Below are 72,089 nucleotides of genomic sequence, written 5' to 3'. Positions count from 1 at the left end.
CAAATGCTCACCTACTTGAGCTGCTAAATGGAGAATTGACACACATGACCCTGGCAAAGCTTCACACATGAGAAAATTCTGGAATAATAATACTGCTCCTTAGAGGGGTAGCATCCTCCATTATTCAGCCATCCTCCATTATACACAAATGATCTATGCACCCTTTGGGTAATATTTATATCCGAGAGCTGCTCGGGGTGTTCCTGTCCTGCTTTGTTGAAAAGAATGTGTGAGGGGATCCTGGACCTCCACAGCCCATTATTATAAACTAAATATCACAGGAGACATGAATTTTACACCTGAAATTGTGTGACAGGATCGTGAAAGCTGAGTGCCTGGAACTGAAGGAAGTTACAATATTGTTTTCCAGTTTCATCAAATCTTCCTGCCTCAGCAAATTCACATACCTAGTTATACACACAAAACCACACATATATTTATATGATTTAGGCATGAAGCTAAGTGCCAACTAATTGTTATTGTGGAGATAGAGCCACTATGATTGTAACTAACTTTGCTTTTTGACAATTGATTTTTTTTCGTAATTGTTGACATGCATTAATAATAATTCACTGTTTGCTTCTATATTATGCCCATTATATTATGAGCCTATTTTGAATTTTTGTAATTTCAGAGGGAATGCTTAATTTGTTTCACCAGGTAAGTGAAATAGGTGTCCAGTTTTCCTCAGGCTTTCTATACTCAGTAAAGAGAGTCAAGTCCTTCTCTGAACTCTCCTGCAGAGGATGTTTTGATGGTTTGGGGTTTTTTTTCCCTCTCTTGATGAGGATTTTAAGGAGATTAAATAATTAATTTGGTAAACTGAAAAGGTAGATGATAGTCGTGGGAATTTTACCCCCTTATTTTTCATCCCCTCCGCTGAATGATTCCTCTGAAACCTTTTGAAGGTTTGTATTCTTTTCATAATGTATGTTGTTACGCCCACATTTGTATCTAAGTTTGTTCATTATTAATGCCCTCAAATATTTAAATATTTGAGCTCTCTTATGAACCCAATATTAATTACTCCAGACATGCTTTATTTCCCTGCTATCCCACTCCTTCCTTGGTTACAAAGCTGTTCAGCACAGTGACATTTTGTCAAGACACTGTGACAGACTATAGCATTGAGAGGGAAAATCCCAGCTCCTAAGGAAACATATTAAGATTGACAAAAGATGAAGAACAAAGATCCTAAAACCAGAACAAAACAAAACCCCAAAAAAATCCAAAGCTGAATGGGATACAAGGACAAAGACAGGATGTGATTAGGATGTGATTGCTATAGCTTTTTTTTCTATGCAAATTTCAGTGATCAATGGTAGTCTTCAAAAGATGTCATTGGGAAGGTTTTTTTTTATTTTTCTACAAGAAAAGATTGATAAATAAGTTGTAGGTATGTTCTCAGAATGAAACACCATTGCCATTTTTTAATTATTAAAAACTGATACTATCATGCAATAATGTGTTTCCATATTGTATAGTGAATATTTTCCTTTTTAAGCCTCTCCCTTTAAAGTCTTGGCAAGTAAGGTCAGATGCCTCTTAATGGAAATAGAAATGAAAAGCACTACCACCTCATTGATTTCTTCTCCTCATCCAAAAATGAGATTGGTTTTTTTTTTAAACTCTCTGCCTCATCATGATGATTTCAGATAAGCACCTCCATAATAACAGACTAGTATGGAGAGGTATAATGCTTCATTTCAACTATATTCTACAGTAAGTTTATCATAGATTCAATTCACTGCCATGAGACTGGCTACAGTTGCTAAGAGGAACTCTCATTGAATGAATTCATCAGTGCATGGAAGACAGTGAACCAAATTCATCCCTGCTATAAATCATCCAACATTATTGGAGCTGTCTTAGGAAAAAAAAAAAAAAAGTCCCACTCCATTTATCCATTATTCTACAGAAGGATGCCTTTCATAAAAGTTATTTTCCTCTTTGTTGCTCTGGTACTTATATATTTCAGTCACTGAGGAGGTAATGTGAATTGTAAAGATAAAGTTGAATATTTGACACCTACTTCATTTGTGGAGAAGATCTTATGCAAGGGAATATAGCCCCGAGCATTTTGCTCTAATTGACTCATGAGACAAAGTCTAAGCTTTCCCTCAGAGACTGTAAGATAAAGGAATGAAAGCAAAACTTTGCAAAAATATTCGTTTAGGAAAGTGCTCCCTCTCATTTAATAGAAACTATGTTTCTGCAGCAGTTCTGTTACTTGTGTGGCTGAAGTGCTCAGAAATAACTGTTCCTCAAAATGTCACTGTCAATGAGGGAAAATTACTGCTCCTGTTCAAGTAATATGCTAACAGGTTTGATGAACACTGCAAGCTGAGATAGTAATCTAATCATCCCACTTAAAAGAAAAGTATTTTTGCAAAAAAGATGCAGCTCTTGAGTTATGTTTTATGATAGTTTGCTCGTCATCTTGGAAAGGGCAAGTTATAACAGAGATTTTCATTCCTTGTACAAAGTTAGCCAGAAGCTAAACTCAGGGTGAAATACTTGGTGGTGAGTAGAAGAAAGGCAATTGGTTCCTATTTACCTTATTTTAATAATAACAGTGAAAAATAAAATGGACAGAGGGGGAAAGAAATGTAAGACAGTGTTAATAATCAAAGTAGTCCTTCAGTAGACTTAATATAGGTCTATGTCACATTTTGAAGTACTTTTAAATTGTATGCATCTCTAAATTAAGGCTGCTTTTATTGATTATAAATACTTAGCATAAGAGAGGTCTAAAAATTCATGTCTCGGGTTGTGTTACTCTGTTCCCTAAACTAATGGCAGTTAAGAACATTTTATTCACTTTGAAATTCTACTTTTACTTACTATTCCCTTTTGATACACAACTTTATACTTACAGAAACCTGTCAGTCATCAAGCACTTAAAAACTGTCAGAATAAGAGCAAAAAGACAGTGAGGCTTTTAAAAATACACTTGTCACTTGTATGCTATGTAAGGCAAAAGTTTAATTAGCATTTTGCAGTTTGGATTGGTGATGTATTGACAGCACACTGATTACATACCGAGGAAGAGCTCTCATTTTTGCTTCAGCATCCAGCCAGTCTGAATCCTGCTTTTGCACTCCTTGCTTTTAAAGCATAAATCCATTCATTCAACAATATTTCAATCTGACATTTCCTGTTCTAATGGAATGAACCTACTTTATTCTTTAAGAAACACATCATTGAAAATTAACTGCCTGAATCGGCAATTAGATTTCCAATGGCAGAAAATAATCTCTAATATCCATTTGAGATTTCCTCTTTTCCTCCCCCCCTTCCCTCTGACATGCTGTGTACTTTATCCTGTAGAGGGTGCAGTGCACAAGAGTTTAGGTGAATGTTCAAGGAAAAAGTGGACATCAGCTCTGAGAAACCTGTGTGGGACGTTATGTAATCAAATGCGATTGATGCAGCAGTGCCCTTCCTCGTGTCCAGCCCTGCTACTGAGCACTCTTGCTCTTTCTGTGAATCTGGGTTCAGTCTGAGCTGCTGGAAAACCACCTGGAAAATCTGTTACACAGAAGGACAAGGTGGAGTACCCAGGATGACACAAGGCAAAGCCTTTGTCAATAAACTCGCCTTAACTCCATCAATGTTCAATGGTTCCTTTTGGCTCTTTTGTGTGAAATATGTATTCAAATGCTTTGCTGAAACACAGCCTATATTGTTTGCTTCTTTTTTTTTTCTTTTCTTGAAGGCAGAATCTACTGAAGACATAAAAATGTGGCATTGGAGATTCAGATTTCATACGATGTGATGTTTCTCTATATTTTTTTCTCTACCCCAAATTAAGGAAAAAAAAAAAACACAAAAAAAATCTAAGATGCCATATAAGTTCAACTCATCAGAGAAAGACTCTACCACAAATTAACCTTGTCCTGCAAGCTTAAGGGAATGGAGGTAATTATTCCATCTTTAGAAGATCTGAATAATTTTATCACCCAGCTGGAAAAGAAAAGAAATCTAGGAAAGTTGGCTAAAGTAAACTGAGAGGAAAATTTATTTTAAATGACAATGCCATCTAAATGACAACATATATTTAGCTGCAGGAATAATTTCATCCAAGCTTCTCTCAAGAGAATTGGAAATCTCATGGTGATTAAAATAAACCTTAGATTAGACAACATTTGTGATTGGTTTTTCTCTGACAGGAGAAAATGTAAACACTCCTACAGCAAATATTTTAACTGGTAGTGGTCCAGAGTGACAGAAGTGATTAAAAAATAATTCTAGTACCATAATGTTTGCTGGAGTAGTTAGTGATGTTTGAGTGCTGCATAAGAGAGTCATCATATTGCCTCAGCTCATCCAAAGAATTGTTGGATGAGTGGGGTGGAATATATCGAAATGTTGATCATGACACACATTAGCGAGCTGCGTATTGACAAGCAGCTTCCATACTCAAGGTGTTGATTTGGATTTCTTGTTAAGCCCTCCCAGTGATTTGTGACTAATCTATATCTAATTTAAAGTATTCAATAGAATCTCCCACATCTCTATTTTGAAAGCCATCTTCTTTGATAGAAATGCTTCTGAGCTTTATTACCCCCTGATTACAGTTAAGCATGTTGTGCACAAGCCTTGAGAGAGCTTGTCTAACGACTCATAATTAGTTTGATAGCCAGTGCTATTAGAAAATCCACAACATTTTCTTCCCCACCTATTAGTTTTATGGTCTGTGACTGCTTCATGAGAATTACAACATGAGAAATTGCAAAACAAGCGTCAAGATGAAATTGAATAACATTATTTACTTGTGATTGCAGCTGTAATTGTTTAAGTATTAGCAACATGCAGTCTTCAAAAGCCTGACTCTCAGCTCCCTGTTTGATGTCGTGATTGCCTCACCTTGGGACTGTGGCACCAATTTTAGCATTTCTATTTTCCATCATTATTGAATGCAGCTTTGATTAATGTGAATAACATTGGCCAGGATGCAGGAACACTCAGTTCTTCTTAGAAAAGATGCAAATTTACCTCTAAAATCCTAAAAAAGCTTTGTTTGTAAGGAAAAAAAAAAAAAAGTAACTTAAAGCAAAATCTTTTCAGAAGATTATATAAAAAAGTTTATATAAACCATCACCAAATTAAAATTATATTAGCAAGAGCAATGAAAATAAAACATTTAGCAGTATAGAAATATTATAAAAATAGTCTTTTCCCCACAATTTTTGGCAAGATGAGGAAAATATGAGAAAAAGGACAGGTATCTTCCCCCTCCCTTTTGTTTGGAATAAAGATTTGAATGACAGAAATTAAGGAAAACCATGGAGATAAGGAATTGTGCCCCCTAAAGCTGAGTGTCATGGTGGCTGATCATTATGTGAATGTCTGGGAGGGGCTGGATTCAGAATACAGCCCTGAATTTACATTCAGAAGGTGAATCTGTCTCTTCAGCAATATGCGAGCTGAACACAGATGGATGAGAGCAGGGGCTGGGATCCCTTAATCTCTCACTTCTACCTGCTGAGAGCTACCAGATCAGAGCCTGTCTTCCCCCAGCAAACAGCAATTGTTTTATACAAAATGAAGCAGATTCAGAGCAGCACTGGCAGCACTCACCTGCTGCTTGGCATCACTCCTGCAAGAAGCCCTAAGTCCATCCCCCCAGGTGGAAAGGGAAGAGGGAAATGAAAACAGTCCCTTGAAGCTCTAAGCTTGACTGTCTTTTTTTCTTTTTCTTTTTCTTTTGTTTCAGATTTACCATGTGGCCTGGTAGGGGAGTGATTTGCAAGCAAACCTTCGAGGCTTGCTGAGTCTTAGATGTGAAAACAGCGCCATGAGCCATCTAAGAAAATATAAAGTAACAAAAAATATTGGATGCTTAAATGATTTAATAGAGATTTCTCCAACATAAAGCTGTGAATGCATTACAGTTTGAGCACACACACTTAGGTAGCTCTACACAACAAAAGACTGAACTCCTTGCAAATCTTAAATGGAGCCTCTCTGAGCAAAATTGGATATACTAGATCCTGATGATAAACTGATGAGCAGGGGGATACAGTGGGTAGATTTCTTCTCACTCACAAAACCAAGAGAGAAAAAAAATATTCCAAAACTTTATTACTATTTTGTTCCTGAGCAGTATACATAACATTTTATCCATTTAAAAATATCTTAAATTTTAATATAGGGTGGTAGTTTTAAAAAGGTGCTAGAATATTGGCTAGAGTAAAGCAAAATATTTATTAAAATGGTAATTGATTCCTTTGGGGAAAAAAAACCCCAAAAAACCAAAAAAAAAAAAATCAAAACCAAAAAAACCCAAAACCACAACCAAGAAGTCGATGTTCAGTATTTCAGGAGCATGTTCAGTATTTCTGTGTATGAGCCACAGTAAGAGGATTCACAGGAAGTCACAGAGGAAGCTTTGAAGCCTTGTGTTCCAAGTGACATTCCCTCAGGGAACTGCCAGTTCCTGCTGGGGAAGTGAGGATATATGAGAAGCTCTACAATAACCTGAGTGGCTGTCTTAAGTAAGCTGTGTAAAATATTCTTCATAATGTATTTTGCAATCTGTTGCCAAAAGTAAGTAGAGGTTTTTACTTTGCTGAATAAAATTACATTATTTATGCAATTTTTTTTCCTCCCATATTCTTTAATGATTAATTATTTTTGAGGAAAATACCCGTGATGCCTTAGAGAAGGTAACACTTTTTTTTCTGTGAAGAGAGGAAGCAGAAAGCTCCCAGACCCCACAAAGGGCATATTAAATGTTGCAGTTAAACCTGTTCAATGCAAATTGCAGTGGGTTGACCCTGGCTGGATGCCAGGCATCCACCAAAGCCTCTCCATCACTCCCCTCCACAGCTGGACAGAGGACAGAAATTATGACAAAATGTTCATGGGTTGAGATAAGGACAGAGAGAGATCATTCACCAAATACTGTCATGGGCAAACCAGACTCACATTAGAGATATTAATTGAATTTTTTGCTAGCAAAATCAGAGCAGGATAAAAATAAGACCTTAAAACCACTTTCCCCCTCACTCCACTCCCATTCCTTCCCTGCTCTACCTCCTTCCCCCCAGCAGCACAGGGAGATGGGAATGGGGATTACAGCCCCACTATAGTTTAGAGTTGGTAAACCAAATACACAAATTAAAAGAAACAAGGGGAAAACAATTTTGCAGCAATTTCCTATATGAATGTATTCTCATTTTCCTTCTGGTGTTTCTTCCACTTATTGATCTACTGGATAGACAGAAATCTACAGGGTTAAAAAATAGAATAAGATAAATAAAAGGAAAAATAAAATGGTTCTGTACTTTGGGCAAGCAGTGGTTTCAGTACTCTGAGGCTAAGGAAGTTGCTTGGCTTTAAAGTCAGAAATTCTCAGGAGTTCATCTCTCAGAGGAAACATGTAAAGGGTTTTCACAAGGCAAAGACTGAACATTCAGGACACCCCCTTCCCTCCCAGTGCCCAGTGCTTCTGTGGGCTTGTCCAGGCACACACTTCTGTGGCCACAGCTCTCTTCACAGACAGCAGCAGGCAAAAGTTTCCCAAGGATTTCTCCTAGGGAAAGGCAGTGAGAAAACTCAAAGAAGAGAAAACAGTTCTTGTCTCTACTTGCTGCTCCTGTTGTTTGGCACATGTGGAAAGTGTTATGGAGATTGTTTACCGAGAGTGATTTGTTTATTGGACACCAGTGATGGTTGTTTGGATTGATTGGCCAATTAGGTCAAAGCTGTGCCGTGACTGCTGGAGACAGTCGTGGGGTTTTTTTTTTAGTATCTCTTTAGTATAGCATCTCTTTAATATAGTGTAGTATTAGTGTAAGATAGTATAGCTTAATAAAGCAATTGTTCAGCCTTCTGAAATCATTGGAGTCAGAGCAATTATTCCCTGGCTGGAGGTCATCTTTCAACAATTCGCTTCCACTGTCTTTCTTGTCTCAGGAGATCCTTCTGGGAAGGTCCTTCTGGTGTTCCCTGGCAGCCAGAGCCAGGCCACTCAACTTCAGGCAAGTCAAGCAGAGTTCTTGCTGTCCTGCTGGACCACGTCCCCAGCACCAGCTCCAGGGAGGGAGGGAAATTGCCAGGAACATGAGGACACAGCTCTGTGCAGTGACCTTATTGACCTTATTGTCACAAAACATGAGGGCAGAAGATGCCAGGAGAAATAAGTTTTTGTAAAAGGTTATCTATCCTCTTCTGGGTGTAGATGTGTCTGCTAAAAATTGTCTGCCTATAGTAACTTGTGAATTTTCAGCAAGTGTAACCATTCTGCACAGCTCTGACATTTATAGATATAATAGCTTCGTGAAAGAATTTAAAGCCAGACCAATTAGGCCATGTCTGGATTTGCCAGTGTCTTAACCTAACCACATTGTTCTGCCTGAGGGAAGTGTTAAGGCAGTGTTAAGACTTTATATTTTCTTAGAAGCAGTATAGAGTTGGGTAGTTTAGAAATAGAGAAGAATTTCTAAATTTCTCCAGGATTTCTAGGTACCCCATGTCCCTGTTGTAACTGAGCTGCCAGGTTAATAGAACTTCTCCTCTGCTGAGATGCAGGAGTCCTAGACACAAGAGCCCTGCCTTCTTTACCATCCATCCATCCATCCATCCATCCATCCATCCATCCATCCATCCATCCATCCATCCAATTATCTGAAATTTCAAACAGAAGCCCAAACTTTGACCATATTGCAGGAAGTTAGAATATTACAAAGATTTTCCTTCATATGTACCTGGTATAAAAGATGAAGGGGGTGGTGGTAATGGATTTTCTTGTCTCTAGGATTTGTGTTAGGAAAGAGTGAGATTGCTGGTATCTCCCAGCAATTTGGGATTGTCCCAGTTTTGTTGAATGTTCATGGCATTGTGATGAGCATGTGTTCTGTGGATCATCTGGACAATTATGAGACAGAGTGGCTGAGATGTTTAGGAACTGGAAAATTTAGAATGCTAACACAATTTTATTATGCAGAGATTTAAACTTTTCACTCATTTTCCACCATTTTCTTCCTTTTTCTCTCTGTCTCCAAACATATTCTTATAACAATGGAAGTGTAGGTTTAGGTACTTTTCATGGTTTTGCTTGGATTTCACTGACAGATAAGTGTGGGTTGTGCTTTGGTCTGACTCAGTGCCAGAGCAATAGTGATTTCTAATGCCAAAGTGCAGCACAAGCCTATTTTGAATGACAAACTAAAGTGTGTGCAGGGATGTGAAAACAGGTGGTCTGAGATGTCTGGTATCAACAGAGCATCTGGTCACTGGAGTGTGACTGCACAGTACTTTGTACTCCTAATCCAGAGTGGTACCAGCAGTCAGGGAAGAAACTGGCACCTTTTCCAAACCTATCATTTTGTAACCTGTCCTGAGAACACAAATACACCCCTGTGTTTGTTTCTTGGCTAAAAATACTCCAGCCAGTCTATAATTACTTTACCTAAACTGTATTCCTTAACTGGCTAGAAATCAGATTATGTTACACTATGCCAGAATCGGGTTTTGCTTTCTTTTGTAAAGACACACAGCTGTTACAAAACATTTCAATAATTTTTAATCTTTTTGTTCACTTATAACTAACTAGATAAACATGCTTTTATCTCTGCCTAATGTTGCCAGCTCTATTAATATTAAGCATATTAAATCCATAAAATTATTAAAATATCTTTTGAGGGTGAATATCCTTTCTCTCTTTGCAGTCAAATAACAATTTTGCAGCAGTTTTAAGAGAGTAAAGAAGTAAAGGCTTGAAAACACAAGAGTTTATCACACACTGAAAGATGATAAATAGGCCAGGGTTTAAGTTAGCAATATCTTTCAGTCAGGTTTTCATTAATAATGTTTTCCTTTAGAGTGTGACTCTTCTACTAACATCTTTGTGAGAGATTTTTTTGTTTACTATAAGGGTGAGAATGACTGATGAGCAAGTCTATCAGGTTCTCTGCATATAAGATTCCAGAGTATCCCTACCTACATTAAATACAGACCTATAAAGATTGAAAAACACTCCAAAAAAACCCAAGTCTCAAATAATTGATGAGACAAATTCTACTTTACATTGTTACATGTCTTCTGTAACTTGGAGGACAAAATTAATTTTGTTGTTTCTAATCACGGCTTGCACAAGAATACAGCACCTATGAGGATTGTCCAGAAAGGAAAAATGGTGCTAGGACCATTCATTTGCCCTTGTAAACAAATTATAGTAATATCAGGGTGACACCTGATGAATATGTATCTTGTAAAAAAAAAAACCCATATCATAGCTGCACCATTATCAGGAATTCCATTCTGTTCATGGAAAGGAAAATTATTCTATAAAATATAGCCACTGATTGTATAACCTATGATTGCAGAGATCATTGCTTTTCATTGTGCAAAACTCAAGACCTTCCCCTTAAATTTCAGAGATGGTTAAAGGAGATCCTGTACAGCTGTTTGCTCTAACCATATAACCTGTCCAACCAGAGGACCGAATTCTCCTGTCCAGAAGACACTGTAATTCCCAAGGCACTGGTCCAAGGTGTTTAATAAACAAAGAAACCATCAACAAAAGCCCCAAACCCAAAAAACTCACAGCCCCCAAACCAGCCAACCAAAAAAACCACCCAAACCAACCAAAAAAAAAACCAACCCAAATAATTTGGGGTAACACAATACTGTTTGCAGTAATACAGTATTTACAGCATTGTAAGTTTATATTTGTTAGGCATTGTAAATACCTAAGTGGAAAGAGGAGAAGACAGATGCTAACCTCTCTTCAATAATGGGCAGGATAGAGATGAGAGCTCAACTCCAGTCAGCTCAAAATATTACAAAGAAATAAGCAACATTTAATTTCTGTTTTAATTTGAGCTCCTATGAACCCTGAAGCAAAGCAGAATGTGAGAAACAGAGGGTTCCCCAGCAGACAGAAACCACATTTTTGTCTTTCATTCCAAAATGCTCTTTGGCTGGATTTTAAAATACCATGTCTTGTTTTGTGAGATCTCACTGTGGAATACCTGTCAGCATTTAGAATTCAGCCTTTTAAGATGGTACAGCTTGTAGGTGTGTGCTCTCCCTCCATCAAATAGCTTTGAAATACCAAAGGTCATTTCCTGCTCTAGTACCAGCACTCCTGTAACAGGCTGGGGTGTCTCAGGTACCTCTGTGTGCTCATGTTAGCTTTCTAATGGTGACAGCTTCATGGAGAAATGACTGCTGGAATGAGGTGTTTCAGGCATTGTCCCTTCTCTTGGACTGACAAAGATTTTCAGGCTTTTTGCTTGGAAGTTTCAGCTATTTTTAAAATGAAGGGCATCTTCTTGTTAATGCAGTGCTATTGACATGACAATTATAAATCATTCAGGAAGGGCACCATCAAGACAGGATAGCAACAATGAAAATAAAGACAGTTATGAGTCAATTTACAAATTATATCTCTATTTCTGAAAATCCACTGAAATCCAGTAGCACACTGGGTTCAGAAATAACATGTTCGGATAGAACTCTAAAAAAGTACTTATTTTAGGTCAGTCTAAAGATTTTTTTCCCTCTTTGCACTGTCTTAATGACAGCAGGAAGCATGAAATGTGAGCCAGGGATGGAGATCTGTGTGCAAGACAGGTCTGGTGTGCTCCTTGCTATAGGTAATTTTTAAGCTGTTAGCAATAACAATAATTTTACAATAAAAACAATTCCTTGCTAAGTTTTCTCCAAAATTTAATCTAAAGTTTATTTCCTCTGCTTTAAGATAAAAAATAGATTACTTACAATACCTAATTAACTAGAAACAGCATTTAGTAGAAGGAATGAGGGAACCAAATTGTGAGCAGTTACTATAACAATTAACTGAAACATTAAGCTGGTTTGAAAGGCTTATTAGAGGCCTTCTCAGGGGTCAGTATTGAGCCTTCAGCTGTGTAAGAAGTCCAGGGGAGCCAAACCATTCCAGGATTCTAGTAAAACAAGACTGGTAGATGATATCTTTTAAATATCTGAATTAATCTGGTTTTTTTCTTTTTTTCTTAATGTATAAATATATTTCCTTGTCTTTTTAAACAAGGATATAATCTCTAATATACTTCAGTGCTCAAGCCAAGATCTTACATTATTTTAAAATATTCTTCATTATTTTTTTCTGGAGCTGTGTTATGAATTGCATCTTGCATAAAAATGTAACAGCTAGAGTAATAAGTCTGGAACTAGAATTCATTTTACCTTCTAAATTAGACTTTTATAATAAATGGTAAATTGAAATGCCATTACAAAAAGGTTACCATCTTTTATTACATGAAGTTAAGAACTTAAATTTTACTAATGGTGCAATTTTCTCTGTAATTCATCTTTTACTTAATAGCATATAATTGTTTAAATAACATTTTAGTCCCTGTAAAAAGAAGGTACTGTTAGCAAGGAAAGTCTGACTATTAGGCAGATTAGGAAAAGCTCAGAGCTGTCTTTTTCAGATATTCTGATATACTACTTTTTGTTTCACTAAGCCACAAGAGCATATAATTTTCTACACCAACAACTGATTTTTATTCTGGCTGATGACCTCAATCTTTCTCCCCCCCACCTTTTTTTTTTTTTTTCAGCAAAGCACTTGGGGTGGGGGCTTGTTTGAAATTCATTTTCAGTGTGGTGTGTGTGGCTTTTTAAACCAATCTTAATAAGGTGCTATGAATGCAATTTACTGAAATAGATTTGTAAGTGAAAGAAAAATGTGCTCAGAATTGCAATTAAGCCTGATAAGTGCCTATAGACAAGAATGGGAAATTTTAAGCTTAAAACTTCCAAACCCTCAGGTCTACTCTGTCCTCAAGGGATACAGTCTCTCAGTATGCATAAACTTTTTAAGTCTAGATGCTTTTAAAAATGCCAGTAGGAAGACCTTACTTAAATGTTAATCCACTTTAGATCCACAAAATATATTTGGGCAGCTGCTTTTCTCTAAAAGTGTGCACCATTAAAGATATACCTTGCAGTCTAAAACTGTCTGGGGACTCACAACCTGCATGTTGCATTTTTAATTCTCCTCCTGAAGCATGGCTAGCCTGCCCCAACACAATAAAATTCCCCACAAACCCAATCTTTTCCCTTTAAATGTGATGGTGGTTATGCTGCCCAGCTGCTGTACAGAGTTTCAGTGGTTGGGGTTAGGAGGTGGGGAGGAAGGAGAGCAAGTCCTGCTTCGTTTGATTTTTTATCTCATCCCTGTGAGTGAGCAGGGGCTGGGTCCTGGGCTGCTCCCAAAATCCCCCAGGGAAAAACCCTGTTCCCCTTGGTGCCAGCTTGGGGACCTCAGCATGGGAGGGGCTGCAAATGTCACAGGGACTTGAGGAAAACCAGCAGGACCCTCTCCTGCAAGCAGAAAAGCTGCACCTCTCTGCTCTGTGTGCTGTTATGTATCATATCCAAAGACTTAATGCAAATGTATAAGCTGTCCCTGGAGCTGGGAAAAAATCTATAATATTTCTATTGCTGTAATATCTATGTGCCAAGTGCAGACATTTGTTTGATTTGGCCTCGGGCATTTTTATCTGGCATGCTCTCCATTTCATTTCTCCTACACTGTATCAATCTCAAAGCTCCTTTGGTTAGGGAAAAAAAAAAAAAGAAAGGAAAAAGAAAAAGAAAAGCCCCAACAACTCCCTCTGTATTGCTTTTTAGTTGAGATGCAAATTAAAAGAAAAGGCTTCTCTACTGAAATATTAGTACCAGTATGATGGCAACCCTGCTGAAAAGCTGGAGGGGAGGTTTGGCCTGTTGTGATTGCCTGTGAAACACCCCCTCCCCTCCCAAGCCTGCTGTCATTCACCTCCTAAATAGTGGGTGTTCCAGCTGACACATGCATCACTGAGCAGTGTAGCTCGGTGGCATCCCAATCCTGCCACGTCATGTCAGCTGAAATTGCTATGTTAGAATGTAAATTAACCCCAGAAATTACAGGTACACATTTGATAACTGTATATATAGGTTTCTTCACATCTAGGGGAGGGAGGAGTCCTGGATGAGATTGTGTTGGACAGCAGAGGTGAGGCTAACTAGCATCTCAGTTTACTCCTGTATTTACTTGCATTTTTATATTTTAAATTGAAAGCAAAAAGCTTATTAGGCTTTTGGGTAGCAACTACACGTTATATGAGCAAAAAGACAATAGCTTGTTTTTAATCTAAATTACTAATATGTTTTTCCAGGCAATGTTTCAGTCAAGATCTTACCACAAGTAGCCAAAAAATGATGCAAAAATGTCGTAACCAAGTGTGAGGACTAGAAAAGTTCTCATGGTACAGGGAAAGAGAATTATTGCAGGTTGTCACTGTATCAGCAGTCAAAAGATTTACAGCAAGGTTATAAAATAGTTTTAAATATTGACCCAAATTAATTCAGTCCAAAGAGTCACCCTTGTTATTCACTGAGTGTCGGTTTGGCCACACGACAGTCTTGGCACAGACACAAGATTCTCCACAGATTCCTGTCCATTAAAGTGGCAGAAACCCTGAAATTAACACATTGCGATGAAGGAAGAAGTGGGTTTATGGGTCTTCGTTTAATATTTTTCTCTCTTGGTAAATTCTCCCTCATGTTAGGTAAATCTAAAACATTATTGCAGGATCGTTTTCCTCTACTTTATATATTTTTTCATATTAGCAGCTTTATATTTTATGGCAAGCCTCTGAGAGTCATTATTTCAAATGGCTGAATAAACATTGGTGTCTTGACAGGCACTTATTTAAATGCATTATTTTTGGCATAAGATCAAAAGTTATGTTTGCAAGGGATACCAACATTTGTTGGCTCTTTCCCCCCCCCCCCCCCATCTCATCACAATCTGGCATAATTCTCCCAGTCTCTTGTTTTACCTTACCATGGATTAATAGCCAAACTTTAAAGGATCAAAATTACCCATCCCTAGAAGTATGAGGCAATAATTTGCTTAGAGCTCTTTGTTAGCTATTCTCTGATATTTAGCTGTGTTCCCCTCATATGCAGTTTCCACAGAGTAGGCTGAGCCAATAAGAGAATATTTTTAAGCTCCTCATGTCATCAACCTAAATAGTGAAGAATGGTAATTTCGGTGACGGAGACCTGCACATTTCAATTTTCAGTAATAGATGTTAAATGAGCAGTAGAAAACTGTTTGAATGAGTCTGTAGTTATCTCATGCAGCTGTTCATTGCTCCTTAGTTTAAGTTTCTGATTATGTTCCTTTGTAGAGGTATTTCTGCAGATCTGCTGGCTCTCTTTCCCTGCTATTTTCTGAGATCCCATTACAAATCTTTCCAATATAATTAGCTCGTGCTGAGGATTTGAAGAAAATATTTTCTGTAGGAACAGTGTATTCGAAGAGGGGAACAAAATATTATAAAACATTGTTTTCTGATATTCCTTGTGTCAGTTCTGAAAGACATATGAAAATGGTTTAAAAAAGGAGTAAAAGGAAGAAAACCCTCCCCCCCATACTTTCCCATGTAGTTGCCAGATCCCTGTTAGCACTTGCTGACAGATGTACTTGTAGACTGTCTGCTGTCCTCTGCCAGTACCTGTGAGCAGACAGTGATCACAGGCAGGGGTTCATATGATATTTTATATATGAATTTAACTCATTCTTTTAAATATTTAAATTAAAAGATAATGATTGTGATAACAAATGTATGACTTCCATTTAAAGTCTTGATTAATTATATTTAAAGACATGGAAGTATGGGGAAGACAGTATCTGGATCTGCAGTAAATGCTTCCATTTGGATATCCTTAAAAAAAATTATTCCACCCATGGTCATGAATCATCATTATTAGGCTATTTTTAGCAATTAGAAAGGTCAAGCTGACAAACTGTACTTGATACCAGACAGTTCATGGATTAAAAAACATTGGGAGGTGCATTGAGCTGGATTTTTTAGTGGAATGAATGGATGCTGGAACAGTGTACCACACCTCATGGGGCACGCAAGGTTAGACACCTTTACACGCCTGTGGTGACACTCCTGTCTTAGGCCCCTTGATTTAAAGCCTAAAGGTCAGTCAGATGAATTCAGGGCATATTTCAGGCAGCAGACAGGCCTAGTCAGGACACAAAGGCATTGAACTTCACTTCTCACCTTCTTGGCTTTATTAATTCAGGATCTTCCCACTTCAGTGGGAGAGCCCAGTTGTCCTGCTATCGTACCCTGAATGTTATGCAGTGATTTTTACCACAACAAAGTGAGTAAACTGCCTGCCTAATTCAAATCTTCAGAGATGTTCCCTGATTTTGGATCTTTCAAGCGTTTTTTGTTTTACTAAGTAGAGCACGAAATGTGTAAGAAAGAAAGGAACAAATGAGTACAGGTAATTTTTCTGTTTCCAGCTTGGGTGTCCAGCAGCCCTTGCCTTCTCTCACATTCTCTTACATCCAAACACAATGTGGGGCTGTAAAGGAAGCTCTGCAGTGTGACAGTGTTCACAGGGGTCTGAGGATGAGGGAAGAGATGAGGATCTGACTCCATGTTTCAGAAGGCTTGATTTGTTATTTTATGATATATATTATATTAAAACTATACTAAAAGAATAGAAGAAAGGATTTCATCAGAAGGCCAGCTAAGAATAGAAAAAGAAAGAACGATAACAAAGGCTTGTGGCTCGGACAGAGTCTGAGCCAGCTGACTGTGATTGGCCATGAATTAGAAACAACCACATGAGACCAATCACAGATCCACCTGTTGCATTCCACAGCAGCAGCAAATCATTGTTTACATTTTGCTTCTTCAGCTTCTCAGGAGAAAAAATCCTAAGGAAAGGATTTTTCATAAAAGATGTCTGTGACACTGCAGAAGAGCAGAGCCTCTGCCTCCACAATGGTGCCAGGACAAGGACATGAACACTGTGTCTTACAGGGCAACTTCAAGGACATGCCCAGAGATAAAATATCTGTCAGTCCCACCACTTCCCCTTCCAGGGGGTTTGTCTGCCAGAGGAGGATTTCAGTGACACTGCAATGAGAGCCTCAAATTGTGCTTTATTTGTGCTGGTTGAACATGCACATAGATTATTTTTAAGTTGCAAAAGAGACCAGAAACAGAGAAATTCCAGCAATGGGTGTTTTGGGACTGTGATTTCTTGTCACATCTGAGAAACCTTAAGTGCTAGTAACTGATCTGCTTTATGTGTACGAGCACAAAGCTTCCAGTTTTTATTGTAGCAGAGTGCTTTCAATTTAGAAAAAAATCAATCAACAGAAACAGTAAATGGCACCACGTTCCATATTTCTCTTTGGGAGCAGCATTCTAACATTTAGTCTTGCTCAACAAGAAGTTTTATATTGCTTTTGTTTATATACAGGATAATGTAATGGGGATACAGGGCTTCCGTTTAGAAAGGTTATTGACATTCTTGGTGCTATGCTGGCATTTATTCTTTGGATTTTATTGCTTCTGATCTGTGGTATTTATGTCTCTGAGGTGAGGACTTTCATTTGTGATACATGCTCATAATTTACAGGCTGCATGGTGCCCCGATGTTGTCTGCAGAAACAGGAAATTAAACAATTAAACAGGAGGCAGATGTGAAGAGTAAAACAAGGCACTCCCCTCAGTACATTTATTTTCAATATTGTCCATTGGTCAGAGGAGGCTGAAAGCCACTGCTGGCTGAAAACCCAATGACTTTGGGGGAACCAAGGTGGTTTTCCATCCGTTTCCATGGATATGAGAAAATGGCTAAGCACTCCAGAAGGGGAATAAACCAGGCAAAACATGAATTCAGCATTTACTGGAAGTCTGAGCTTCCATGTTTTTTCCTGTATCTAGCTCTCCTGAATCTGTGTGACATGGCTGAAGCCCTTTGTCGCAGACATTCAACCCCCACCCCCCAAGCTGTTTGAAGTGACCATTACCAAGCTTTCTGGTGATTACTTCAACTGTAATAGCAATGACAGATCCCTTTATTAATTGCAAATTGCACTATCTTAAGATGGTGACAACAGATATGGAGAAAGGAACAGAATATCCTAATTTTTCATAGCATAATCAGCCTGTTTGGAGCCCCCGATAAAAATAAATTACCTCAACCTTACAATACACTTGACATGTATTTATTGCAGCATCCTCTATCAGCAAGTGCCATACCTACATGAGCAAGCTTCTCTCACATTACCCTAAAACGTGGAGGGGAGTGTTAATGAGAAAGAGCAATCAAAGCAGGGCTGCCCTGGGATCTGGGTTTGGTTTCCAGTTGTTGCATGCCACCACCTTTGGACACTGCCTGCCCACCCTGGCCCAGGGAGAAGTGTGTGTTAAACATCCTGAGGGGAAATGCACGACAGAAAAGGACTTTGCAATCCTTCAGTGGTGGAGATTGACTCAATGGATGCTGTTATCTGAGAATACCAAACAGTAAAAAATAAATTTCTCTTGACTTGCAGAAAAAGGGAGAACAATTCCAGTGACTTGAGAGGGAAAGCTGCCACCATTCACTCAATTTGGAAAAATTGAAGGACATGCCTACAGACCCACTGTTTGTCTGCTCTCAGAGCCAAAGTTTACAAGACCTTCTAATGGGAGGAGACAATTCCTCAGTTCCTGTTTGCTGCAGCTGTTTTCACCATGTCCTGAATTGTTTGATACAAAGTCTAAATTAGTCTTGAGAAACAGGATTAACCTTTCCAATCACATTTAAGGTGAAATTGCTTAACTACAGCACACAATGTCATGCTACAGATAATCCATGCGCTTGATTAATGCTTTTATAATCAATTGCTGTCTGGAAGTGACTCCTTCCCATCACACTCTTCACAAAAAGAGCAGATGGTATTTAAAAGGTTATGGCAAGAGGGCATTTCAGAGGTCAAATAGAACATCGATCAAGTGGGCAGAAAAATTGCTTTTTTCCTTCCCCTTCTTATCCTCGCAATCCATGAGGGAATGTGGACTATGAATTATAGTTTGATCTATAGTTCAAGCACTAAAATGTTTTCTTGTTTCAAATTTCTGTGTTGTTTTGGGTAATGAACCTGGAAATTGGATTCCCTTTGTGCCAATAAAAAATTGTGCCCAATACATGTATTTCAGCACCATAATTCTTAGACCCACAGAGATTTGCCTGCTACTACCTTGAACACAGTCCTAACACTGGTGCTTAGTAAAGGCTGTACTAATATCCACCATGCCTTAGATCAATTTTTAGCAATAATAGGGGTTCTGTGAAAAAATGTGCTCTCTACTTCCATGCTCTTTTACAAAAAACAATTAAAAATGATACTGTAGGACTTATTCTAACTACTTCCCATGTACATGATGGGTTGCCATTCTGCATCAGCATCCAAGCAGAGGTGTTCTCACTTGGAGTGAAGGGGTCAGGGAGACTCCACTGCTCAATGAGGCCTCCAAAACCAGAATTCAGAGGTTTGCCATTGTGTAATACAAAAAAATATATTAGTACCCTTCTTCCTCCTCTTTCCAACTCTTTTACACAGAAAGAGAGTAATAGAAGAGTAAAGTTGTTAATGATTTCTAGTCATTTTTGAGTTTTTACTAATGAGAATGTAATTTTCCTATTGTTTTGGACACAAATATTGATGTCTTTGTTGCCTAATAAAAGTGTATTTTAAAAATTGCCACATCTTTCCCGCCACTCATTGTTCATGATTTTTTTTTGTTTTTGTGGTTGTACAGGTTACTGTGACAAGTGAACTGTTCAGCCTAACTAGGTCTCTGAAGTGGATTTTCATTTGGGAAATGAAGATGCTATAATCCTGCTCTGTGATCAGTACCAGGAAGGATTGGCTAAGATATTTTTCAGAATTTTAACTTAAGAGCCTGAGCTCCTCAAATCTTTCTTATACACACAATTCTCACTCACTTAATGTGAGTAACCTGAGGAGCTCTTAATGAGACAGGGTTTCATTTGTCCAAGAGCAATTAATACCTACCATAAATAATTACCTACCAATTAATAAACCAATTAATACCTACCATAAATAAAGCTGTTAAACATGAATTTTCAAAATGTGAACAGAAGTAGAATTTGATGATAACATACTAATTCTCTTAAAGTGGCATCTGGGTGTCTTCCCATCCAGGAGTGCTATCACTGGAACCGTCAGTGTATTTTAAATTAGTCCTAGTACACACAGTCATCTATAACATGCTGGCAGACCTTTCAATATCAGTTTTGTAGTTTAATTTCCTTTGATTTATTTCAAGAGTGAATGTGCATTTTTAAAGCAGCTGAAGTCTATGAGACACTTCAACTAAGTTATGTCTGTCAGCACTGTATATGAAAAACAACAAAGGTACAAAGGTATATATTGTGTGATTTTTTCCATCATTTACTGTCCAACAGAGTGGAAAAAAATCTTCTATATGGGTGAGGCATTTCTGTTTCACCCTTTAACTTGAGGGTCTTAAAAGGTAGCATACAAAAAAAAAGACATTAATGTGAACAACTGCATGGGTATAAATGAGGAGTTAGGAGAGGTTTGTTTCTAGCATTAAGGTAAAACACACTGATTTCTCAGAAAAAAATGACTCCTGGGGACTGGCTGCACTTCAGGCATTCTTCACAGGGATTCTGAGTGGAAAGACAGTATTGGCCCTTAGCAGAGAGTTTGTGTCAATTGCCTTGTTATGACTGGGACCCAAGCGATCAGAACTGCCATATTAAATGCAAATTGATAAATGAAAGCCTTTGCTACCAGTCCAAAGGCAAAAAACAGCTGTGAAAATTATGCCAGATATATTGACAGCACCGTAGTATTTTTCATGGAGTTTAATATATGTATTTTATGACTAATCCTTTAGAAACTTCTAAATGAAATCTTTTATCTTCTATTGTGTGTCCATATTGATCTGCTGTTGAAGTGTTGCTTGCAGCTGAGAGGTGTTATTCATTATGTTTGGAAGCTGTTTGATCAGAGAAGAAAAGAATACAGCATGGTTTCAAGAGAGTGAGAAAATCAAATGAACTTATATAGATGAAAAATAAATAGTGAGATGTGCTTAAACTTTCTGTTATTTATTTTTCAGAGCTTTTTTCCCCTGAAGAGACCAGTGAACCTTCAGATAAATTGACATGTCTTAAGTAACCTAATAAAAAGCCAAACCCATCTACCTTTCAATAATAGAGTTGTCTATAAATATAAATGTGCAACTTCAGCCCTTTTCCCCCATGTTTAATTTCACACCTTAGTTTTCTAATTAGGAAACCTGATTATACAGAGACCTAAATGATGTTCTGAATGAAGTAATATAATCATATGTACGACTGAGAGCTGATTTTTTAAAATTTGTTGTAGGTGAATATTAACTGTTCCTCTGAATGTTAAATGTGGCACTTCATATATACAGTCAATCATAAAAAGGGGAAAACATTAAAATAATTTTTCTGTCTTTCCTCTAATTAAACCTATTATACCTATACAGGTTCCCCATCGCTCTCCCTGCTCTGTCACTTTCCAAGCCATAGCTCCCTCTTACCTTTGATAACCATCCACAATCAATCCAAAACATATCTCTATTCTTTATGGTGTGACAGTACCCATAGGTTTTCTTTTTTGGTGTCTCCTGTTCCTGATTTGAGACACGGAATCAATCATCAGGGCTGACGCACGTATCTGCCGAGCGATCGCTCTTCTGCACCCTCAGAGTATTTCCTTGGCCCAATTATATTCCTGCCTGGCTTGTTTGCTCCTTTCTCAGAAATCCATAATACACTACCCATCAGAGAGGGGAGGGGGGAAATGCCCTGGGCTTTTTAGTAGTAGCAGGGATTGTAGAGTTTACTCAGTCCATAAATGTGACGCTGAAATGAACCTGCAGTGTCTGTGTTTGGACGACTATTAAGTGACAAAAGCAGTGCAGTATTCTTGTGCAATCAATATCTTACATGTGAAACCAAAGACAGCACTTTAAATTACAAAGGGAAAAAAAAAAGGGGGAGAGTGCAATAACAACAAAGTGATGGCTACATCTGCTTTTGCTTGTGTATTGCTGCCTTTTCATGGCAAAATACTCCTTACAGATGCTTTCTGCAGCCACCAGCGTGTGCTAAAGAGTGACACTGATAAAGCACGTGCTGAACACTCCCCACATTTGTCAGATATGCTTCCTTGTGCCTACCTGACAGAAGTGTTCTGCTCTTCCTTTGTTTCTTTGAAAGCTTTTTTCAATGACTTCTCAGTTTTAGGTGTTGCAATCCTAAGCAAGCTTGCTCTTTTTGCTTCATCTGAAAAGGTGACAAGGGATCTGCTAATTGCACAGGGAAAAAGGTAGAGGTAAAAGGAACAGGTAAAAAAAAGGTTATTAGTAAAATCATTTTTTGGTTCTGGTGGTAAATTTAATAAAAATATCAATATGAAACTGCTTCCACAGTGGAACAAAGCTAATAATACCTTAAATCATTCTACTTGTTGCAGGCTGTAATAATAACAATTTGCTATGACTATAATTTTTCAAGCATTTAGATATAAAAAATTCTACACCTATCTATGTATTGGCAATTTGAGGCACCTGAATTCCTTCACTAATTTGATTTTATGTTCCTAGAGCCTCAGAGAGAGAGAGAGATAGACAGTAAATCTGCAGTAAAATCAACAATTAACAAATGAGCTCTGCTGAATGAGATTGCAGGTTCAGACTTTTTTGCAAACTTTCCTCACAGACAGTTGAATGTTTGCAGTTTGCCTGAGGCTCTCCACGCCAGGGTGGCCACATTTCCTTCAGTTTGGGCAGGGAAATTGGTGTGAGTGCTGCACAGAGTGCTGGCACACGCCCACAGGGGCTGGGTCACAGCACACCGTGCAGGTCACTGCTCCTGCAGTGGCAATGCCAGACACGTCCCCAAGTGTCCCAGCCAGCTGGATGTGCCTGGATTTGTTTGTGCAGGGCCAGCTCCCCCCAGATCCTGCCTTGCTCAGCTCCTGCCATGGTCACAGCTCCAACTGGGCTGTGGCATCCCATATAAAGGCTCTCCTGGCTTTTTTTCCCATCAGGATTTAGCTTCACTACAACCAGAGAGCATCTCTAGGATGACTAGGATATCTGCCATCTTTAGCTTTCATCCAGCAGCCTCTTTACCATGCCACAATTAAGAATCAGCTGATCTATGAGCTGGAGTGGACTGGTCTGACAGCTGGGGAAAGAAATGGGCACTTTGATTCACTGGAATATTGAACACCTTTTGTTTTTGTTGTTTTTTTTTTCAGGATAACATATATAGAACTATTTTATCTCAAATTATTGTTATTTTAAAGCACTACTGGACTTCAAAATAGGCAGTTGATATCAAAATCTAAGTATTTTTGTGCAAAAAATAATTCTCTTCTAATTAATATAATATCCTAGAATTTTAAGGGAAAACTACTTTTCAAATTAAAGAAAATTTCTTGACTTTTCAATTCAGATTTTCTAAAGGATGAGCAGAGATATGTTGAAATGGGGAATTTTGAAAGAGTTCTGACTGACAGTGAGATGAATTTCCCACCCCAAAGAGAAAGGGAGGAAAAGGAAAAGGTGCTGACTTTCATGTAGTGAATGGGTGCTGTAGGGGAGACTTGCATGAGCCATGATGTGCCTGTTCAACATGAGAGCCTGATCAGGCTGCCCCATTCAGGGCAGAAAAACACTGAGGGAGATGGACACCCATACCTGTCATTAGAGCTTGACAAAAAAGCCTTGGTGCTCTTCATATGTACAAGGGTATAAACATGGAATGATTGCATTAAAACCAGCAGCATTCCTCCTGGCTCACAGCTGAACAACAGAGAAAAACATTTCACCACAAAACCCTTTTTATTTTTTTTTTTCTGTTCAAATATACAGCCTTTAAATCTCAGGACATTTAATATTTTTGCCTTTAACTTCATTTTAGTTCCAGTGAATTTCCTACTTTGCTCAAAGTAGATAACTTAGTATGTCAGCTCAGATTTATCAAGATGATCAGGTTTCTTTTTGTCCCTGAGGAAAAATATCAAACTACCCACTTGAAGAAATGAAATGTATTAAAATACCTAACATTTATGATGTCCTGTTAAAACGAAAATCCTGTATGATGCTCAGTTACTACTGCAGTTGAAACAACATGTCTTTATTTGATGATTATCTGATGGAAACAAAGTTAACACATCAAACTGACTTCTTCACTTTTACTCAGTCTCACTCTCATTCTTTAGACACTGACGTGGGCTGGTGGACTCTGAAAGCAAATTCTGGCCTCAGAGATGCACTTTAAGGCAGTTTCTATCAACATATGAAAAGTGCAAGATGCCTGATCGAAAATTTCTGCCAAAAGCTACTGGTGGAAACAAAGGCTTCATCCTGAACCAGATAAAAGCAAAAGAAACAAAACCAGAAGTGGTATGAGCTGGACTAGATAATGAGGATTTTACGATGGCCTCTGTGTGACAGAGATGATAACATAAAAATCTGAGGATCTTTTAAGACTTAAAATGAAACAAGAATAAGGATACCATGCAAATATTTATCCCAGAATCCCATGACATCTAATTCAGGGCTTTATTTAGTTTTTACTGTGTGAGCTTTGGAGAGTATCTAACAGTGAGAAAGTCCATAAAATAAAGAATGCAGCTTTAGTTTAAGAATATTAAACTGTTAACATTCAATTAATTTTGACTGTGATAAGTTAGTTCCTTTACATATAAATGTGGCTATCAGGAGCTGTTTTTATACAACCAAAATATGTTCACATGTAAAAAGCAAGCCAACAAACTTAATCGTAGCAAGAAATACACTGATAGAAAAATAGGAATTAATGAGGGATAGCAATCACTGAAGAAACAAAAAGAGGCACAGACTTGTAGAATTTCAGACTTGAAGATATTTTTAAAATAATGCTTTGACTCTAGAGACAAAAAATTATGTATTATTAAACCTCTATATTCTGGTACCATCTAGAGGCCAAATGGCACAGCATCAAATTTGTCTAGGAGCTGTAGAAATATAAAAAAATTATAGATGTTCTCTCTTCAACTCAAAGAAGGGTTATGGCAAACTCACAGCTACTGAATGCTTTTGTTATTTCTTCTTGGTGCAATATTTTCTGTCTGTCTCTCTTCCTTACATATTGTCTGGATCATCAGTGTGCAAACCCTGGGTGTGCCATCCTTCCAGGCTGCCAACAGCTGTGCCACGAACACAAATCATGAGTACAGAATGCAGAATGTGCCTCTGGTGCAAGAGCTTCAACAGCTGCACCCACCAAAACGTTATAAGGACAAGAAATACAGCCAGGGTCAGGATTGAATTGTTCCCACCACTGTAGTGCCCTGGGATTGCAGTTTTCTTTATAAAACATCCAAGAGATTTCTTTCCTAGCATTTGGGATAGAACATGGACGGCCAAAACACATATACAGCACATCCTCCCACTTTTCAGCTACAGAGTTTGCAAGTGATGTCTAAGGAAATATGTACATTTGGGTTTTGCTGCTTTTACCTTGATGCTGAATTGTTGTGAATGAGCCAGTGAAAGAATTTTTGAGCTGCTGCTCCGAGGAAAAAACATTAAAGTAGAAGGTTTTCATGCAAGCCAGGGCTACTGAAGTGACCTGTGAATAAGCCAACCCAAAGGCTGGAAGGCATCAGGACAGGATTACTTGAATATTTACCTGAGCAGGCAGAATTAAGTGGCCAGGGAAAATAGATGTAATTATCTGGAGTACAGCACTGCACTAATGAAACTGTGCTGCTCCCAGCCAACTGAGGACATCTCTGGCTAAGGAATTCCTTAAATGAATCTGTTATTTGGGACCACTGGGAAATGGGTCAGTGGTCTCACCCAGTGATCTCTAAAAGGGTTTTTCACGGGTTTCAAGGGGATGTCTACTAAGCTTTCTGACTGTGAGCTTCACTTAATGTCTGGGGTTTGGGACTTTGAACCTTCTGTTAAATTTTGCCTTACTAGTAAAATTCATGGAGCAAAATATAAAATACAGTGATATAGACTTGATCACTAGTTTCAGTAATTTGCTCCATGGGTTGGCTGCAGTGGCCATGGTGATTATACAGAAGAAACAAATAGTTTAATTAATTTTCCATGTATTTAACACACAGAAAAGTTTCCCATTATATTTGCAGTGAAAGGATCTTTAAGATTTCCCTGCATGTATTACAGGAGGATCGTGGAAGCCAAAAAAAAAATTTAAAAAAAAAATTGGGGAATTCTCTCTCATAAAGTAGATAACCTTCTATTGTGGGAAGTATAATACTGTACTAGAATTAACTGAAAGAAATTGGATCATTTTGATCTTTCCAACTTCACCTTTCATGTTTTTCTTCACTTGTTAGGAGATAGGTATAAAGAATGTCTACCTTATTTGACTGTTTTTAGACTTTACCAGAAGTAATAGTCAGCTTCCAAAACTAACTACAATATTCCCTCTAATTTCAGTAGGTGTAAGATCAGGTTGTTGATTCAGATATTTTGACTCAGGTTCAGATATTTTGACTCCAGTTACTTCTGTAAGGGGCTCCAGTGCTGATGTCACTGTGGAAGGCAGCAAGTGTTATCAGTATGGAAGATCATGGTAAATTTAGATGTCATCTCGACCTTTTTAGGCCTGTCAAGCCCTTTACTCCATCATTTTAAAAACAATATCAGTGCTTCATTGTTATTTCTAATGCTGTGAAAAGGTTTACATCCTTTAACACATCTTGGGAATTCACCAAGGACTGCTGGTAAAATTTGAACTTTTTTTTTCTGGCAAGTTCTGTTTGCTTTTCACTGAACTTTGCAGATGTGAAAGGTAAAAGGCAAAGGTTTGCTTTAACCTTTCCATTCTTCACGAGCTAATCCCAAAAGCTGAGCTGCAGAGGGATCACAAGGGTCACAACTTTAATAGGCTCATACTGGAGAGGGAAATCCCACTCGTTTGACATTGAAAATAATGCAGACATCTGATTTCTCCCTGGAATTTGATAAAGTATAGCCAATATAAATAATAAATCAGCCCCCAAAACAGTTTTATTTTTAATGGTAGTACATAAGAAACAAATAAGTGGACAGGGCAGGGAGTGGGTAAGGAGAAGCACTAGAACACCACTAACATCTTGAATGTAAGAAATATAATCCTGATAAAATTCAGTTCTTATGGGAGTAAAAAGCCACAGTTTGTAATTATTTCAGATGAAAACATACGTTTAATGCTTCCCTGGCTTAGTATTTTCATATTGCCAGGATGGATTTTTGTGAAATCACTGCCTGTTCATTTTGCATCGAAGTCTTCCATTTTTGAGTGCCCATGCTTTTCACTTTTTTTTTTTAATTAGTTCTTAGGTGGTTTTATTAGAGTTCAACATCTACTGTTCAAGTGCTAAGAATGTTCTTAAAACCTGCTTCCACTCCAGGGTTGCATTAATTAATCATATACATTATTAAATCAGCACAATTTCATTAACCCCATTCCCTCTGTAAGGAACAATTTGAACTGAATTGTTTGATTCAACAATTTTTACAGAAGAGAGGCAATTTTTCATGGACAGAAGTTCACAGTGACTTATTTGCTTTAGAGTAAAAGTATTTCTGGGACTCTTCCTCAACCAGATTCTGAATGCAGGGTGACTGCTGATGATCACAGCCATCGAGGCTGTCACAGATGTTGTGGTAAGAAAGCTATTGACCATCAGTGGGTAGTGAAAATATTTCTGCTCACACTTTTATTGCTGCCCCCATTAAACCATCCTCTCAGGTCCCATATTTGTGTAACTGGTTCTGTCCCCTACGGCCTGGAGTCATTAGGCCACCCCTTAGTAGAGGACTATATAATGTTTTCTTAATTAACCCTCTGGATCTTGCTGCCCCAAAGAACATTTGAATGGGAGCCTGTAGCAGTAATATCTTGATATGGATTTCCACTGGAATTGCTTGGATGGAATACATAATTTCAGAGGTAAATGCTAAAAGGCCACAAGATACTTTTGAGACAATTACAACATAGTCTGTCATTTCATAACAGAATGACTGGATTAATTGTTGAGACAGCATTTCTTTTTTGAGTGCCATCCTTATTCAGCTGCAAGTTGAGTTCCTTCTAACTCTAAAAATCTGAAAAGAAGAAGAGCATATTTATCAGAATATTATCAGATATATTAATTCCCAGTTTTACCCCAGACAGGGTCTTGAATTGGTCAGTACTTATTGCTTCTTGAATTAGAAAGTAATTTTTGAGGTATTTTGCCGCTATGCTTTTTGAATCCTTTGTCTCCAGCAAATCTTTTTGCACGTATCTCAGATTCAATCCAAACTATTTGATCACAGAATGAAGCACTCTTATGTCAGACCTGTCAAATATGTTAGGCATTAGATCAGTCTATAAGTGTGAATTTGTTTGTGTATTCTGCTTTCATTTCAATAAAAAACATGAGTGGTCTACAGCCTCAGATCAATGACTTGTTTTGTGTTGCTGCATTTTACTTTGTCCTTCAGCTGTCTTTGCTTTCATGAATAGAAGTGATCTGCAGGCTGAGATTTGGTGGGGATCCACCCTTGAGCACCTTGTCTAAATGAAAGTCTAGGCAGCAGATCACAGGAGAAGTAATGAACCAGATTTTAATCACTAGAGATGGCACAGGAGGTATCCCAACCATTTAATTCCTTTGTCATTTTATTTGAATTTCTTTCTCATCCTCAAAGTAGTCCAGCTTCAGTAAATCATTCAAGGTTTTGCACTTGCTAAGAAGTGCCAAATGCAGCATTTGCAGTCAGGGAAGAAAAAACATGGAAACCTTCACAGGGAGAGACAAAGTGCCACAGAAACACAGACTGTAGGTCTGTATATGGAGAGCAATGAGGCACAGGAGTAAAAAAAATGTGTGTGAATTACCAATGAAAGAGGCTAAGATGGCCCAGAACAGCAGAAATTCAAGAAATAATTGGTCAGATATGCATATTTCAGGCCTCAAGCACATAGCTGGCCACTGTCTATATGACCCTGTCTGGAGGAGTAGTTACATTCTGTCAAAATAATTTCTCTAGAAGAGTGGTTTCCTTACAACATTTTCCATGTGTTTTGTCCACTGCACCACCATCCTTGTGCTTCATGCACAAGTTGCTGCTAAAATTGCCAGTAACTCAAACCTCCAGGATTAGTGTCTGTTCTGCAGAGCCTCCCAGGAGTCAGAGCACACAAATGCTCCATGCTGGAGTTGGCTCACTGGGGAACCATATGGGCCACTGCTGTTATTTGGATAGGAAATGGGAGCAGACTCTTGAAACTCTTCAAGGAATAAAAAGTGGATATATTGTAGGGTTAATAGATCAGTATTCTTCTGAAATATAAAACATTACTTTTAAAAAGTACTAATTTAGTACCATGAAAAGTTAATTTTCTGCCTGTTTTGGAAAATGATTATTACATGTTGTTTCATTTACCAAGTGGAATATGATTGTATGTGCTGATCAAATGAGAGCTTCAGATGAAACATAATTAATTACAAAGTATTTACTCTTTTTTCCTGGACTGGGCAAGCCATCTTATTTGTAAATAAATTTTGGATTTTAATTATGGAGAGATTTGCACTTCTAACTAATTGTTCAATATGCCTCATTATTTTTATTTGAGAAAATCTGTTAATTAGAAATATAAACCAAATGTTTGTTGTTACTGTCTTTTTAATAAATGAGATACTGAACAAAATTTTTGGCTTTTATTTATTGGAAGAGATCCCTTATGAAAGCTTCACTTATAGGAAGAAGAGCTTTGCTTATTCTCTGTCTTTGACAAGCCCCATTTGCATATTTTTAGGAATAAGAAAATTACTATTTTCTTAAGTCAGGAGAAAAAAGCAGAATAAGTTAGACACCTTTAGAAGTCACATTTTAGGAGCAGGCAGTCATAGTGATTTACTTAAACGACCAGAATGAAAACAGAAGTCATTCTTTCATTTTTTAAAGTGCTCCTTAAAATTCACAGGGATTTTAGCTAAACTCTAATTGTCTAATTGAGTTTTCAGATTGCTCATCTCAGTAAATAAACAATGTGCCCCTTGGATGTCCTTTCTATCACCTTTAGCCTCCAGATTGTCTCAAAAATGCTGGGAGAAATATTGAGCACCACTCATTATCTGCCTTAGCTATTACATGCTCAAAAGCAAAGTTATTATCATTCACATTTTTTCCCCATTAAAAAGGCAAGTGGTGAGGATCAAGGCAGCAGCAGGCACCTCTTCTCTTTCTGTGTGTCTACAATTTCTAAAACTGCAGTGGATTTGCATATTGAACACACACCATGAACGCTAGATGAATGTTCCCAGTGGATGTGTGAAGCCCAAGTTTCTTTTTTTATTAGTCCTAGATGCTATCATGAAACCAAACTCTGGCTGTACTGCATTTCTCATTGTCCTTGAGAAAATGGATGGATAACTTATAACCATAATTATGCCCACTCACTGGTCTAATGAAGAGAATTAGGGAATGTGTAAACAATAGCTGTGCAGGGGAGAGAATGCATAATTGGCAACTATTAATCTAATAGTGAGAGAGGGAGACGGGAGAGAATGATTAACATAGGCCACACAGAATGATCATTTGTGATAAGGATGACTGAGAAGACATTGACATTATTTAGCTTTCCCTGCTGGCAGGGAGAGCATAAATAGAAAGAAAATTAAATGCAGGATGGATCAGCAGGTGTGGTGCAGCAGGATTTCAGCACTCACATTTTTCCTTGCCTGTAGAAATATTGCCCAAGTATTCCTTTCCATGTTATCAGTACCACAAAAAGTGCTGAACGGTGATGTAGAAGAGCAAATATTCTCCACTGTCTCATACAGAGATTCATTTTTCCAAACTGTAATTTTCTGGCCCAGTCAAGGGCATTGGGAGTTATGGAAGACTCTGGTTTAGGTTCTCATTTTTATTTTCTGTCCTCTGAGTGGTCCTTTCCTTGTGGCAAGCAAGAAAGTGACTGCAGGATGATGGAGAGTGATTATTAAAAAGAACAAAAGAGAGTTCACAGAAAGGAAGAAAATAGCTGTTAACTGGAAGTGAGAATGGAAAATGCTGTAGGGTTTGTGAATAGAAGGTGAGAGAAGGATAGGAAAGGAGGACTGGGACAGTCATGACCTGCTATTTATGGGCTGAGGAATTAAAAAGTATATTTGAAATTTTTCAGCTGTGAAGGTAAAGTCCCCTGACTGGGTAGGAACTGGACTCATTCTTCTGCCGTCAGCAAGGAACTGGACAACCATGCAGAACCTCCAGTCATCAGCACAGGTTTGTCTTGTGTGCAGACATGGGGAAAAACAGGGAATAATGACTAAAAACTGCCTCTTAAAGCTCACAAAATGGCTTAATGTGGGTTTGTGCTGGAAATCTAGTGTTTTCTCGACCTTGAATTTTATTTGCCCTTTCTTCAGCTTGCTGCTGTTTTTACAGATATTTGGACACAGCTGCCATTGAAAAGGTGTGCAGACTGCTCAAATTAGAGGAAGGGACATAAAGAGAATAAACTCTACCTATCTGACCATTTTGTGTGGAAGTTCTTGATACTTCTCTATATTGCTGCACAGGGTGGAAGGTCTTTGTATTAAAAACTGCTCCAAAGACAGGGTTGTTTACCATTAAATTCTATATTTATTTTTTATTGCTAGATGCCTCCAGATTATAGCTGGGAGAAAGAATGAAGAAGATAACTGAGAAAGAAGCTTTGGGAAAGCATAGTTGCCAAAGTCTCACTCTTAATTTGTGTTTTTCAAAAGGACTATCTCAAAACTGCGTTTATGCACATTAGAAAAAAACACAAATGGAAATTATGAGGTAGTCCTGTACTTTCCCAGTCATGCATAGTTCCTTATTCTACATCCAGAAAATGCAAAGAAAATTTTTGATTCATGTGGATTCATGTGGGTAGAAGTAGAACTCCAAAATGTTACGGAAAAAATGCCAATTATTTCCTCTGTGAAACAAAGGCCAGTACTCCACCCAAAGATACAACTAGAAACACTTAAAAAGGGACTCCCTGAAATCCCTGAAAACTAACACTCATCCAGTTCGAGTTTAATCAGAGACTACCCATCTGTTCTGGGGATGCTGCAAAGGTTTTCTGTCTTCCCATGTGCTCCAAGGACAGAAAGCTTCCAAAAACTGTCAGTGGAATGAAGCCTCTCGTCCTTCCCTCGGCTGTGGTTGCGTTGGCTTGAATCAGATTCAAGTCCTCAGCTTTTATTATAGAAATTCTCTTTCATTTTGCTGAAGCATCATGTATAATTTAAAGAATATATATTTACTTTACTAATGCATCACAAACTGTGTGTATCCACTGTAGACTGTGGAATTTAGAGCAACACCCTAGGCATGGTTTCCTTTCCCATAGCAGGCCACCATCACCTTAATATTTAAATTCCTGTGGGCTCAAAAATATAATTTGTTTTTCTTTTCCCACAGCGATGGAAATCAAAGGAAAAAAAATCTATGTTATAATTTTTCTGTCTTTTAAAGACATCATTTTTAGGTTTTTTTACCAGTGAAATTCTTCACTTTTAAAATTGTTATCCTGTATCAGATTAGTTCAAAGATCACTGAAAACAGCTGGAAACTATTTTGAAAACTGAAACATTAGGCAAGGACAGATTGAAATCAACAAAGCATTAATTAATCAAATTATCAAAGAAGCAGTTTCTGGATGAGATGAGAACAGTATTAAACTCTTGACTAAAAATTGAAAAGGCTGCAGAAAATTTTAAGAAAATCCAGTCTGTATATAGATATACATAAATGATCAGTGTATGGAAAGAGCTGCTAACTCATGACCAATGTTTATTCTCTGGTTCCCAGAGCACAGAAATGAATGGATTAATGCTTTAGTGATCTTCTTGCTGTATTACATAAATGACTATCCCCATCCTTGCCAATGGCAATTTCAGACCATTCCAGCTACTTTGGAAAGCCTGTGAACTTTCAGCCACAGATGTTGTTTCATCACTCAGGATGGTGGGGAGCCCTGCTGCTGGTAAATCTCAGTTTGCCTCAGCTCAGCAGGCACTGGTAAAGAGCTGTCACAACCTTGCCTGGGACACTGGGTTCTGTCATGTCCCCAGCTACTCCCAGGCAAGGAGGATGAGGTTTTCTTGGCTAAAATGAAGTAATGGAAAGAAAATTGTGCCTACAATACTTTCATCAGGATGGAAAGAAGAGCTGTATTTTCTCCTTTCTCCCAACTGCTGTAGAACAGCACAGAACATAAAAGAAGATTATTTCAGCTGAAAGTGACCTACAAGTGTCATCTGATGATCATCCAGTCCAACTGCCTGACACTCCAAAGCTGACAAAAACTTAAAGTATGTTATTAAGGACATTGTCCAAATGCCTCTTAAAGACTGTCAGGCTTGGGGGATTCAACTCAGTTTTTTTCTTCCCATATATATTTTCTCTGAACTTACCTCTGCAGATGCAGTCCCTTCCTCATGAAATTAATATTATTTTACACATAATTTCCTATAAGAGTTTTCTTCGCATTCTTAATGTTGAATTTCTCTCCTCAAAGCTTATCTGTCTCTAGAGCTTTGCAATGCCAAAATGAGTACCTGCTCCTAAAGTCCTTTCCTGGGATCTGTCCCTGGGGTTTTGATGTGGCTGAACCAAAATTTAAACTCTGACAGAGACTGCCACAGTGTCCCATAAACTCCACACATCTCTAACGAAGCTCAGCATAGAGAAAATTTTACTATTAAAAATCTATTTCTTATTACTGATACAAACAGCATAAGCAGAATAATTCTTCAAATAATCTCAGAAACATCAGTTAAAACCAGAAAACAACAACAAAAACATCCCAAAAAAAAAAAAACCCCAAAGCAACCAAACCCAAAAGATAATTAATAAATACTATGTTAGAGAAATATCCAAAGAGATAGCATAAAATAGATATTTTATGCCAGAATATATGCTGCAAATAAACTCTGTGATGCTCTCTGTGATTTATGGAAATAAATCCACTGATTTATGGAAATGAGCAGTTTCAGCATCAGGAGGAAGCCCACTGGCAGTGAGATGCTTACAGTATTTGAAACAGGGTTTGGCCTCAAGAATGAGTTTTAATATCTGACTGTATTAATTTGACACATAATTATAATACAAAACCACTGTCTCACTCACTGCTCATTTAACAGGTATTTCTACAGGCACAAGGGCAATGATCTACAGCAAGGCATCATCCATACAGTCCAAGGGAATTCAGGAAATCAAATGGGAGACATTGCTGTGAAAGCCAAAAGGTCCAACAAAAAAGTGGGATTTTTACCTCTACTGGTCTGCAATTTTACTGTTAATATGTGCTGGAGTTGTGCCAGCTCCTACAGTTCACTTCAATGGTGAGAAGTGAACTAAACTTTGGTTTTGCTAAACTTTGGTTTTCTTTAATTCAGCAGGGCCTCCAGTTGTTTTAAAGGAGAGGAGGAAGCTTGGCTGCAGCCAGTTTGGCCCAGTGGGAATAATTGGCTTTTAGTCTTTCAGAGCAGGCAATCAGTGCAATTCCCAGTGTTGGGGAAATACATCTCAGCTGAACTTCCATAGGGGCTGGGGCTGGGAGCTGGATGGATCTAGGGACAAAGGGGAGAGTCCCCATTTGGGCAAGGGCACAGGACAGAGCAGGGAAGTCAAGGGCTACCTGGAATTTTCTGGAATGTAAAATTTCTCAGTGCTGCAGCACGAGGAGGGAGGCTGAGACTTTCAGCCTCTCTCTCCATTGTGCATTTATTTGGCACATTCCTTATTGGATTTTGAAGGATTGCAGCTTGAGCCAAGCTTTGCTTGCTTTCAATCTTTAAAAAAACCCCAAAAAACAAAGAAAAAACAACCCTAAAAAACAAACCACAAAAGCCAAAAAGTATCCTACTAAACTGCTGTGGTAAAGTCAGTATGATGAAGAGGGAAGAACTTACATTAACTCAGGTTGTACTGAAGAAAATATTACAAGTTACCAAAATATATTCATCATTATTATAAATAAACTAAATTTTTAGTGCGCTAGGAGAAAGAAAATTCCAAGGACGTTCTCCCTCTCTTTACAGAAGAGGCCCTGCAACCATTCTGATTCTTTCCATGTTTCATGTTATTTATGCAAATGTTTTTAAAAGCACAGAAGAAACCTCCTTTTCTATGTTGATGAGACCAGAAATGCAAACAGAATCATAAAATATATAATCTGACTTAAAAATTATTTTCCACGGGTAAAGAAAGGAATTTCTTGAAGGATTTAGCATTCTTTCTTCATCAATATTGTAGGAAAATGAAATTGCTTCTAAAATTCCCACTATATTAAAAAGGAAGTGTAGGAGAATAGTGTGTGGGCAAGGCAAGGAATGCTATAATGCTGTTAAATTAAAATTCATGTCAAAAAATTAAGTGCATACAATGTGTACATGGCATATGCCTTAGGCATCTTACATTTGAGATCATACTAAAATAATAATTTTTATAATAATGAAACTCTAAAGTAATAAGACAGCCATCAGGATACATTTTAATAATTATTAGAGCATGAATAATACTGAACTCAGGTGGCAATAAAATAAATCATTCTCCTTAAACAATTGTTAATAGAGCAGAGACAGAAACTGATTTTCAAGGTGAAAATGCAAATTAAAAAGACTTTTGAGTTTTCAATCCAGAACATAACAAACACCCAGACAAAATCCCCACACCAACTGGCTAAATTTGAATTTTCTGTTATGTAAAATATTCTCCCCAGAAAGGTATTAGGTCAGGTCAAGTAGAAAGTAGCTGTATTTTCTGCATTTCACAGATCTATTGTGGATACTGGTGCTGTGAAGATGTAAACCAGACTCTCAACAAGTGTTGAACTTTTGGGAAGAGGCAGATTTGCAACTGATGTACATCAGGCTCTTTGGAGCAAAAGGTATTTTTCTATAAAGCCTAAAGCCATAGAAGTCTTCAGAGTAGTCACACACCTCCCATTCCTCCCTGTCAGGAACCTTCTTCCATTCCCCTAAAAAACCTCACCAGAATAGATCTTGACATAAAAAAATAGAGGCTCAGTGCAGCAGGATGCAGATGAGGCATCCCAATTACCATCCACCAGGGCAAACTTTCTTTGGCATTTAATTATTATGTGACAGTACTATGTAGGCCTCTGTGCCTGGAGAAAGAATTTTCAAGTTAAAACTGTTTGCACAGTGTCCATCAAGTCCAGGCCTCCACCAGAGCTATTTCTGTAATTCATGGCTTTCAGGCATCACTGGGTAGTTTTTTTCCAATTTAATTATTACTTGGTTACAATCACAGTCAGTTCAAGATGCCATGAACTGTGCTTTTGTTGCAGATTAGACAAAATGAAGTTATGCTTGAGCATGTTCTGGGTTTGTTTTTTTTTCCTTCAGCTGTCATGGAAGCAACAAACACTGTGAGTTAGTAACCACTTAAGTTTGTCTTTTCCATTGAAATCTGGCCATTTCCTGAGAAAGTTCTCCCAGATTGGCACAGCATCACAGGATGTAAAGATGACAGCAATTTCAGCACGCTAATGTCTCATTTGCATGTCTTAGCATGCAGTATTCCTCCTTGATTGGCATTCTCATTAACTTGACATTAGAAAAGACTGCCTGCTAAACAACATAAGCAGCATTTAAACATAACTGCTATTAATTCCTCAGCTTTACAGCAAGGAACATTTAATTTTTCAAAGGTGCACCAGAGATAAATGTTTAAAGTTAGGCTGTTGATGCTGAGATATAGGGTTTTTCTTTTTTTTTTTTTCTTTTATTCAGTGTCATTTGGGTCAGATATGGACTTCAGACATGAGAAAATCACATACACTTTACAGCTACAAAGGCCAATAAATTTTCAGTATTTGTATATAAATGTATGGAGATAACAGAGATTTTTCTAATATCGGTTGGGAAAAGGTCAACTCCCTAATGAGAAGGACGGCTCTGAGGTATTATTTGGAAATTAACATTGCCTCTCTGATTAAAAACAGACATTCTCTGAATGCCCAGAACTACTGATTAATATTTTAAATTTTAAAAGCCAGTGTTAAGTCTTCATTTTTGTTGTCTGCTCTGAAACAGGCTTCTCTTTGGTATCTCTAGTATCAATACTTGTAGATTACTGTGCCAAGTAATGTTTTTTAAACAAAAATATAAGATCAAAATATGTGGTTTTTCAGAATATTTGCAGCTTGTTTCCTCAAATCATCATCAAATGCTCCCATAGGATCCTGTTGATGCTGTGCTGGCGTGTGAACCAGATGAAGCAAGTGAAGCTGCACCAGGGAATAGGTGTGACCTGATGTGACTTCCTCAGAAATCTGTAAGCTGCTGGCTTCTCAAACAGCAGAAATTCTGTAAAATCCTAATAGGGTACTGGCATTACACATTCTTGGCATGGCTCAACTTGGCACATAGCTAACATTTCTAGCCCAGCTCTAATTTGTCCCATTGAAAGTGAAAATGTTTTAGTGATTTGTTTTCTTGGGCCTTTTTTTTTTTGAGTTTTTTTTTGGTTTTTTTTTTTTTTTTTTTTTTTTTTTTTTTTGATACTCAGTCCCAAAGACGTTATTTCTCTGGCAGAAAAATTACTGTCTTAAAACCAGCTTCAAATAAAAATATTTCTCACCTACTTGGTTGTCTGTTTGAATTTCTTTGTTCCTCTGAACCAATTAATGCCTTCTTTGCTATAACTTAGACTACCTTAAAATTATTTCCAGATGATAAAATCTCAAAACTTCCAAATACTTGTTTCACCAAATCAAAGGAAAGAAGTTGTTTTGTCATAAGACATTTTCCACATCTGTTTCAGTATCCTGATGTGATAGAAAGAGAGTTTTCTCTTATTAGGTGCTAGAAAGAGAGTTTTCTCTTATTAGGTGCTTATTAGGTAGCCACTTATTATTCAAGAGGTGGAAAAGCAGGAGAAACAGTTAATCATAGGGTTTTTTTCCCGGGTTATTCCAGCTAGGAAAATCCTTCTGGGAGTTTGCTGTTTCCCACTGAAGCATCCTGGTCCTTCCTCCACGGGGGTATTGAGTAATATTGCCAAAATACTTCTTTACACAGTGCTTTCTTATTTCACTGTTGGATAAGATCTGGGAAACGAATTGCTTAATGTTGACCAAACCTTTGGAAGTCTTCCAAGCCCACAGAACTTTATGTGCAAATTTGTTGTCTTGCGTGCAGCCACCTTGACTTTGGAAGAAGCAAAGTCAAGCTTAACACTTTTCTGATCTGAGTCTCAGAGGCAGGTTTTGCAGCAGCCAGAGGAAGAGGAGAAATTGAAAGCCTATGCATGGGCAGCCTAACCTAAAAGCTAATAAATGAGCAGCATTTTATTTTTTTTTTTGTCTGTTGACTGAAGTGAGAGATGAAAGTGAGTGCCAAGTAGCAGCTATTATAGCATTGTGCACATGACATTGAGGTTCAGGGTCAGCTGTTTCCATTACAAACCCCATTTTTCAGGGTTTATAACTTGTCTGCCTTAAATCACATCTGGCTGAGACTGGCATGCAACCTGTCAGGACAGCTATAGGAGATATTTTCTCATTTCTTTCATTAAAAAAAGAAAATAAGTCCTTACATCATTTAACTCATTTGCCTTTCTAATGCAGTTAAAAGCTGCTTTAGCTGGTAACTACAGACACTTCAGGGGAACAGAAGGTTCTAAGACAAAAGAAAATACTTTTAAGGGAAAAACTTTTAATGCAGTGTATCCTGGACCATAGGAAAACTGAGGCTATGAATTCAAATTTTGCAGCTCAAGTCAACTCTGCAGTTGTTAAAGTGATGTCAAGCTGTGTCTCCAGACACACAGATGAGAAAACATTTCTCACTACTGTTTTTTCTCTCCGTTTATTTGTCTCTGATGTGAAATCCAGCTAGTGAGCCACCTGACTCAAGAAGCATAGTGATGTCTTTAGTGCTCAGATCAGTAGAATTTAGATCCCTGCATTGCTGTGCCACAGGGAAAACAAGAGATGACTCTATTCTTTTCATAGATGTCTGAGAACACAGATGCAACACATGGCAAGAGAGGAGCAGGGCAGGAGGAATAAAAGAAAAAAAAAAAACCAGGGAATTAAAAATAGGAAGAAACACAGTTTTCATTAAATGTAGCTAATAAACCCAATTTATTCCAGGCCTCTGTAAAGGAAGAAGGACATGAAAATTGCAATTAATGTTACAACTCCCAAGTACAGGCATTGTTGACAATGAATACCTCAGTGTGAATACCTCTTTGTTCCTTCCAGATGGTTCTGCCCAAACAGGAACTCAACTTCAGTATATTTGAAATACTGTTCTGAGGTGACTTGAAGCTGACACAGCCTCTCCCCACGTGGCTCCCCTTCCACAGGATCTTATGGACACCAAGGAGAGGATTGTGTCCTCACACCCATCTTTACACTGCCTCCACTTCTCTCTGTGATGAATTCAGGTTTCTTTGTTATATCAGAGGTGAATTCAGAAAGTATTTGCAAGCACTCTGCCTCTGGGCTATGTAGCCCATCTTTCACCTCTTGGAAAAAAAAATTTGTGCAGAATACAGGGGTGAGGCACGTAGAGAAGACAGGTTCTGAGTGAGTGTTGACTGTCAGAGCCCTGCATCTCCTGACACATTAAAAAATAATTTGTGTGAAATTTACAGCTGGAGCACCAACTGCCTAAAGTCATCTGAATTTACAGCTCCCACAAGAATGAGATACTATCAGGTAGGGTGGGAAAGGGTCTTATTTCTTTTTCTCTACTACTCTTCTGATTTTGCCTTTCCAGGAGAGAAGATCAGATTCTTGCTGTACAGAAAGGGCACCAGCCTTTGATTCAAGTTATCCTCAAGCTTCCCCTCTAACTCAGTGCTTGCTTAGCATATTTTCCAGCACCAACAAAAAGCAGCAGGAAGGCTTCATCCCAGACTGATATTCATCCCTGAGAGATATTTTGCAGAAGCAAAATATCTGAAAAAAAACATGGAAAGGGAGACAAGCAAAACCCAATTCAGATCAAGGATTTGACCCAAGATCTCTTGCCCCCAGGAAACTGTCATAAGAAGCAGACTTCAGAGTATTTACAAGTCAAACAGCTGCAACATTTCCTACTGGAGATGGGTCATAATACACAATACCCCAAGTGCTAATTGAGCCCATGAGCAAATAGGTTAGCATGACTCCTTAACCTTGCAGCTGAGATCCTCAGCTGGGAGTTTAAGTATTTATGGGGGATGATTGTGCCAGCAGGAAAGGCTGAGAGCACATGACCTGGGTTGTGCTGTGACTAAAGGGCAGGAACCTGCCTTTGATAAGTCTGGAAATGATGCTCTTGGTTTCAGATCCTCAAAATTAGAATCCTTCTAGTGGAACAAGCATTCTGATTGTCGTGCTCTGCAGAGTAAGGTGATGCCACGTTGTTTTTCCTCCATTTCATAAATCTATTTCTTTGTTTTATTGAAAATTTTCTGGGGGCTAAAAGTTTAATTTTCAGTCAAAGGATATAGGTTTTCAGTACAGATTTGGCTTGGTTTGCAGGAGGGTGAGGGGTTGTTCAGTTTTGGTTGATTCATGTTTGGTTGGTTGGTTAGTTTTGAGAAAAAAGGGGGAAAATATATCGGTCCAGTTACTGATTTTATTCAACAAAATGTACTTAAAAATATGTAAGAATATTTTCATACTTCCATTTGGAAGGTAAAATCTATTCTCCAGCTTCAGGCATCCTGTAAGCATTTTACCTTGAAATTATAACTTGTCTTGGAATGATAATTGGGCTAGGCTTCTGCTGAGCTTTAAGTGATTTCATTGGGGTTTACTGGGCAATTGGCTATTTTGCTTCTCCTGCAAAGAATGGCTGTAATTTCTGTCAGGACATATATATTTTATCTTTATGAAAAAAAAAAAAAAACCCACAAAAATCAAAATTAAAAAATAATCCTGGCAACTTTTGAGGGAGAGAAAAGGTGATAGTTGACAATTATTCTAGATGCATGTATAAAATTGCATATAGGTAACTTATTCTAAATAGAAGTGCAATAAAGAACAGACCGTAATCTTAGTTTATAAAGCTGGACAAGTGTTGCATTAGAGAGCCCACTCAAATTCCCTGAGGGAATCTAGACACACAATTAGAGGTAAACACAAAAAACATCCCCAAGGAAAAGCATAATAATAAAAAAAGTATTTTTATAATAAAGAACTATATTAAAAATAAAATTAAAAAAAAAAGTTGCGCATTGTATAATAAAAGCACAGAACCCAAGGCAAAAAAGATCCAGTCAATCTTCCAAATGATCTTTATGAGAGTTAAGGGAGGGTTGGTGATTTCACGAGAGACCTCGAGGAGCGCGGTCTGTGCAGTCTCATTACCCAGCACTGCCTGGACACTGATATCAGGGCTAGGCAGAGGCAGACACAAAACCCATCATTTGGCTTGTCATACATAGCTAATAAAGCAGAACTGGAGACTTCTTGCCTCTGCTGGTTCGTGTGGGGCCAATTTCTGGCAGCTGCTGACTACAGGCACCTGCCAATAATCCCAGGGCTGTGCCTTGTCCTCCTTTCCAAGCTGCAGAGCTGTGATGCTGACCCACTGCAATGTGCCAAGGAGGAGCATCCCCTGCTGAGCCCTGCCCGGTTCCCCTCTGCATCTCCCTCATATGTGTGTGTATCTCTCTGCAAACAGCAGCCTTAATCCACTTTGCAGGTTCACACTGAAAGAATTTGCTGCCTCCTCTGTAAAAAGAATCCCAGTGTGCCACGGTGAGTGTGAGTCCAAGGGGAGTTTCAGAGTTAGAAAATTTAATTGAGAGCTGCACTCTCTTCATGTTAATTTAATAATTTGACCAAGCATCAATATCACTGGGCCTGTCTGAGCAGAATTTAACCAGTAAATATTCTTACACCAGTCAGCCAAAAGAAAAGGACTGCTGCAACAATGCATTCACAATTCAAAGTTCTTGCTTTATGGCTGTGTGTGACACTGTAGTCCTTATAAATAAAATACCCTCTGAGATTGATGGCTAGGCCTGCCCTAGAAGTGCAGGAACACACACACTGAGTTTCATGTTTAGTGGGCCTCAACTCTGACACGTTTTGTAATTGCAGGGAAAATGGATCCCTTGGATAACTCTCTAAATTACATGGCCAACAAACTATAACACCAGGACTCCAGAATCTTTAATCATAATAAAAAGTATACCAAATGGCCATGTGTATGATTAGTTTACAGATATAACTAGATGGAAGATACAACACTCAGTTGCAATCTATTTATGAAGACAGGCAGGAAATTATATGAGACAAGGGAACTAATTTTGCAGAGTGAGATTTAGTGATTAGCAGTGGTTCCTCATTTAATCTTTAGGCCTATAAAATTCAGTGCTCTGAAATCTATTGAACACACCATTCAAATACCTGTGGCATTACTTTGGGATGCAGTCACTGCAGCTGTGTTCTGCAGAGCTAACCTGTGATAGAATAGCCTCAAACAGAACTGGTCACCAAATTAGGCTGAGAAAAAAAAACTATTAATATTTTTAGTTCATCACTTTTCCCTCTCTAAGGACAATTTCAGAAAGTTATTTGGGCTGGTTCTAACTGGTTATCTATTCTATCCCATGCAGATATTTTTCAGAAGTGCTGTTACATCCCATGCCCATAAAACATACGGTATGTGTAGCATATATAGGCTGTAATTAAAAAGAGACACTTGTGTTGACAAAAAGCCAGTTGTTCCCACATAAGTGTAAAGACTGTCTTCTCTACCAATTAAGAATCAGCAGAATATGGGCTTTAATTGTCCTCTTGGGGAACTTGTCTTTTGTATCTATGATAAATACATGATTATAAGGACAAATTATATGAGCAGCAATAATTTCCTAGTAATGTGATCATTAAAAGCCTTCACAACTGCAATATATCAATATTAATTGGGACAGATGATCATTTTACTGACATGCTCAAGTCATTATCCATATTTCAGTACTTCATGAATACCTGAATAGTCTTAATGATGTGATTTTTTAAAGATTCTTTCTTCAGTGGCCTTAACATTTGTTGTTTATCTAAAAAGTATCTAAAAAGAAAAAAGAAGACTAAGAGAAAATAAATTGGAATCAGTGCAGGGAGTTCTGAGCTAAAAGTAAGCAAGATCCAGCAAAATTTCAGTTTCTGTTCAGGCATTAGAACTGTTAATCACAATTATTGAGAAGAAACAGCCAAACAAACACTGTCTGCAGGGCCTGGGTTGTGTTAAGTCCATGGTCAACGTTTGCTGATTAAGAGGACACTGTCACTCAGCTTTGGAGGCCAGGCAGTCCATACAACAACCTGTTGATTCATACTCCTTTAGTAATATTCATTGCACTGCCTGTCTGCTTCAAAGGCCTTTTCTCATGAGGGAACAGACACAATTTGCATGCCCTTTTATTCCCTTTTATTTGCATCCTCTGTGTCAGTGGACTGGCAAATAATTTTGTTTCCTGCCACAGACAGGCTGTTGAAAAGGCCACGCTGACTTGCAGATAACATGTTTGCAAGAAGAATGATAAACTTGATAGGATAATATCCTGAAAGCTGAAGTGAAATGACAGAATGTAGCTGCAGAACACATTTTGTGCCCGAAAGGGTGCTATAGACTCACTGCTACTGCTCCTGGAGATGTGAATGTCAGGTCTCAGTCTGATTCCTGCCTTGATATCACACCTGCTGATTTTTCATCTGCTATAGACTCACGTCACGGTTTGATACAAACCAAAGACTGTCCTGGCTTTGTGCATTTATTGATAGCCATGGAAGAAACACATAAATGCAATAGCTAAGGCTGAAGAATAAACAGACAAGGTATCTTTTTATATAAGGGTGACTGGACACAATAACAATATTCATATACTCATTATTAAGGCTTGAAGGGTTAATTTATACTGTAGTTGTTTAATAAGACACCAGGTGTCATCAGTAGGGCTGTACCAAGGACATTTTTCTTGCCAAAGCAGAAGCTAGTATCTGTGAAAAAGTAACATTTACAATGTAGACTGAACTGTGATCATAATGTCTATTAGTGCCTTCCTTCCAGTAGCTATGACTGTCAACGTAAGGTATCCTGACATAAAAATTATAAACAGAGCTAACAAAAACCTATCTACAGGCTTATGCTCATAATTATATACATACTAACTTGCCATGATAGGAAAACCCCTATAATAATGTGCTGCTGCAGTAAAGAAATTGAATATTCAACTCTAGAACAGGTGTAGAGTGGCTGTTTTACCCCAAATTGCAAGGCAATCTATCTTTAAAATGGTACATTTACAAACATAAAACAAGTATTACTTTAAAATTTAGATTTTACATTTAATTTTGAGTTAACATTCTTTACAGTTAAATATAATTCTAGAATTCACACAGTAAAGGTAAAAATATTTCTCTTACTGTGTTATATTCATTCTTCATGGAGGACATCACAGGGTGACACTACAGGATTATACTGAAATCTATGGATCTAATGGGGAGAGATGTCCAAACAGTATCAAAGAAAAAATCTGTTGATATTGACTTCCAGTTGAATTTAACTTAAAATTGTAAGGTTTTTTCTGTAGATTAAATTCAAAGATTGTTTTTGGTTTTGAGACTAAGTATTTTGATATTATTTTACTTTGGCATAAAATGCAGGTGAAGGGAATTCTGAAGTCTATTTAATTTGCTCATCTTGGATCTGGAATACCATGGTTCAATATCTTCCCCTGTTTGATGAGTCTTGAATCCACTGCTCTCATCAAAGTCTTTTAATGGTCAGGCTATTAGGCATTGCAAAATCCCACTCTTTATCTTTCCTTTTGTTTTTGTTTTCCATTTTCTAGAAAACGTTTTTACAGAAAAAAAAAAAAATTATTCTCTTGTTTATTGAGTGGGACATATCCTTATGATTTAAATAGCTCAGATGAAGTAGAAAATCTCCCAGAGAGCCAGAGAGAGCTACATGTCTCCAGAGTCTGTGACAAAGCCATTCGTGTGAGAAAAAGGAATTCTTGATCCAACAGCAACAGCTGCACGGTTTATTTAATCTGCCTCTTTTAACTTATTCTCTCACAGCTTTGGTAGGACTTTGAACCTATGAATTATCTGCTTTTTGTAAATTATGCTCTCTTTGTATGGTGGGAAACATAAGTGCTTTTTGTTATCTTTTGTATACAGTGAAATAACTGGATAATCATATATGGTCAAAATGTGTAAACCATGTGTCTGTCAAAGGTCTAAACTGATGTCCCTTGGAGTAGTGGAACTATTGTATTCAGAAAGAATGTGTGATTTCTCCACTATTAGGAAATTGTTCTGTTGGGTATTTACTATTATTTACTTTGAAATTATATCTCTGCTTGTTTTTATTCAATAATTAAGAGGATGCCAGGAGCTACAATAGTGTGAATGAAGCCTAATATTATACATTTAGGATGCAATTATATTAAACCACTCAAGTAATTACACTTATACTCTGAAGAAAGAACAAAATGAGCCAGATAGAAAACTCTGGCTCCAAGAACTTAATACCTTTACACTGTAATTTAGTGTAAAACTTGAACTTCGAGATATGGTGTCATGGCACATTCAGCAAGATGCAAAAATTTCATAGCTAATAACTTAGTTATAATCAGGTGGAATTAGCAAAGAGTCTTTCACATGTAGTAAAACACAACTTTCAGCTTTCCCATGTGATCTCTTTTTTTGTGAAAGCAGAAAGCATGAATTGAAGTCTTGCTTCTTTTATCTATGGGGAATACAAGTGAGGATGTAGATAAAAAAAAATTGAAGGTAATGAAAAACTTGCTTAATTTAATCTTCAGACTAGAAAATGTAAATATGACATCAAATTTCTCATCCTTTATTCAGCAATTTGCATGACATAAATGTATTTTATTTCTCAGGAATACAATAACAGACTAACTTTCCTAGGCTAAAATGCTGTATATCTCCAGGACATGCTATCCTCTTTTTTATTCTCCTTTAGATTTCTTTGGTAGTGAGAGATAGCATCCATCCTTGTTGGGACTGCTCAGTACTGAGAGCACACGGGTTGTGTCTGTTAATGGGCACTAGATTGTTAGCATTATTGCTATTTTGCCAAAGACAAAATTAGCAGAAAGAAAGCATCATCAAACTAAACATAATTCAAATAGTCATGGTACCCTGTCCAAAGATGATCATGATTTGTTCAAACTTCTCATCTTCTATTCCTCCAATTAGATGTTCGTTTAAATGAAATTTGGAGAGAGGGAAGCTTTTTAGATGTTCTGTCATACTGTGATCCAGGATATTGAAAAAACCCCAAACCTTACTAAAAAATTGCAACAAGTAAGCAAAAATAGTTCTGCAGTGTTTTGGATGTAATGTTTTCCTAAAAAAAAATAGCATCCACTGCCACTAATGTAGTTTTCACCACTTAAACTTTTTCCATTTCTCAATCTGTATGAGTGCAAACAACTCATAAATAAAACATCTTTGGGGAGCCAAAAGGCTGTTTCTTCTGTAGGAGTTCTAATAAGGAGCTCACATGCTGCATGTTGCTAGGCTTATTTGAAACCTGCTGGTGTCCTCCTCTCAGTATGAGAGTATAAAACTCTCCAAAAAAGAGCTCCTCCACCGTGGCTGTCTCTGTGGGATGCAGGCAGAGATATCTGGTCGTTTGTAAGAGGAGTAGCTGCCCCCTGTGCCAGTCAGAATTTAAGGATGTCCAGTACTATTGGAATCCTTTTTTCCCAGGATAGTGCCAAGACTGGCGCACATCTAAGGCGCATTACCATTAGTAACATTATCTTCTTAATCGTGATAAGTGTTAATGGTTCATCTTGAATAACTAGATTATCTTGAAAATCTTGAATATCATTTTATGACTTGAAAGCAGTGAGATTTGGATAATGTTGGAGAGATTTGGATAATGTTGGAGAGATTTGGATATTTGCTTTTCTCTGCATCTCATGTGCTACCTGGAGTGACTCCAGCTGCAGGGCCACTCTGCTTACCTGGGAGGAGACCTCTGTCAGGAAGATGCTCTTAAAGGGAGGCAGCCAAATTGCTCCAAATCACACTGTGTACTCAGGATCCTGTCCTGACTAGTCCTTATGGCTTCATTCCCTTTTTATCTTCTCATCTTTCTGGTCTTTGTTTCAGAGGAATCTTTCAATTTTCTCATCTGACAGAGCAATAGAAATCATGTTATAATAGCACGTTCAGAGCACTGCTAGACAAGGGCTGTGTTAAATTCCTGAGAAAGCTGAATTCCTCTGGCTCACTGCTGAAATGTGCTCTGAAACACAGTGTGGATTCTCCATTTCAATTTTTTCACAAATAAAAAAAGAAATTATGCATAATTCCAGAGAAAGAGGGAAGGATGCAAAAATACCTCTCTTACATCTTCTGTATCTAATGCTGCAACAATTATTTTGGGGTTTTGCCCTGAGTGGTGAACTTACAGCTAATGAGATGTGATCTCATTATTCAGTCAAAGACTTATGAAGATAAGTTTAAAAATTAATACTTATTTATTTATTTATTTATATTAAGGTGAAAGGTGATAAAGAGAGCTTCCTAGCCTGTGATTAGCATGTCAAAAATTCCCTGTTAGCCTCAGAATCATAGGTGTGTCTAACCTCATCACAGCTGTAAATCACTTTAATTGGCACAGAAACAGAGAAGAGCGTAGGCAGGATGATCTCAGACTTCCTGAATGATAACCCATCAGTTGACTAAAACAGTCACTACCTCACCTTTGTAAAGGATACACTGAATATTTATCAAATTTTGATTATGTTTGAGAACTTTAAATACACAAACTAGGACTTTGTCACAGTAATTTCTTTAAAAACTTCCATAATGATAAAGAATTCAATTTTGCTCTATGACCATGCTTCCATTCTTATCATTACCTTCTGGTTTCCTATTGTTATGCTAAATACTTTGATTTTTCCTTTTACATGTGGTGTGCCTCCACTGTCCTGCAATATTGATTATGTACACTGTACTTCAAAGCTTAGAAGTAACAGGTCTCCTTGAGGCAACATATATTTGTCTTTATGTAATCAGTTCAGCAGGATTTTTGACTTTATTTTCAAGAAATTCTTCCTATATATATCATATAGTTGTATATATGCACTTATACACATATGTATATGTAGAAAAAGAAATATACCTTTACATACTCATATGGCCAATACACAAAAAGTACCATTCACAGGACATATATTTTGTCTCATCATCTGATTTGAAGATTCTAAGGTGCTGGATTTTTTAAATTGTTTTTTCTGGACTATATAAGTTCTGAATTTCTGTGGCAGTGAACACTAGGTTTGGTTTTTTTTCACTGCTGTGTTCCTCTCTCTTTAAGGCTGAAGTTAGTTGGAAACTTTTTAATGTCATTATTCATTTCTACAAAGAGGATTCTGCTACTGGCACCTGTTGTCCTAGGACTTTTCTTTAGTTTTCACCTACAGAACATTTGACCTCTGCTGTGGAACAGTGGAGTATTTTTATTAACATACTTGGTCTGGACAGTAGTTCTGCTCTCTCATCTTGATGCTTTTTCATGAGTTCTCCAGAGAGGCTTTGATCACTGAAAAAAATTGCTTTTTCATGACCTCATTTAATATACAGAATAAGCTTCACTACCAGGTGCCATGGTTTTCCCTCACTGAGATTTCCCTGAGGACATCATGGCCTTTTTTGTAAATCTCCTTGTGACTCCTTTGTTCTTCAAAATGTAGGCAGTGCTGAAACTCCCAAATCTGCATTTGAAGATGCTCTTTCTGTGATTTTTTCTTTCTCTTTCTTCTATTTTTCAGTGAGACCTTGGCCAACCCCTTTCCTGTACCCACACATATTTGAAATGAGGTTTCACTGGCTGTCTTCCACAGTCATATTTTGAACCCTGGTGCTTCCTGGAACAATTTTCTTCTACTCAGATTTTGGCTCTCACTTTTTTATTCTGGGTCTTTTAAGTGCATGCATCTAAATGAAAAACTGCTTTTGTACTGTGCTGCATGTTGTCTCTCTCTTGGAGCTATTGCACGCTCTATTATAGTTATATAGAGATATAGATGATAGTTTATTCTGTGTGGCTGAACATTTCCAAAGCAAATTTCAACCTTCAAAGTTATAATTAGCTCTTTGTCTGTCTTGTTCTCTCCTGAAGCTGTCTGTTATTGCATGGAGCACTGCACTTGTCCCATAGAGGACTGAAAAATGTGTGTGAAGCTGCTTGCTCAGGTTTCCAAAGTGGAAAAGCCATGGTTGTATGAGGACTTTGTACTTCTGACCCAAAATCACACTGGCCCCCAAAAGACCTTATTACATAAGACAGAAGGTGGAATGTTGGAAACTTAAATGAAGGATTTGCCTTTATGTGTTAGCTCATTTTGAATCAGAAACTCTTATATTGCCAATTATATTAAATCTGTTGGTTCCATCTGTTTCAATCCAGTAGAACACTTACTGCACAATTGTAGCTTCATTATAAATGAATTATGCTCAGTAAGTTTTCATTCCAAAAGCAAATGGATTAAAACATTTGTACTCCATCCTAAAGATACTCTTAAGTACACAAAGTGAATAAATGTCTCTGTCTAAAAAACAATTTTAATAAAAAAAAAAAAAACACCTGATGTTACACAAGTAGAATGTTACACATCAAATTCATTCCTGACCTAACCAGTGCAGAGAATCTCTGGGAAATGTTAAGGGTATTTTACAAGGTAAAGACTTAATGGTTTTAAGGCAGATAAAAATCTCTATTGTAACAATTTACAGGTCATATAACATGGAGTGAACTTTTCCAGAGACTTTTTTTTGCATTAGCACAGCACAGTTTACAGGTTTGCAGCCAGATCCTCAGCAAAGCAGGAGACCCCAGGTCAAGCTTTGGTCCATGAAAGGGTTCTGCCTGCCAGCCCTACAAAAAGCAGATCTCACAGCACGGAGAGCTGGAATGGCAGTGATCCTCAGCATTTTCAGATGATCCAGAATTATTCAGGGGGCAGAAAGGAAGCAGCAAGTCCCCCAGCAATCCTTTGGTGCAGAGTGACACTTTTCAGCCACATGCCATGAGGTTTGCACAGCGACCATCAGCTTACCCGGGAAGGGGGCAGCGTCTCTTCAGAGTTAAGATCCTGCAAGGCTGCAGTTTGAAGCAGAACAGCTTTGTGAGCTCTGTTGCAATTTCCCTGCTCAGCTGGTCCCGGGGGAGCCGTGTAATACCAGGGAATTCCATGTTTGCACCTTCTGAAGGTCACTCCCAGGGACTCTCTGTCATAAGCGGAATATTAACGCTTTTCATTTCCCTTACACATCCTTCAGGTTCAGCACGTGTCAGGGAAAGAGCTGCCTTGTACCTGTGAGTACCCCTGCCTGCAGGTGCAGGGATTTCCAGGAGGAATAGCAAGTGAAGGAAAAAATGTGCTTCAACCCAGTGCAGTTTCACTAGAAGGGCATAACATAGAGGTGGGAAAAACAGGGACAGCTGGTGCTTCAGCGCAGCAGTGAGAGGGAGAATAGTGTAGGAAAAGAAAAATAGAGAATTAACTGAGCTGGTTTCTTACAAATATGATGCAATTTATAGTTCATAATTTTTCAAATAGATAGATAATGGCTCTGGGGGTTGATTTTTTTCTCTTTCTTTTTGATGCTATGTCTCCCAGACTATCCGATCTTTTAGCTGTTTGTTTCTTCCTTTTGAAATTAGTTTAAATTATTACATTAAGGTTCAGAAAACCAAACAATATCACACAGTAAGAGATTACACCTAGTCTATTTCTTTAAATTGGGCTTTTTTTTTCTTGCTTTTTTTTTTTTTCCCCCCAGGAAAACCATTACTATCTCATGCTTACAACCAGTCCCTGAGGCTAAGGAAAGTCAATCACACATCAGAAGCAGCAGGTGAATATAGACAAATCCTGTGTCCATGTCATAAAAAGAATCCTTGAAGATTCTGGGTCACTGGTATTCCCATACCCTCATTTTCTCACTTCACATTTGCCCCCTAGACATTAATATGCATGAATGTTTAGGATTTGGGCATCTGATGAACTGGAAAGATCTTCTACACAGCCTGTCCTACTCACAGTCAACAGATCCACTGCAAACCTTCAGTGGTCAGGAAAACTTAGAATTGAGAAAAAAAAAGTGCAGGTAAGGATTTTAGGTTCATTGAGTAGCCAGGAGTTTTGTTAAAGTCAAAGAATATGGGGCTATACATATACATATATATATATATATATATATTTTGCATTCTTAGACAAAGGATAAATTCAAACCTGAAAGAAAAAGAATTAAAGACCCAGTCATTTTACTTTTCCCTGTTCCAAGTAGTGAAAGAAACTGATTCTAAATCAGTCTGAAAAAAATAATCAGGCAAAAAAGGACATCATCATCATCTTTGCAAACTAAAATTAAGCTGTCACAATCAGAGTTAAAACTGATGGGATATCTCTGCAAGATGACTGATGAATTTTTCAGCCTGTAGCGGCAAATCAAGCCAGCAGAACAATAGCATGTGCCAGGTGTCGTTTGAATGAATAGTGCCATGTTCATTTTTATTTTTTTTTCTCAAAAAAAATATGGCTAAAAGCATTTCTGTTTTCCATGTTTCCAGCAGGCCTTTTCTATCACTGTAATATTTTCACAGTTCAGCTCCAATGGACAGCTGTTTAATACTGGAACATCTCACTGCTCTGATTCCATTCCAGTCCCACAGCCTGGAAGATGTGCATGTCCTTACCTTTGTAACCATCAGGGAAGGTTTGACCAGAAGGTGGTCAGATGACCCCTGCAACCTAAATTATTCCATGGTTCTGTAGAATTCCAGAGAAATTCTATAAAATAGACTCAATTCTTCCTTCTGGATTCATCCAGTCATACCAGAGTGAAGGCAACTAAAGTAATTCTGCCTTGTGCCCATGAAATCCTCGCCAGGGGAGGGAGAAAAGCCATGAGGAGAAATGTGATACAATCAGCATGGCCATTTGGAGTTTTAGTACCATTCTCAAAATAAATCTAAAAATATAGCTTAGCCTGTGTTTTCTCCAAATTTGTTGTATTTCTCTTTGTCTATCCTTGTAACCCATAGTAATGATGCAGTGCTGCTATTGCTATCACAGATGGTGAAGGGTATATGATGAAATTTTCATTTACTGCAAAATCCTTTGTGACATTTTTATAAAGAAAATCAGTGGAAACTCCACTCCAGAAATGCTTAGCTGCTTGTGATATTATACTGATGGCTATAAAAAAACCCCAGCAACAAAATGCTGCAATAATCCTGTAGAAATATAGGACTTTATTGATGTGCAAATTTTCTTGTGGTTGTCTACCTTTGGCTTTTCTATACAATATGGCAATATGGATATGTTTAGGGTAATCCAAGTTCCATTCATATTTCTTCCAGTTTTAATTTAGGGAGCTGAAGTGCCACTTTAGTTCAGATGGTCAGAACCTGATGCTAGAAAGCCCAAGACTGTGGGGTTCAATCCCAATGTGGGCCATTCTCCTAAGAGTTGGACTTGATGATCCCTGTGGATCCCTTCCAACTCACAATATTCTGTGATTCTGTGACTCTCATTGTGGTGCTGCTGTCACTGATATACTTATAATCCACTCTAAGGAATTAGCTAGTGTATCATGTATTTATATGTTTCTTGTATTTATATATTTCTTCTTATATTTCTATCTAAATATTTCTTAACAGCAGATAATGACAAGAAAAAATGTCATTAATAAATAAAAGTCACAGCAGACCCTTTAGAAATCTGTGCTAGAACATTTACTTGGAAACAAGTATATTTTTTTCACAGCTGTACACAATAATTTCAATGTAGGAGTTTCTGATCTTGTTCAATTGACATGGTTTCAAGAGCAAGTATTGACTGTAGCAGTGTATAAGGCCATCAGAAAGCAGTTGATAATGAGCTCTGACACAGTGAAGATGGAATTTTTGCTTTAAGGTGTGCGATTAAGGTGTGTGAAATTACAAGTGCTGGGATAATGTGTGACAAATGGTGAAGGAGAAATACTTTTAGCTTAGAATCACCTGCTGGTCTTTGAAAAATACATGTTCAAATGACAGTGATATTATAAGAAATAGAGATTGTGTTTAAAAAAAATAGAGAACTAGGAAAATACAGCTTATTCTTCAACATCAATGATATGAATAGTTGAGGCCAAGTTCTACTATTGTATCATCCAGGTGTGAAGGATGTATGATGCAATTTACCCTGTGGAGCTGAGTTTATTATTACTGACACCACATGCATTTTTCACATTTTTATCTGCATCACATGGAAGAAGTGAGATATGTGTAGTACAGATAAGATAGATAAGGCAGATAAAAACACTACTCACTTAAAAAACATTTGGTACAGACCTTTGCAGTTCCATACAGATGTAACCATGTGCAAAATAGCTATGCTAAAAGAGGAAAATAATAAAATAAATAATTTAAATACCTGTCTTTTTCAAAAGTAACAGCCCAAAAAAGGGAGGTTAGCGAACTGTCAGTCCATACAGGATTATGAGTGTGTGTGCAGTGACTAAGAATATTGACAAAACACAACTGTGTGGCATTGAGAAGACAAAAATGTAATTACAAATAAAAAAAAAAGGAAAAAAATCCATAGAAAATCAATTTTAAGAAAAGACATCAGTATCGAGTGAATTTGAAGAGACTACACTAGCACAGAGAGTGGAAGAAGGGCTTTATGAAGGCATTTTAAGGAAGAAGGAATTGAGTGACAGATGAGCTACAAACTAGAAATCTCCATTTGTTTCATGAAAGGAATCAAGGCATGGAATTGTTATTGAAAACTAGAAGTTAGAAGCAAAGCAGGGGAAGGACTACAGAGAGAAAGCTTTCAGGAGAAATTTTAGAGCATTCTGAAAGCAAGAATGAACCCAACTAAATCCTTGTAGATGATACACAAGAGTTTGAGTTTGAAGCGCTAAAAGAAAAAATGGATATCCTAAAACTATGATCCTCAGACTAAAAGCTCCTTTTAAGGCACAAACAGACTGCCAGGGAAGAAAAGTGTGGCTTTGTTGTGCATTGTGAGTTAGGTGGAGCCTGTGAGCCCATAACAGCCTGAAGACACACCATCATTCCCCACTCCAAGTACCTGAACATGGAACACTCATGCTCGAAGCTCCAGTGACAGAATTATCACTTGGAAATGCTTCTCAGCCTCAGCTTTGGGGATCTTATAGAAGAGCACTATGGAGGGACTTAACTATATTACCTTCCAGTATGACTCAGTAAATGAGCACAATGACAAATGGAAAAACAAGCAAGGGGAAAAAAAACCCCAAAAAACTGTTCTGGGAGACCATGCATGAAGGATACACCTACAGGAAGCATTTTTGTCTAAATTCTGATGTGTAAAAAATGTCTCTAGCAAAGGTATTTCTGACAGAGTATTAATGACATTGTGACACTGAAATTCAAATTTTTGGTGCAAGGGGTACTGACTGTGATAGTGAATTCACACAGTTCTTGCAAGAAGGTTAATAGAATTGTTGGCACTGTGTCTGAAAAGAAATAAAAGGATGTGAGGGAGCTCAGAATGGCCTGGGATTGAATCTGATATTGATTCATAGTAAAGGAATTCAGGAGTGATGTGAATTGTTTAGAAGTATTTGGCTCTTGTTCTACCTGCTATAAAGTTACGCTATAAATGAGGCACATGTTAAAAGAAATAAGGTGTAAGGGTGCAAGTAGAAAAGAAGACAGTGCACTGTTAAATATGACACATATGTACTCATTTGTTAGGGTCAGGCAAGGGATACCTGGAATGCTGTAGAGCTAGGGGATTGTTACATATGTGATGGGGCTAGAGGGCTAGGATGTGAGCCCTGGGATGCATTTGTCTTGGTAAAAATACAGAATAAGACCATGCCAATCTTGTTTCTGTTCAGTTTCTTTTTCAAAGAACTAGTGGTGATAGATGTTAAGCAGTGCTGCTGTGTAATACCATACCAGAGATATCAAATGGATACTCTCAGGATAGAGCAGTGGGTGTGGTGATAGAAAGACCTCATGAGAGGTTTCCTGTGGATTGTAATTATCTTTACCAAGGCAATGTGAGTAAAAGATAAGTGGTTCAGCTGGGACCAGGTCATAGAAGCATGTCCTACCCACCAAGCAGGGCTGTGCTCTCTGTTTCACTGGGGGAAACTCTTTCAGTGTGTTCAAAAGTCTCAAACAGACATTGTGAAAGGAAGCACAAGGACATGCATCAAATTGGAGCTAGGTCATTCCTTTGAGATACTTAACACACTTGACTGTTAGTCCTGTTCCAGAAAATCTTTAAATGTTAAATGGGAAAGCCCCTTGAATCCGTTAGGGCACATTAAGCAAGGTTCAGCCACAGAGTGGAAGAATTGACAGAATTTCAAGGCAGGAGTTGTTTTCCTAGGAACAGCTGAAGAAGGCCCACATCAAACCATGCCTGTCTGTACTGACATGCCATTGCTAATAATTTGATCTATTTTTTGGGGGAGAGGAGGGGGCACATGGCAAAATTACAGCTCTCAAAATAACTTGTATCTCTTTTTGTTTTTGTTTTTGCTGTATCCTAGTGAGGGAAGATAGATTTATCGCTGGAGAAGAAACCTCAGCAGAGGATGGTGTTCTGGTAAATAGAATTTTCTTCTTCTCTACCAATATATTGTTGATCTGTGAGGTAGATGGTGCACAGTTAACTCAGGACTCATATTCCCAGTGCTCCCTTGGGATAAGAAGGACTCCCACAGCAGAGGAAAAACAAGCAACATCATATATTAAACACACCTACAAAGGCAACACAGACCTGGGCTGTGAAGGCATTCATTACCATTACTGGTTAGGTCAACAGCATACCTTTGTAAAAATATGCTAGGGATTTTCACATCATGCTAAGGAAAGGAAAAAAAAACCCAAACCAACAGAAATATCCAATCTTTTACTTACTTCTCATTGTTGGTTTTGCAAGGATTTGATGATTTTTTTTCCATACTGCTGCTTTTAAAAACATCTTGTATGTGTCAAAGAAGAGATGACATAGTATTTTTTTTTCCTGTTTAAAAATTTCATTACGCTGTCTTTTTCAACTTGGTCTATCAAAAAAGAGCTTATTGATCTATCTCTTCTCTTTTATTAAGCATTTCTTTAATCTTTTCTCAGAGGCAGTAGCTCACATGACTTCAGAACTTCATTTAAGAGGAAGCCTTTGTGAGGCAATCTCTACCTTTCTCTCAAGTTAGTCTTCATCCTGCTTTTATATGGACAAGGCCCCATTAACATACTAACACAAAGTACAGTTAAACCAGGGCACTGTGAAAAGCAATAATTTAGCAGTCAAATACTTTCTATACCTTCAGTAGAGAAAACTTTACTTTTTTTTATCCCTAGATTTCAATGTCCAGCCAGAGTGTTGCTATGATTCCATTATTTCCCTACTCATAGCTGTTGACTCCAGTGCTAGATGTCAGCTTTGGAGAAGGGGCACACCATGAGGTTTTCCCCCTACAAAATATGCTTTAAAATAACCCTGTGGCCTGGACTAGCAATAGTATCTCTTCCTCTGTGAAGCCAGGCTAAATGCTAATTGGGAATGCATGAGGAAATTTGCATTGTCTGTCCAACTGAAGTGCCACAACATTTCATTAGCTTCATTTCCAAGTGATCAACAAGTATGTAGCTCATTTTAATATGGACTCTAAACAAGCACATGCAAACAGAAAAACATCTTTGAGGAGCTCATAATGGAAATCCCTGGCTTACTTAGAGGTGATAATAAAATGAGCATTATTTGGGCTTGGTCCTCAGTATTTCAGAACCACTGAACCTCTTTTTAAGAGACTGGAATTATTCAAGTAGGAGTACTAGAAACTTCAATTAGCACCATTTCTGACAAACCAGCTATGAGTTCATTAGGCTTTTATTGGACAGACGACAACACGTTTCACGCGTCTGTGTGAAAATCAGCTTTAAATTAAACGCCATCTTACTTGGCTCTTGTTTTTGTCCTGACCTGTCAAGACTCCTGGTCATATATAGAGCGTGGCTCAGCTGGCCCTGCCATCTCTCCTGCTCTTGTCAAGGAGTCTGGGCTGCTTTTTACAGGCTCATGTGGCAGTACCAGTGCAGACACTATACAGAGCATCATAACCTGCGATGCCCTGACCACGTCGTGTCTTGTGAGAGAGACATTCAGGCAGGTTTCACGTAACATCCTCTGTGCCTCATTTCTTCCAAAATAATCCTGATTTTGCATCAAAGAAAATGTCTTTCTGCTGTGTGGAGAGGTCCCTAAGTTGGTTACATGTTCAGAATTTGCACAGCTATCCCTCTCAAATGCACCAGATGTCAAAATGACATGAACACCTCCAGCAACACATGATGAGCTGGATAACTGGGGGTTTATGACCCCAGAATGGTAAGTGATAAATTAGTTGGCTGTGATAGAGTTTTAATGGTAGTAAAGGCTTCACAAATGGTAGTAAAGGCTTCACAATTGACATCCTTTTCAAATGAATGGGTGAAGTTCATGTTTCTCTTTTCTCGCTGAAATACATGACCTCTAAAGGACATGGCACGTCATTTATGTGAATAAAGAAATAATTACTTCAAAAGAGTGAAAATATAGGAGGTTTTTGTTTTTTTAATTAAAACATCTGTTTTCCTTTTTATGTATAGGATAATCTTAAACCAATATAGATCTAGGTTTCACGACAGATAATGGCACAACTTCCCAGAGACTTCAGTGGAGTCAGAAAGATTTTACAAGCTAATGAGCCAAATTCTTATTTCTGTACTTTCCTTATGTAATATTTTCATTTTCTACAGTATGTCCTCCCTTTATGAATAGAAACCTCAGACAGCTAGGCAGGCTATTCTACAGGTCCATATTTATGCAGATGTTCCTTGTTTTGTAGTACTTGTTCACTCCCAAGCAGCAGTAATAACTAAGGACTCCTACTGACTGCGAATTCCGTGGCTGTTATGCATGGTTTACCACTGGCAATAATGAGAAAATACCACTTGCTTTAATTAAACAACAATAAATTAGAAGCAATGATTTACTGAGGATAATTGTCCTTTATTTATTAAAAAAATGTAGCTTGATGTGTGTTCTTTTCATGCAACATCAACTTCTTTTTAAGTAGTCAGCCTTGCACTTGCATGGTTGGTGTTCATGAAGTGCTTGCTGTAAGGCTGGAAACAAATGGTGATTAAAAACAGTGTCCGCTATGTTTTTGAAGGAGCTAATGGCCCCCTTTGGAGTTGCTAATTGGCAAGTTCTGCAACTCCAGGCTTTTGAGGTATGGTTGCCATGGAAAAATTGCTTTGAAGTTGGCAGTTGTGAATATTTGACCACGGTTTTTCCTAGTTTGGAGACCGGATGAAAAGCACTGTCATCTCTCCCACAGGGCAAAAGATAGCTGGAGAAACTGTGCAAAATGATTACCCATCCGAGTGGGCAGAACAGTGGCAGATGATGATAAACAAGGTTTTCCCAATGGGCTTCATTTCTCTGTCCACTGAGTGGTTTTTTGGAGCTTTTCCTGTTTTGGTTTTGGTTGGCTTTGGGTGTTTTTTTTTTTTTTTTTGATCAGCTCTTGATCAGATTAGAAGATTTGTGGATGAGCAAAGGTTAATGACTTCTGCTTAACCTGAGCATTTGTAAAGGAAACGAAGTGTCCAGCACTGGGAGATAAGTTGAAGTTCCAGAAGTACAATATACAATTGCAAATAAAACAACCTACTGAAAAGCTCTTTGGAGAATTCACTTCTCCTGTGTTGGAAAAGATGCAGGCCAACTGGTTTCAGTATGACTGAGAGGTACTTTTGTAAAAGGTTTATGTTATACCATAACACTCAGGGAAACAATGCATGGCTTACCCTCTCAAACTATCCCGTGTCACAGTTTCTGATGCTCCTCAGTGACATATTAGCAACCTTAAAATCCTCCTGTCCTATTGTAATCTTTCTTTTTTTAAATCAGTTTGCAAGTTTACCCAAAATTTTAATTGGCTTTGACCTTTACCTACATATGCAAATAACACATATGAAGAAATGTTACATATGAAGAAAACACCCTATTCTTGTTTTTCTGACTACTTATTTTCTCACTACTACCCTCATAAAGCAATGCAATACATATTTTTATCAGTGGACATGGGCCAATTGTCCTCAAAGATCTTTGCTTTAATGCCCCAGCTATGTACTTCAGTTTCCTTTAAAAAGGAAATCCACATGTTAAATTGTGTGTTCATGTGGATACTGGGCATGAATCTGAGCAAAAATAATCTATCCCATCTTTTGATTTACAGGTAATTTTTAGAAGCTGTTTCAAGGGGGATGAATCGTTCATTTTCTGGATATTTATCTGTATATCATTAAAAGGTCTCTTCATGGCACACTCAGAGTGATTATGATTCTTGTATAAAATATGAATTTTGAAGAAATCTACTACCTTATCATAGTATCTAAAATACTAAAATATAAGAAATATAAAAAATAAACATGGTCACACAACATAAATATGATGTGATGAAGCAGAGAAAGCAAGATTTATTTTTTTCCAATTATCTACTCTGACTTGTCTCAGGTCAGAGTAGATAATTGGAAAAAAATAAATCTTGCTTTCCCTGCTTTTAAGAAAATACTTTCTTAGCACCTTTTGAAAAATGAGAGTTTTTAGGCTTAAAAAAACCTACGTTCCTAAACAGTGAATTTTTTATGTAGAATCTGAGAGGTATCTATTCTTTTCTTTTTAGATGTACACAAGGTTTCTTGTTGGGATGAAAAGCAGAGTCTTTTTGATATCAAAAGAAAGTATCCAAATCAATACATCTGGGCATGGATTTTAAGCATATACTGGGATTTTGATTTCTAAAGAAATTTGTTTGAATCTGTTAGATAGATTTCATTTTCTTAATTGGTCACAGTGAACTATGTTTTAAGATATTGCAATCCACTTTATTTCTAAATTTTTTTTAGTGAATAATTCTCCCCCCAAAGTGCTGCTTTGTATATTAAATAAAAATTGTTTTTTTCTTTTCTTTTAAGTCACAAGAATAACCTTTAGGTGACTCTGTGGCTGTTGAATATCAGTAATTAAACCTTTCCTGGTCCCCAGTTCTCTCCTACTGGCTGTGTGCTTATATTTCTTTTACAGGTTCAGAATTGTTAACATTTATATTCTGACACAGAAGAGATTTATCTAGAGTACCTACAATTTAAATTACTTCTATAAAGAAGAACAAGTCAATGTTTTGGAATTCTTTTAAAGCACTCTTGTAAAATGATCTGAAATTGAAACTGAGATGGTCAGAAATATCAGAGGCTTGTGTGACTTGGAGCAATGAAAAGGAACAGTGTGGGCACTTATACTTTGGAAGGTAATATGGAATAGATGAAAATTGATGTGAGGTGATTTACTTTACACATTAAATAGGAAAGAATGAGATGACATAGGATGGAACAAGAGACAGAACCTCAAGCTACTGAGATCAAAGTAAAATTTTTGTAGAGCAGCAAAGGTGACCAGAAACAGAAAGATCACAACCCTTTGTACTTACAAGCCCAGAATTCTCTGGAACTTGCTTCATATTACATTCTTCAGTATAGGCAATGCCAAAAAACTCTGCTTTTCCAGAGTAAATGTGAAATGCTACTAATTTTTTCTACTTAAGAAAGGGTAAAAGATTGCTGATGTTGATAATAAAAGTAATATGAGCCAGAGAAAAGATATGTTCACACCACAGGAAGCAGATTCAGAAGAACTGACTCGATACTTTAATCTGACAGCAAAAATTGCTAGATTTAAGCTATAAATAAACTGAAAGATGCCATTCCATTTTACAGCTTCTTCAGTTGTGAAGCCTGCTCAATATGTCTTTTCTCTATCATATAGAGGGCCATTTCTTCAAATTTCTCACTTATGCCAATGTAAATATTTGTAATCTCTTTTAAAGGGCTTTTTTTTTTTTTTCCCATGTCCTTACCAGATTTAAACTACAGAATATCTCTTGCAGCAGCATGACTGGTGAAGTGATAAGGTGCAATGGTGCTGTAGGTATTGAACAGACAGGACTCCCGATGTGCTTTAGCAGTATGCATCATCCAGGGCCTGGGGCTGCGAGTGAAAGACCAGTATGGATCAGAAAATTGGACTTTTCCCTTCCTTGTCTCCTCTGAGGATATGCATGTTCCTCTGACAGGTGTTTTTACTGAAATAGGGCCTCATAAAAAAGGTTTTATTTAAAACTCAATAGAGGCAGACTGGCCTCTCCAGTTCCAGGTGAGGCCAGAGCAATCCCCTTGCAGGAGTCTTGGATTCATGCCCAGTGAGTTTTAACCTTCCCCCATTCTGGCAAAACATGAGCTGAGCACCAAACTGTTTTGGGAAGGACAACTCCCATCTCACTAAACTGAAAAGTAAATATATCAAGAAGATCAAGATTAATTAAGTGATTGTCTCCAGGATGATGTGCAAGGCTAGGTCTGGAAGATGTGGGCTTAGCTTACAGGCTCATCTCCAAGTACTGTTTAATCATTTAATCATGGATGATTAAAAGCATGCAGAAATGTTGCATGACCAAAACCTGTCCCTTTCCATGAAATGTCATCATCACTAGTCTATAGAATCATACATTTATTTTCACCCTCATTCCAGAGTAAAAGAATCTTGAATTTATTTTATTTAAGGAAACAACTGACATGCAGCATGGGAAATCTCCCCCCTGCCCTCCACTCCTTTCACAGGTGCATGAGCACTACTGAAGTGGCCAGTACTGTGGCAATTAAGTCTGCAGTGATGAACATTTGAAGCTATTAAGCAAATTGGGGGATTGCAGCTAGGATTCTTGTACTCTCTATTGTTGTTATAACCACTGGGACACAACAGTAAGGGAAAAAAAAATCATCCTTTCTCTGTCTTTAAAAAATGCCTGTAATACATATAGAAATGCGAAGGACATACAGGACAAACAAGCAGAGACTACAAACTGTGAATGGCAGGTAAACCTACTCACCATCTTGATGTAAAACCCTTTGTTTTTAATTCCTGTTATGAGGAGAACAGTCCAAATCCAATTCTTCCATATCCCTTTCAAAGACACGGTAACTCTACATGTCTAGAAACCATAAGGATAACACTGGGGAAGTAGATGTTTGAAACTTACATGTTTTGTCTTCTCTAGTTTCTTCACTAAATACCTTCTTAATGTAGTACATTCATATAATTTTTGCTGCAGTTTTTCACTGGGTTTTTTTTACATCTACATTTTCTTTCCTGTGATAAATCACAGGTTGATCTTCCAAGGCTTTTTAATTTTTTTTTTTCCTTGAGTATATTTGGACAAGGGTATAATTGATTATCTTTATAGCCATTTATACTCTGAAGTGGTATTTAAAACATCAGTATTTCTATGGGCTCATTTTATTTCAGTGAGCATGGAGGACTTGTACATAATAGATATACTTGGCTTCCATACCTGCAATGCATTTTGCACAGCTCTTATTTCTCTTTCTAAATATACCAGCAACACAGTCCCACTAAATTCATTAAGGAAGGATAGGCAACGTTATTCAAGTGAAATGCCACGCAAGTGCTTTTAAAATGCAATGTTTACTGTCTTCTTCCAACAGTTAATAACAGGCTGATGAGAATTTAGCGTGCAGGAGAGGGGAGACCTGCAAGACATCATAAGCGCTATTGATTTTTCTTAAGTGCTAAAGCTTTTAAAGAGATTCCTACAAAGACACTTGCTACATGGAACAGGACTCTGTGCTTTGTCAATTTAGCTGGACAGCTGAAGAAAGATATAGACTGGAAAATCAAAGAAAGGGGGAGACCTCTGGGGTTAGTAAAAGTGAAGCTTGGTTCCTCCCAAATTGCTTTGTAGGCAATTGGGAAGGCATCAGAACTGTTCATCTTCACTCCAGTGGAGCATCTTATGCAGGATGTGTTATCAGTCCCACTCTTAAAAGGTTGCAGAGAGAGACCCAAGTTATACTTCATAACTCCTCAGAAACTGGGGATACAGCCAGCCACATTCATAGCCGCACATCAATACCAACCATATGCATGACAAAAATCTCTCTCATAGAGCCAAATTCACAAATAATGTCACAATGCTAAATGATCTGTTGCAACCTCCCATTACACTTGCTGCTCCTTTTCTGATAGATTACAGAACGTGGCACTTGGCTTACCATGAAGTGTACACTTTCCCAAGGCCAATTGCTGAGCAAGAGATCTATCAAGGCTCCTGAAATGCATTTTCAAAGAGGTTAAAGTGATCTGGTGATGTGCTGAATTTGAAGTGTTTTTCTTCTTAGAGAACCAAAGTCCAGAAAGCAGCAATTTAAAATGAGGTTAGGAAAATATTTACAATGTATTTGCTCTTCCTATACAGTCAAAGGCATGTTTTAAGGCTTTTTGTGAATGTTTTGACAATGTGAAATGAAGTATCAGTAAATTAAGCTAAGCTAGTTCAAAACACTTAGTGACCTTTTAACTTTTCATGGGGTAAGTACAAATCAGATATCAAAGCTAAAAATCAGAGTATTTGTTATAAACAATTTACAAGGAGGTTAGAGATGCAGCAGTAGGCCAGAAATGTGGTTCTTATGTAGTCTACAAACAAATTCTTCACTAGATGAAAAGAAGCCCAGATTTTTGCCTCAAGCATGCTTTAATCTGTACAAGGAAAATAATTTTTGCTTTGGTTTTGCATAGAATTACAGCACTATACAAAAAGATATTGCCTGTGTATAAATACACCTATCCTAACCTCTGAGGATTTAGGGAAAATTTGCATGTAAAATGAAATTTGGTCATTTCAATAAATCAGTAAACATCAGGAGCTCTCACAGTGCCTGAATTTGGTTCGTTTTGACTTTGAAAGATTGAAATTGAAAATTTTTCAGCAGTAAAGTTTTTCAGTAAAAGCTAAGTAAGGAAAACAATGCAGGGGCTGAAAAGACAGTTTGCCACCTGAATTTTTTTTTCCTTAGTATCTGTAGCATGCTGTCAGAGCTATTCCTGAGGTTTTATGTAAACTTTAATAAAGGACTAACTCTCAGGATGAGGTAGGGCCCTTTACCTTACTTTTGATTCATAAATCATGTAACAATGAGGGGCCAGGAAACCCAAAAAGATCAGGGCACCATGGAACCAGTAACACAGGATCATGGAGCTACTGAGAGGGAATTCAGCAAAATGTAAAACAGGAACAGGAACAGCTATACTCAGTAACAAGGGTAAACAAGGAGGTAGAATAAAAGCTCTTATCCTCAGGTAAATACCATGACGTGAAACTCCTGCTGCTTTTTAAAGAAAATTAATTAAATCTTACTGAGTTAAAGTACTAAAAAAAAATAAAATTGAAAAGCATCTCTGCTTCTCAGAGAGATCTATTAATAAATAACCTGAAGTTCATTGCAAATGGTTTTTCTTCTCATGTATAAAGCAGTGAACAATCTTTTCAGAGAAAAACCTTATGAATAAAGGACTCTTTATAATCCTGCAAACCAAAATAATTGTGAAATTAGCATTAAAGCAGCTTTCCAAGACCTGAAGAAAGGTGGAGAGGGACTTTTTCCAAGGGCATGTAGGGACTGGACAAAGGGGAATGTGGCCTTAAGATGAAGGAGTGTAGGTTTATATTGGATATTAGGAGGAAATTCTTTACTGTGACCAGTGAGGGACTGGAACAGGTTGCCCAGGGAGGTTGTGGTTGCTTCATCCCTGGAACTGTTCAAGGCCAGGTTGGGTTGGGCTTTGGACAGCCTGGTCTGGTGGAAGGCGTTCCTGCCCATGTCAGGGGGTTGGAATGAGATGTTCTTTATTTAAGATCCCTTCCAAACTAAACCCCTCTATGACTCTATGATTCTGATATGAAAAATTAAGTTTAAATTGGTCTAGCTTTTTTTCCTTCTGTCAAAAGCTTTGCCAACAAAATGAACTTGCCATTGCTGACATCCTCTGAATTATGGCAGGTAGTGTACACGTATACTTGCACACTTCCACTCTTGGATATTTCAAATTATCTCAGCTGTCCTTCAGCTTTTTGACACACCTACCTTACTTTTCATGGGGAAAATAATTAGGAAGTTATTATTAAGAGAGCTCCAACAGAAAGGACTGCCAATCAAAATGTAACATATTGAAAAGGTCAGATATTTCTCTTTAATACATTCAGAGTCAGAGCTCTCTTTGTTCTTCAGTTTCTTCAATGCTACAATTAATTCAATTAAAGTAACTTTAAAGCTAAGAAGTGTTGTCATAGATCATAACCTTTAGAAATGTCTGCATTCTTTCTTACACATTTACCTTAGTTAGCATATTTTAATGATATCTCAAGGAAGAACTGTGTTAAGTGCTCCTGGCTTCTAAAAGAAAAAAAAGTAAAATTAATAAATAAGGAAGCTGACAAAAGGATACAGAAAGATTTAGAGGTATTATATTTAAAGATCAATACCCATTCATACAATGAACTGGACACAGAAATATAGTACTGGGGAAAAATGAGTAAAATGTAAAATGTAAAATGTTTAATGTATCTCCCATTGGCATTCCTGCAGTTTCTCTCAAGAAAGGATGACATCTGTAGTGTGGGTTAAAGGAGATAACAGGATGAAAAGAAAAGTGGAGGAAGCACATACCTGAGAATTTAGGTGACTGCCCTATGTGAGGAGCTGACCATCTTCCTAAAGTTTAGTCTGTGTGATCTTTCAAAACATCTGAGGAAAATAAAGCTGGGTCATTCCATCATTTCAAACATGACTGGCATAAGAATGTTGTTTGACAATCAGCACCAAAAAGGTGGTAGAATACTACAGACCATAAGGCAGGCCACGTGTCTTTCCTGGTCCTTTTAGCCTCACGGAGCCATCTCAGGAAACGGGAATGCTGCTGCCATCTGCTCTGCAGGAGGATCAAACTGGTTCCAAAAGATCAAACTGGCTCAAAACGGTTTAACCAGATCAAACTGGTCCCATTCTGTTCCAACAGGTTCAAACGCATTTAAAACAGATCGAACCAATTAAAACTGGTTCAAACCATTTGAAACTGGTTCAAACCAGATCAAACCAGTTTAAATTGAACTAAACTCACTCCAACTGGACAAACCAGTTTCCATCAGTCTAAACCAAATCCAACCTGTTTCAACTAGATCAAGCCAGTTCGGTCAGGTTCCGACCAGTCCTAACAGGCTTAAACTGGATTAAACTGGTTCCAGCTGGTTCCTGCTAGTTCAAATTGGATCAAAGTAGATAAAACCAATTCAAACTGGTTTAAAGCACTTCAAACCAGTTCAAACTGGACTAATCTGTTTCCAACCAGATCAAACAGGTTCCAAACAGTTTAAACCAGATAAAACCAGTTCAAACCAGATCCAAACTGTCATAAACATCTTAAACTGGACTACACTGGTTCCAACCAGTTCAAACCAGTTCTAAGTGCTTTAAACCAGATCAGCCTTGTTCGAACAAATTTAAACCAGACTAATCTGGTTTCAACTGCTTCCAACCAATTTTAACAGTATCAAACCAGATAAAACCGGTTTGAACCAGTTCCGTTCAGCTCAAGCCATGTTAAACTTGACTAAACTGGTTCCAACCACCCAACTTGGTGACCTCCAAAACTGGGAAGCAAAACAAACCCAAACCAGCCAGAAAAGCCAACCCTCTCTACCTCCTGCTATAAGGAGGCCAAATTACTGCAAGCAGTTCAAGGCTGTTACCCATGAAGGCATTTTCAGCCAGCAAACACAGTCCCTGCTTTCCTCAGCTCCCTTGAAAGAACAGAACAACTGGCAACAGATGTGACATTTTCCAGCCTTTTATAATCCCTTTGATCCCTCAGAGGGGATGGTAATTTTCAGACTGAAAAACACTGCTTGAAAGAAAAGTTTTGCAGATTATTTGCAAGAGGAACTTGAGAATGACAGTCAAATATTTTATAAATCAGGGCTCATCTGCCTCTTTTTTGACCCCACACATTACTGGTTTGTGCTAAACAAAAAATGCTCTCTTCTCATATGTGCCCTCCCCACCAATTAAGTGATATTTGGGAGGTTATGTTCTCAGGTTAGGAAATGCAAGTTTAAAATAAGGTGGATTTTTATGTTCCTGGTACCACCCTGGGAGAGCCTTCCCTGCTATGTTGAAAGGTATGGAATAAAAAAACCCAACATTTTCAAAAGTAGACATTCCTTTCACAAAAGAACTGATTAATTTCTTTGGCAAAAACTATACTCAGTTGTATTTAGATATATAAATAGTTTTTTTCCTTCCCTCCTCTATGTCAAAACTTATAATAACCCTGAATATCAAAACAGAACAGCAAAACAAAATATGGATTATTTGTGTTCACAGTCTGTATTGTTTAGAAGCAAAAGTATTTTTCTGAGCACCCTTTTTTTTGGTACAATTACTAATAAAATTTGCAATTTACACAAACATACCACTGTTTTTTCAACCACGGCATCTCTGGAAGGCATTAGTTCAAAGATACTGTATTGATTTAAATTGAAATGAATTACCTTTCAGGGAAAATGCATTAACTTCAGTGGAGAGACATGGCAGTGAATATAAATGAAAATAAAAATTATTTCGCTAGACTATTTTGGCATCAATCCACATGATTTTTTCTCTATATTTTTTTCCTTTTGTAAAATAAATTGAATCCAAACCAACACTACCTTATGACATTGTATATGTATGAATTTCAACAAGGATGAAAAAATATGAAGAAATAGGAGAGGTATGAAATATGAATCAGATGGCCTTAAGGTCCTTCCTTTCCCCAAGGATTTTACCTACCTATCCTTATTTATTGTCTAATTTAATAGACACTTGAGGAATTTTATTTTATTATTTTGAGGGAGGGAAGAGTAAATCAATTTAAGCACTTAATGGGATTTCTCCTTTAAATAGTCCTGTGAGCGGACTGATTAATGTATTTTATTTTGTATATCTTCCAGAGCAATGAATCCATGTGATTTTTCTCCCAAATAGCTTCTCATACATAATATTGTTATGAGTCCCCACTAAAGAATATGCACTTCAAGTCAGAATTTTTCTCTACTTACTAAAATTAAATTTTCATCTTAATCTTGCAAGTAAGTTTTGGTGTACCAGAGTTAATAATTTGCTTTCTGAGGATCACACAACAAGAAGATGAACAACAACAACAAAAAAGATGTCTATAGGTGCTCACACACACACACATATATATGTATATATATATATAGTCCTTTCAGGTAAATCTATTTCACTCACAAAAGTGAAGTCATTATAATACATGGGAAAATGTGAACTAGTCAAGTAAGATGTCAAAGTTAAAGGCTTTCATCAAACCGAATGAAGGAGATGACATCTTTTACTACAACCTAGGTCAGTATTATGCAGCCAGTGCATTAAACTGCGCTTGTATTAAATATTGAATTTAATTGGAATTTTTGTATCAGTATATTTAAATTCAAACAGATTCCATTAACTATTTTCTCTGTGTTTCTCAGCTACCATTTTGGCAAGGTTGTGATGAGTTGGAATTCTGTAGTTACTCTTTGGTCAGCAGTAATCTTTTATTGATTTCGTATTGAGCCTATTCTCCAGCTAATCTTTGTTGGAGGCCATCCAAACAGGTGGACTCAAGCCGTGAATCAGGGAACAAGTTCTGATGTGATGTGGGAAAAGGATGGTGAGTGATTGCATTAGTTTTGAGAGGCTGAGGATAGCAAACAGAAGGAAGAGATTTAGGAAAGGATATAGAGAAGTCATCCCATTAGGAAAGTGATTGTAAAAACAAGCTGGTGAAGAAAATGCAGTCACTGAAGACTCTTAAAATGTATGTCTTCATGCTCATTACTCATGAACCAGCTATGGCATGGAAAGGGTTGAAAATGGAAATTTTGACAAGAGAGAATTTTAAAGAAACCAACCTGCTGTAGAATAATGAACTTCATTTGTTACCTTTATGAGGCTCTGTTCGTTAAACCAGAAGATGCAATTAAAGCATATTAACTTGTTAACTCAATCACAAAAATCCTATCAGAAGATCATTCTGTGCTGCTCTATTTTCCTAACAAGTGCACAGCCACTGACTGAGTCACCCAGAAATGTTTTAACACAAGGTAAAAGAGAACAGTTGGATGATTTGGTGTTGAGTGCCGCTTTCCATCTCAACACCAGTCTCTTGCCTTTAAACTCCATCTCAAGGATGAAATACAAAGGTTTGATTTTCATCAGTGGCATTTAATGATACACACCTGGATGATGCACCTAAAATTAAGATTTCCATCCGTCACTTGGAACTGACTGGAAGTTCACTCATACTTCAGAGAGGTAAAACTACGTAATGGTAGTTCCTTGTATTGGTTTCTTCTCCAATGTCTGGAGCATCTATCCATATATCTGCAGGGATCGTATAGCCAGCCACTTGATGTCACCATAACTCCACAGAAATATTGCTCTTCATGCACTAACAGGGTGCAAATAAGTGGCTGAAATAGAATTGTGCTTGGAATTAATGTTTCTGTCACTAGACATATGAGGTAGATAGACGATGTGCATCATCACATTTATTCTCCTCTGCACAAAGAGAAAGGGTAGCTAAAGAAAATCTTTTTGTGTTTGCACTAAAGATTACTTTTAATTAGGAAACTTGTCTGAGAGGAATCAGATTTACTATTTTTTTAAAGAATGAAAAATATTAGTGAGGAAAGAATACTGGCAAAATCCTTAACTCTGTAATAAACTGAAAAAGTTAAGAGTCTTTGGGTCAGAAATATTTGTTGTTGCTGAGTACAATTTTTCTTTGTTGTTATCAGAGACTGGAAAAAAAATGGTACTTTTCTGGAAATCCTTTTTATATGTGAAAAAACCCAAATTTTTGAGTCCAGTGTCATGATTTGATTTATCAAAAGGATTTATGTCTTTTGATATTGCAACAAAGGCCAGAAACACACCTTACTTCAAAATTGCATTTGTTAAAAATGTGAATTTTCATGGGTTTTATTCAGTTTATGATGCAAGAGTACAACTGATGCACTTAAGATACTTCATCTTTAAGTCATTTATAAAGGAAAAGTAAAAGGCAGTCTTTTACCCTGAAATTTTAATAAATTAAGGATAAGCAGTGGATGTGATTGCTAATATCCAGCCATCAAGTATAAAATAAAGTAAATTTGAGCCATATCTGTTTCTGCTCAGCTGGTAAGTTTCTTTTCTCTTCAGTATTTATATTATATTTCCACAAACGATATTTTTGAGCAATAAAAGCAGAGGAACAGAGCTTTTTCTGAGAATTAACAACCTCCTGGGAGCCAATGATCCAGAACCCTGGAAAGGGTCATTAAACCCCAAAGAAATGTCCAGTGCTGAAGTTGTTATTGATATGAGCTGAAAGTGTGTGTATTTATCTGCAGAAAAGAATGGGGCAGGCAGAATATTTAGAATTTATATTTCTACATGTGAAAATATCTTCAGCAAACCAAGTAAATGATGCTATTATAATTACATGAATATTCTTGGTGACTGATCACCATATTCCAGAAATTTCAGTCCTTGGTACACCATGATAAAATGTATTTGATTATGTGGTTATTGGAAGAATCTACTAACATGAAACTTAGAAAAGACTGATAAACTTTTCTTAGAGAAGAGAACAAACAAGCAACTCTAGATGGATTTTAAAGCTGACAAACTGAGGACACAAAGGAAGAAGAAAAAAGAATCTGGAGAAGAATAAATTATAGGCAGCAAAAAATTGGAGAACAAGAAAAAATTAAATCTGTTTTCACATTTTGATGGTTTTCTCTGTAGATCTGTGTGCAAAACCAGAACTGCTCCAACACTAAGATGTAGTATTGCCTAATGGATGTATTTCAGATGAAGTTTCTTTTTGGATGGCTGACTCTATTCCAACATTATCCATGTGGATAAATTTAATATGTTATTTATTTATTTATTTTCTCCCAGGAGTGGTGTTCTGTCATGGACAAGCAGAAACTCAGCAATTTCTGCAAAAAATTGGAAACTACATTGGACTTCATGGATCATTGACTTGAAGAGGCTAAGCAGTGTAACAATATGCTTTGTAAAGGACAGAGCACTTTGAGAGGTATGGTCTTCCTTCTTTTTCTGATTTATATCTCTTCTTCCAGCATCTGAGGGGCTTTTAAGGCACTCAGCTGCAACTATTTTCTCTCTATATTGGATAACTCTTTTTTTTAAATTCAAAAGGTACCCAAGCTGGTATACCAAACAGAAGTTAAGTCTTGAATAAAGGATTCAATTTGAACTGTTAATAACACTGAATTTCTTAACAAAGATCATGAGAGGATATTCTGGTGCAGAATAGGGAGCTGACATGTTTTTATTAATTAAATCTCCCTTGGTAGCTATGGGGTATTACTTCACCTATCCAGAACAGATTTAACTTCTTTGAGTCTGGTATTTGCCTTAGGGCTTTCTTTCAAGTGTTACTGAACTACAAAGCTTAGGAGTTTGGGTCTTCTCTAGAGTTGAAGTATATCAGATATTGGAAGCCAAGTCAAGCTACCCAATATGAGAGAAAAGCCTGACATTAAATATTTCTTTCAGCCTAGGGCTATCTGAAAGTGGAAAAGAAAGCCCTGAGAGTAGGTGAAGCTGCAACAAAAGCCATTTAAAAAAAACCAGCCAACCAAAAAAAAACCAAAAAGCAACAAAAAAACCAAACCCAACAAAAAACCCCCCAAAAAACTCAAAACAAAACGAAGGAAAAAAAAAAAAAAACCAACCAAAAAAACCCCGCAAAAACCCTCCAAACCAAACAAAACATACAAACAAAAAATATGAAAAAAGCCCACCCTGGCAAAATACTGTGTTTGATATTCTGAAAGCCAAGTTCTTAACATAAAGCTTGAAAAAGATGCAGTATGAAAGAAGTTATACAAACGAAAAAAATATTGCTCTATATATTAGAAATATCATGGGCATTGGAAGTGAATGTTTTTTTATGCATTCTATGCAGTACAGTAGCAAAACATATGATATCAGGGGTAACATATTTTATAGTCAAATCTTTTTCATTCAGCTTCATACAGGGTTATGACCAGCAGTATACATATATATGGCTATAAAAGTGTCTTGTAAATAAATTGTAGTTTTAATTTCTATTCATGGTAAGAGCAGC

The sequence above is a fragment of the Molothrus aeneus genome, chromosome 2 (genome assembly GCF_037042795.1).
Source record: "Molothrus aeneus isolate 106 chromosome 2, BPBGC_Maene_1.0, whole genome shotgun sequence".
Taxonomy (NCBI): domain Eukaryota; kingdom Metazoa; phylum Chordata; class Aves; order Passeriformes; family Icteridae; genus Molothrus; species Molothrus aeneus.
Note: the sequence above shows the minus strand (reverse complement) of the source record.